We start from the raw sequence: 70,509 nt of genomic DNA, 5'->3' as shown, positions 1-70,509 counted from the left end.
GATAAGAAGGATGGCAAAGTGAACAAAGGTATATTGGATATACATGTTATTGATGTGACTTACTAGTGTTTATAGCAACCCCTCAGTATTTGATACTGGTTCAGTTGCTAAAGAGTAGTAACTCGAAAACGGGAGTTGCAGAATAAACAGAGACTAGTAAAAGGCGAGGTGACGATGTGTGTTGGAAGTAGTTCCAAGATTGATATGATCATCATCGCACACTCCCTATACTTTCGGGATTAGTGTTGAAACTAAATAATTGTTATTTGGTGCCAGCGTTGAGCATGAACATTATATCTGGATCTTGTTTAATGCGAGACGGTTATTCATTTAAATCAGAGAATAATGGTTGTTCTATTTATATGAATAATATCTTTTATGGTCATGCACCCTTGAAGAGTGGTCTATTTTTAATGAATCTCGATAGTAGTGATACACATATTCATAATGTTGAAGCCAAAAGATGCAGAGTTAATAATGACAGTGCAACTTATTTGTGGCACTGCCGTTTGGGTCATATCGGTGTAAAGCGCATGAAGAAACTCCATACTGATGGAATTTTGGAATCACTTGATTTTGAATCACTTGGTACTTGCGAACCGTGCCTTATGGGCAAGATGACCAAAACACCGTTCTCCGGAACTATGGAGAGAGCAACAGATTTGTTGGAAATCATACATACAGATGTATGTGGTCCGATGAATATTGAGGCTCGTGGCGGATATCGTTATTTTCTCACCTTCACAGATGATTTGAGCAGATATGGGTATATCTACTTAATGAAACATAAGTCTGAAACATTTGAAAAGTTCAAAGAATTTCAGAGTGAAGTTGAATATCATCGTAACAAGAAAATAAAATTCCTACGATCTGATCGTGGAGGAGAATATTTGAGTTACGAGTTTGGTCTACATTTGAAACAATGCGGAATAGTTTCGCAACTCACGCCACTCGGAACACCACAGCGTAATGGTGTGTCCGAACGTCGTAATCGTACTTTATTAGATATGGTGCGAACTATGATGTCTCTTACCGATTTACCGCTACCGTTTTGGGGTTATGCTTTAGAGACGGCTGCATTCACTCTAAATAGGACACCATCGAAATCCGTTGAGACGACGCCTTTTGAACTATGTTTTGGCAAGAAACCAAAGTTGTCGTATCTTAAAGTTTGGGGTTGCGATGCTTATGTGAAGAAACTTCAACCTGATAAGCTCGAACCTAAATCGGAGAAATGTGTCTTCATAGGATACCCAAAGGAGACTGTTGGGTACACCTTCTATCACAGATCCGAAGGCAAGATATTCGTTGCTAAGAATGGATCCTTTCTAGAGAAGGAGTTTCTCTCGAAAGATGTGAGTGGGTGGAAAGTAGAACTTGATGAGGTAACTGTACCTGCTCCCTTATTGGAAAGTAGATCATCGCAGAAATCAGTTTCTGCGACACCTACACCAATTAGTGAGGAAGTTAATGATAATGAAACTTCAGATCAAGTCATTACTGAACTTCGTAGGTCAACTAGATCAAGATCCGCACCAGAGTGGTACGGTAATCCTGTTCTGGAGGTTATGTTACTAGACCATGACGAACCTACGAACTATGAAGAAGCGATGGTGAGCCCAGATTCCGCAAAATGGCTTGACGCCATGAAATCTGAGATGAGATCCATGTATGAGAACAAAGTGTGGACTTTGGTTGACTTGCCCGATGATCGGCAAGCAATTGAGAATAAATGGATCTTCAAGAGGAAGACGGACGCTGATAGTAGTGTTACTATCTACAAAGCTAGAATTGTCGCAAAAAGGTTTTCGACAAGTTCAAAGTGTTGACTACGATGAGAGTTTCTCACTCGTATCTATGCTTAAGTCTGTCCGAATCATGTTAGCAATTGCCGCATTTTATGAAATATGGCAAATGGATAAACAAAACTGCATTCCTTAATGGATTTATTAAAGAAGAGTTGTATATGATGCAACCAGAAGGTTTTGTCAATCCTAAAGGTGCTAACAAAATATGCAAGCTCCAGCGATCCATCTGTGGACTGGTGCAAGCATCTCGGAGTTGGAATATACGCTTTGATAAGTTGATCAAAGGATATAGTTTTATACAGACTTGCGATGAAGCCTGTATTTACAAGAAAGTGAGTGGGAGCACTACAGCATTTCTGATAAGTATATGTGAATGACATATTGTTTATCGGAAATAATGTAGAATTATTCTGCAAAGCATAAAGGAGTGTTTGAAAGGAGTTTTTCAAAGAAAGACCTCGGTGAAGCTGCTTACATATTGAACATCAAGATCTATAGAGATAGATGAAGACGCTTGATAAGTTTTTCAATGAGTACATACCTTAACAAGATTTTGAATTAGTTCAAAATAGAACAGTCAAAGAAAGAGTTCTTGCATGTGTTACAAGGTGTGAAATTGAGTAAAGACTCAAAGCCAGACCACGGCAAAAGATAGAAAGAGAATGAAAGTCATTCCCTATGCCTTGGCCATAGGTTCTATAAAGTATGCCATGCTGTATACCAGATCTATTGTATACCCTACACTAATTTTGGCAAGGGAGTACAATAGTGATCTAGGAGTAGATCACTGGACAGCGGTCAAAAATTATCCTTAGTGGAATGAGGATATGTTTCTCGATTATGGAAGTGAAAAAAGGTTCGTCGTAAAGGGTTACGTCGATTCAAGTTTTGACACTAAATCTAGATGACTCTAAGTCTCGGTCTAGATACATATTGAAAGTGGGAGCAATTAGCTAGAGTAGCTACGTGCAGAGCATTGTAGACATAGAAATTTGCAAAATACTTACGGATCTGAATGTGACAGACCCGTTGACTAAAATTATCTCACAAGCAAAACATAATCACACCTTAGTACTCTTTGGGTGTTAATCACATAGCGATGTGAACTAGATTATTGACTCTAGTAAACCCTTTGGGTGTTGGTCACATAGAGATGTGAACTATGGGTGTTAATCACATGGTGATGTGAATTATTGATGTTAAATCACATGGCGATGTGAACTAGATTATTGACTCTAGTGCAAGTGGGAGACTGAAGGAAATATGCCCTAGAGGCAATAATAAAGTATTATATATTTCCTTATATCATGATAAATGTTTATTATTCATGCTAGAATTGTATTAACCGGAAACATAATACATGTGTGAACACATAGACAAATAGAGTGTCACTAGTATGCCTCTACTTGACTAGCTCGTTAATCAAAGATGGTTATGTTTCCTAGCCATAGACACGAGTTGTCATTTGATTAACGGGATCACCTCATTAGGAGAATGACGTGATTGACTTGACCCATTCCGTTAGCTTAGCACCCGATCGTTTAGTATGTTGCTATTGCTTTCTTCATGACTTATACATGTTCCTATGACTATGAGATTATGCAACTCCCGTTTACCGGAGGAACACTTTGTGTGCTACCAAACGTCACAACGTAAATGGGTGATTATAAAGGTGCTCTACAGGTGTCTCCAAAGGTACTTGTTGGGTTGGCGTATTTCGAGATTAGGATTTGTCACTCCGATTGTCGGAGAGGTATCTCTGGGCCCACTCGGTAATGCACATCACTATAAGCCTTGCAAGCATTGTGACTAATGAGTTAGTTGCGGGATGATGTATTATGGAACGAGTAAAGAGACTTGCCGGTAACGAGATTGAACTAGGTATCGAGATACCGACGATCGAATCTCGGGCAAGTAACATACCGATGACAAAGGGAACAACGTATGTTGTTATGCGGTCTGACCGATAAAGATCTTCGTAGAATATGTGGGAGCCAATATGGGCATCCAGGTCCCGCTATTGGTTATTGACTGGAGAGGTGTCTCGGTCATGTCTACATAGTTCTCGAACCCAAAGGGTCCGCACGCTTAAAGTTACGATGACAGTTATATTATGAGTTTATGTGATTTGATGTACCGAAGGTTGTTCGGAGTCCCGGATGTGATCACGGACATGACGAGGAGTCTCGAAATGGTCGAGACGTAAAGATTGATATATTGGACGACTATATTCGGACACCGGAAGTGTTCCGGAGAAGTTTCGGATTAAACCGGAGTGCCGGAGGGTTACCGGAACCCCCCGGGGAAGTATTGGGCCTTGGTGGGCCTTGAGGGGAGAGAGAGGGCAGCAGCCAGGAGGTGGCGCACCCCCTCCCAAGGGGAGTCCTAGTTGGACTAGGAGAGGGGGGCGCAGCCCCCTTTCCCTCTCCCTCTCCCTCTCTTTCCTCCCCCCCCCCCCTTCTTTCCTAGTAGGACTAGGAAAGGGGAGTCCTACTCCTACTAGGAGGAGGACTCCCCCTCTCTCCTTGGAGCGCCTAGGGCAGCCGGCCTCCCCCTTGCTCCTTTATATACGGGGGCGGGGGGCACCTAAGAACACACTTTGATATACGATATTTTAGCCGTGTGCGGTGCCCCCCTCCACCAGATTACACCTCGATAATACCGTCGCGGAGCTTAGGCGAAGCCCTGCGTCGGTGGAACATCATCATCGTCACCACGCCGTCATGCTGACGAAACTCTCCCTCAACACTCGGCTGGATCGGAGTTCGAGGGACGTCATCGAGCTGAACGTGTGTAGAACTTGGAGGTGTCGTACGTTCGGTACTTGATCGGTCAGATCGTGAAGACGTGCGACTACATCAACCGCGTTGTGATAACGCTTCCGCTGTCGGTCTACGAGGGTACGTGGACAACACTTTCCCCTCTTGTTGCTATGCATCACCATGATCTTGCGTGTGCGTAGGAAAATTTCTGAAATTACTACGTTCCCCAACAGTGCCTACATCAGACCAACCAGTAGATCATAAAAAGATTCTATGTTTAAATATAATGGCCGCCAAAATATCCAATCAAACATGGCATAAATAAGAGACAGTCGTTACCAACAACGCAACTTGACATTTACAAGAAGCAATTGGGGAAAACAACTCACTTTCAAGGACTAAACAAAGTAGGATGCATGCATCAGTCGTGTTAATAATATAACTATCAAGTTGGCGTGGCAACTAAAAAAAAGGTTGTGCAGAGTCGGAACAGAATTGTCACATGAACTGTAAATTGTGGCAAGTTAACACATTTTATGGTATTTTACATTTGAGATGTACACAATAACATCAGTTTCCACTTCTCATAGAAGTTAACCCTTGTTTTATTTCTTGTTGAGCAAGTTATATTTATGAACTAGTCCACTCCTAGTTGTAATTTTCAATGATACTCACTTTACATTTTAAAATTCAGTAAGGTGTCATTAGTTTCGTAATAATGCAAACATGCTAAGTACCATTTTTGAAGAAAGACCAAAACTACAATGAAATCATTTAGATTGTTAAATTTGTTGAGAGAGAGAGAGAGAGAGAGAGAGAGAACTGGTGAACGTAGTGAGTGGTAGTAACATAACCAGCCCCACTAGATATAAACAATATGCAGATGTTGAAAGCAACTCACTTTTAAGGACCAAACAAAAAACAAAAGAGGTTGTTGAATCAATCATGTTAATCACTATCAAGTTGGTGTGGGCCCACCCATAGCAAATTAGCACGTTTTATCGTATCCTAATCTATTATAAGACATACAAGCAGACGCCAATGACAGTTCCACTTCTCATCAAGGTCAGCCAAAGCCTGGCATGTCATGGGCGATTGCAGGTGTCCCTTTCCTTTACTATTAGTTCAATGCAATTATTATTATCTCCGACAAGCCACATACAATCGGACAAACAAAAAGCCTAGTATGATTCTCAATGTAATTTAACTTTTTATCTTGTCGTTCTGCGTTGAGTTGTCTTCCCATTGCACTGACTTTTATTTCCCTTGATAATACTCAAATCTAACATGTCCTTTGGATGTCTTTATTCCAGAAAAGAAGGGCAGCCTGTTTTTTTTTTCTGGCTGGGCAAGTCGAATTTTGAAATAGTCCACTTCCTTGTGTAAATTTCCATGACACCTCACTTTATTATACTTGCAATTTTTTGATAAGATGTCACTAGTTACGTAATAATGCGAAAAGCTACCTTTTTCCAAAAGGGGTGACATTAGTGTTAGTCAAAGAGAGAATTTCATGCATAGCCAATATTCAGGTATCACAATCTGCAAGTCTAATTTTCTTAAATAAATAAGAGTGCCAAGCTGACGAATTAGTTAGTAAGAAGATGTACATTTAGATTCATAAAAGAAATGCCCACTAAACAAACATTTGGTTGACTGGAAAATCATCATAATATATATGCCTTTTAATTAACCTTCCCTTTGGCTTGTTTAGCACGGTATGCTTGCTTTATATAGCGTCTGGAGACCAAGCATGGAAGACCAGCAAGCAACCAAGTATGAGAACGCCTCATGGAGCGCTCCTCTTGCTCTTCATCCTGGCGTGCCTCCGCGGTGCGTACTCCGGTGGCGGCCGGAGCCGCTTCACCTCCATAATCAGCTTCGGGGACTCGTACGCCGACACGGGTAACTTGGTCATGTGGGCTGATCCCGTCCTTCCGGGTCTACCACTCAAGAACCTCCCCTACGGCGAGACCTTCTTCGGCCACCCCACCGGACGAGCCACCGATGGCCGACTGGTCCTGGACTTCATCGGTAACCACAAATGCACTGCCAAATTTAGTCAACTACTGTCTACAACTACACGTCAATCTTTGCTGATTCTGACCAAAAGAAACTTCATTCTTTAGCCGAGGCTTTGGGTCTGCCTTCCGTGCCGCCGTACCTCGCAAAGGGGAGCAACTTCTCCGCCGGAGTAAACTTCGCCGTGGTAGGAGCGCCGGCTCTGAACCTGACATACCTGCAAGGACTGAACTTGACCGTGAACCCTCCGATCAACAGCTCCCTCCACGATCAGCTCGCGTGGTTCCAGAAACTCAAGCCTTCCCTCTGCAAGGGTAGGTATCTTCAAAAAGGAAAGTGATTATGTCCAGTCCAAGTAATTTACCTCCTCATGCTTACGTCGATGTCGTGTGCTGCAGGGCAAGGTACTGACTGCTTTGAGAGCTCCCTGTTTGTCATGGGAGAGTTTGGAGGAAATGACTACATAAGCTTCCTTCTGTCCAACAGAACTGTTGAACAAGCCAGACCTTATGTTCCTCAAATTGTCGACAGCATTTCCAGAGGCGTAGAGGTACTATGCTGTGCAAAGAATGGATCAAAACTCCATTCTTCCTTTAATTCCCACAATTTACTACTCCATCGACCTGTGTTTTGTTTTGAGTTTTCGTATTCCGCAACGCAAGACTTCTTTACCTTATCCATACACTGGTTGCGTCAAGCCGGCCGTTAACATATACAAATCATTTTGAAATTTTGTTCTTGATTATGTGGCTAAGATCGATGGACTATGGACTTCCGTCTTACAATATTAAAGTATATCTAGTGATGAATCGAATGAAACTAATATGACATTGTAGATATTGGTGTATTTTTGTATGGACTTGGTCCGATTTAAAGGTGTTTGACTTAGCACAAATATAGAACTTCAGGTATTTTGAAACGAGGGTAATATTTTCTATGATGTGTATTCCAAAATCATTTGGATCCAAACAATGCATTTTTCAGTATATATATATAAACCGAGACTTTGACAATCCTCTTCAGAGACTAGTCCAGCATGGCGCAAAGTACATCGTTGTGGCAGACATCTTCCCAATTGGCTGCCTACCGGGAGCGCTCACAAAGCTTGCTAACCCAAACAAGGTGGAGTATGATCGGCATGGATGCCTGAAGAGAGTGAATAGGTTGGCCCGCTACCACAACTCTCTCCTCCGTCAACAGATCATGATGCTCCGGTACAAGTACCCACATACTAAGATCATTGTCGTGGAGTACTACAAACCCTTCCTTGCATTTTTAGATATGCCAGAACATTTTGGTGAGCTGGTCCTTTTATGATAAATTTAGGTCTTCTACAATTCAAAATTAAAGTAGCACCACAAGAGCAAATATGTAACCTTTTAATCTCCTCATGGCATCTTGCAGGACTGAATAGCAGCACAACCCTCCTCACCTGTTGTGGTGCAGGAGGCCCTCCTTATAACTACGACTTCAACGCAGGGTGCGGCCTGCCGAGTGTGACAGCATGCGCAAATCCATACCAAGCGCTTCAGTGGGATGGTTTCCACCTTACGGAGTCCGCCTACAGGACCGTTGCCAATGGTTGGCTCCATGGCCCCTACGCCGATCCACCAATAATGCACGTTGCACGCTAGTACACCCGTAGTTTGTTTCTTACTGGCCTAAAACGCCATATGTACTAGAGTTGAAAATTCAGATCCACGGGCATGTGTAAATTTCTGTCTCTATATGTATTTGGCTTGGAACAGACATCTATTCAACTAAACTAGTGGGGCAACCCATACATTTGTGTGGTTAAATTTAATACATGTTGTTTTCTATTTTTGCCGCACTCTCTCATACAAAACTATGAATATGCTCATATAAAATTATAGAATATAATAATGTTGAAAATAAGCAGTCGCAAATATAAGTATATTATTTTCACTTAAAAATAGCATAAACTTTATATATTAATCGCTGGCTTTTTTTACTACCTAGGTTTTTCCCAATCAAAATCGATGTGTTTATGATTTATGTTCGATACCAGATGACATAATTAATCTCTCTCTCTCTCTCCCTCTCTCTCTCTCTCTCTCTCTCTCTCTCTCTCTCTCTCTCTCTCATCATAGCTTCAATGGTTGGTTTACCTACTCCCTCCGTATCCTAAAAGAAAGCCTATAAATTTTGTCTAAAGTCAAATGGTGCAAACTTTCACCAAGTTTGTAGAAAAACTATCAAGAACTACAATACCAAATTAATATCATTATAAACATAATAAAATATATGTTTATATTGAATATATTCAGTACCGCCTCTGTCCCATAATATAGAGCGCATTGGTTTTCATGAAATCTAAACTTTGACCAATATGATAAAAGTTTACAAGGCTTTAGTTTTTAAAAATCTAATACGGACTACATTTTGGGATGAAGAGAGTATTGTAGTTTTTTGGAGGTTTATCCTATAAACATGGTCAAAGTAAGCACCACTTGAATTCAAAAAACAATTATAGGCCTTCTTTTCAGAGACAGAGAGAATATTCCATTTGCCCGTCTATCACAACGTAGTTATAATAATTAAGTGATACTATATCACATGATTGAGGAGTAGATGGTCAGTCATCATCTTGGTAGCCCATTTGAATTTAAACTAGTAGATCGTCATGGCATCTCTTTTGCATTGAATATAAAGAAAATGTGATTACCAATATATCATTCATATATTATTTGATTAATTAAAAATTTGTTATTCAATTGTCAGTTCCAACTACCATGCGTTTTTTCTGTTGGTATGTGTCCACTTCTTTCTCACAGTTTTCATCGCCTTTTCTTTTTATTTTCTTATTCTTTTTCCTCCTTTCCCAAAGTGGTCGGACCCTTCCCCGGACCCTGCGCAAGCAGGAGCTACATGCACCGGGCTGCCCTTTATTCCTTTTTCTCCTTTCTTTCTATTTTCGTGTTTTCTCGTCTTTTATTTGTGGTATTTTATTCTTGTTATATTATTTATTTGAATAATGTATGAAGTTTTTTTAGAATGTCAAACAATTTCTTGAAACACACGTGCATTTATAATATATAAAAATGTGCGCAAACATTTCAAAATTTAGATTAACATTGCGTGAATATTTTTTTAAATGTATGAACATTTTTCTAATTACACAAACATTTTTGAAATACTTCATGAATATTGTTTTAATATACGATAAACATATTTTGAGTTAATCTATGAGCATCTTTTAAATAGATGGTGAATATTTTCTAAAACAAATGATGAACCAATTGAAATATACCATCATTTGTTTAATGATATTACTATCAAATTGGTGCGGGACGGTATATAACTGCTGCAGGAATGGCAAATTAACACATTTTATCATATTCTACATTCGAGATGTACACAATAACGAAATTTTTGCCTTTTCACAAAACACAACCCTGCTTCTATTTCTTGCTGAGCAAGTCAGGCTTATGAACTAGCCCACCCCATAGTTTGTAATTTCAATGATATTCCACTTTCTGGGTTTTAATTTTAATCAAGGTGTCATTAATTAGCTAGGTTATAAAGCAAAAAACGCTACCCTGTTTCAACAAAGACCAAAACTACAGTGGAATTATTTAAATTGTTGTCTGAGAGAGAGAGAGAGAGAGAGAGAGCGAGAGAGAGAGAGAGAGAGAGAGAGAGAGAGAGAGAGAGAGATGGCCTGCATATATAGTTTTAGTGCGGGCCGGAATATAAGTTGTTCCACACATAGCAAATTATTCCAAAGAAAAGTATAGCAAAGGCCAAATAATCACGTTTTATCGTACAAGTGCACGCCACACAATTCCTCTTTGCATCAAAGTCAGCCTGCTTTTTTTTCTTGCTGAGAAAATCAACCCCCGAAATAGTCCACTTCCTAGTTGTAAATTTCCATGATACTTCACTTTGTAGTTCTAATTGTTGATAAGATGTCATTGGTTACGTAGTAATGCGGAAAGGCTACTCGAAAAGGGGCCAAAACTACATTTGTTCTAGTCGAATAGAGAATTTGCCTGCATGGTCACTACTCAAATCTCACAATCTACAACTCATATTTTCTTAAATAAATAAGTGCCAACTTGATGAGTCAGTTAGCTAGTAAGAAGATATACCTACCCCGCAAAAAAAAGTAAGAAGATATACCTGTACATTTGTAGAAAATGCCCACCAAACACACATTTGGTTGACTGGAAAATCACCATATTATATGTGCATTATAATTAACCTTATCTTTGCCTTGTTAAGCACGGTAGGCTTTGCTTATATATAACATTTGGAGACCAAGCATGGAAGCCCCAACTGACAAGCAGGAAGCAGCTAGCAAGTGTTGCTACAGCAGCGCAAGCAACCAAGTATGAGGCCACCTCACGCAGCGCTCCTCTTGCTCTTCATCCTAGCGTACTTCCGCGGTGCCTACTCCAGTGGCAGCCAGAGCCGTTTCACATCCATAATCAGCTTCGGCGACTCCTTCGCCGACACCGGTAATTTGGTCATGTGGGCTGATCCCGTCCTTCCAGGTCTACTACTCAAGAACCTCCCCTACGGCGAGACCTTCTTCGGCCACCCCACCGGACGTGCCACCAACGGCCGCCTTGTGCTGGACTTCGTCGGTAACCAGAAATGCACTACCAAACTTGTTCAACTACTATTAATCTTTCTGCCTAAAAGGAGAAAGAGAGGGAGATAGATTACACATAATTAATCGTTGCTTCATTTTCCAGCCGAAGCTCTGGGTCTGCCTTCCGTGCCGCCGTACCTCGCCAAGGAGAGTAACTTCTCCACCGGAGTAAACTTCGCCGTGGTAGGAGCTCCGGCTCTGACCCTGACATACCTGCAGGGACAGAATTTGACTGTGAACCCTCCTATCAATAGTTCCCTCTATGATCAGCTCCTGTGGTTCCAGAAACTGAAGCCTTCGCTCTGCAAGGGTACGTAGGTGGATGGCTAAATAAACATCGTCAGTCCTTAATCACATGATGTGTGTGTGTGTGTGTGTGTGTGTGTGTGTGTGTGTGTGTGTGTGTGTGTGTGTGTGACCTTTGTCCTTGTCCAAGTGCTTTACCTAATCGTCGGTCCATGGCGTGTGCAGGACAAGGTGCTGATTGCTTCAGGAGCTCTCTGTTTGTCATGGGAGAGTTTGGAGCAAATGACTACAGGAGCTTCCTTCTGTCCAACAGGACTGTGGAACAAGCCACAACTTATGTTCCCCAAATCGTTGACAGCATCTCCCAAGGCCTAGAGGTACTATGCTGTGCACAGAATAGATGAAAAGTCATTCTTCCTTTAATTCCCACAATTTACTTCTCCCTCAACATGTTTTTCTTTTGACTTTATATTCCTAAACACAATACTTGTCTATCTTATCGCCTTATTTTATACTATATATATGCTGGATGCGTCGCCATGACCATATCCAAATCAGTTGGAAATTTAATCTTCTTGATTATGTGCCTAGGATCAATGGGGTTCTGTCCTGCAAAAATTAGAAATTTTTTCAGCATTCTAGATGTCAATGTTTTTCTCCATAAACTTGGTCAAAGTTTGTGAGGTTTGACTATCTATGTGCACTACATTATGGAATGGAAAGAGTACAAAGAATGGATGATAGGTCTATTCTGTTTGCTAACACTTGTGTATGACTCTAGATAAACTGATGAGTTTGTAATCCTCTGCAGATACTGATCCAGTACGGCGCCAAGTACATCATTGTGCCAGACATCTTCCCACTTGGCTGCGTACCCACAGTGCTCACAAAGCTTGCTAGCCCAAACAAAGCGGATTACTATCGGAACGGATGCCTGAAGAGTGCGAACAGGCTGGGGCGCTACCACAACTCTCTCCTCCGCCAGCGGATCAAATTGCTCCGGCACAAGTACCCCCATGCGAAGATCATTGCCGCTGAATACTACCGACCCGTCCTTGCCTTTCTAGATATGCCAGGGCATTTTAGTGAGTTAGTCCTTTCTGATTAATTTAGGTCTTCTGCAGTTCAAAATTAAAGTAGCACCACAAGAGCACAGATGTGACCTTTTAATCTCCCCATGGCATCTCGCAGGACTGAATAGCAGCACAACCCTCCTCACCTGTTGTGGTGCTGGAGGACCTCCTTATAACTATGACTTCGACTCAGAGTGCGGGCGGCCGGGTGTGATGACGTGTGCAGATCCATCTCAGGCCCTTCAATTGGATGGTTTCCACCTCACGGAGTCCGCCTACAAGGCCGTTGCCGATGGGTGGCTCCATGGCCTCTTGATATGCCTAGTCTTCCTGTGAAATCTGGGCTCCTTCGCAAGGGCAATAGCTCCAGTGTTGTCACAGAAGAGAGTCATCGGGCCCGACGCATTGGGAATCACCCCTAGGTCGGTAATGAACTCCTTCATCCAGACTGCTTCCTGTGCTGCCTCCGAGGCCGCCATGTACTCCGCTTCACATGTAGATCCCGCCACGACGCTTTGCTTGCAACTGCACCAGCTTACTGCTCCTCCATTCAAAATATACACGTATCCGGTTTGTGACTTCGAGTCATCCAGATCTGTGTCGAAGCTAGCGTCGACGTAACCGTTTACGACGAGCTCTTCGTCACCTCCATAAACGAGAAACATATCCTTAGTCCTCTTCAGGTACTTCAGGATATTCTTGACCGCTGTCCAGTGTTCCATGCCGGGATTACTTTGGTACCTTCCTATCAAACTTACGGCAAGGTTTACATCAGGTCTGGTACACAGCATGGCATACATAATAGACCCTATGGCCGAGGCATAGGGGATGACACTCATCTTTTCTCTATCTTCTGCCGTGGTCGGGCATTGAGCCGTGCTCAATTGCACACCTTGCAATACAGGCAAGAACCCCTTCTTTGACTGATCCATATTAAACTTCTTCAATATCTTGTCAAGGTATGTACTCTGTGAAAGACCAATGAGGCGTCTCGATCTATCTCTATAGATCTTGATGCCCAATATATAAGCAGCTTCTCCAAGGTCCTTCATTGAAAAACACTTATTCAAATAGGCCTTTATACTTTCCAAGAATTCTATATCATTTCCCATCAATAGTATGCCATCCATATATAATATGAGAAATGCTACAGAGCTCCCACTCACTTTCTTGTAAACACAGGCTTCTCCATAAGTCTGTGTAAACCCAAACGCTTTGATCATCTCATCAAAGCGAATGTTCCAACTCCGAGATGCTTGCACCAGCCCATAGATTGAGCGCTGGAGCTTGCATACTTTGTTAGCATTCTTAGGATCGACAAAACCTTCCGGCTGCATCATATACAACTCTTCCTTAAGGAAGCCGTTAAGGAATGCCGTTTTGACGTCCATCTGCCATATCTCATAATCATAGTATGCGGCAATTGCTAACATGATTCGGACGGACTTCAGCTTCGCTACGGGTGAGAAAGTCTCATCGTAGTCAACCCCTTGAACTTGTCGATAACCCTTAGCGACAAGTCGAGCTTTGTAGATGGTCACATTACCATCCGCGTCCGTCTTCTTCTTAAAGATCCATTTGTTTTCTATGGCTCGCCGATCATCGGGCAAGTCAGTCAAAGTCCATACTTCGTTTTCATACATGGATCCTATCTCGGATTTCATGGCTTCTAGCCATTTGTCGGAATCCGGGCCCGCCATCGCTTCTTCATAGTTCGAAGGTTCACCGTTGTCTAACAACATGATTTCCAGGACAGGGTTGCCGTACCACTCTGGTGCGGAACGTGTCCTTGTGGACCTACGAAGTTCAGTAGTAACTTGATCCGAAGCTTCATGATCATCATCATTAACTTCCTCCCCAGTCGGTGTAGGCACCACAGGAACATCTTCCCGCGCTGCGCTACTTTCCGATTCGGAAGGGGTGACTATCACCTCATCAAGTTCCACTTTCCTCCCACTCAATTCTTTCGAGAGAAACTCCTTCTCTAGAAAGGACCCGTTCTTGGCAACGAAGATCCTGCCTTCGGATCTGAGGTAGAAGGTATACCCAATAGTTTCCTTAGGGTATCCTATGAAGACGCATTTCTCCGACTTGGGTTCGAGCTTTTCAGGTTGAAGTTTCTTGACATAAGCATCGCATCCCCAAACTTTTAGAAACGACAGCTTAGGTTTCTTCCCAAACCATAATTCATACGGTGTCGTCTCAACGGATTTCGACGGAGCCCTATTTAAAGTGAATGCGGCAGTCTCTAAAGCATAGCCCCAAAATGAGAGCGGTAAATCGGTAAGAGACATCATAGATCGCACCATATCCAATAGAGTGCGATTACGACGTTCGGACACACCATTTCTCTGAGGTGTTCCAGGCGGCGTGAGTTGTGAAACTATTCCACATTTCCTTAAGTGTGTACCAAATTCGTGACTTAAATATTCTCCACCACGATCTGATCGTAAGAATTTTATTCTCCTGTCACGTTGATTCTCAACTTCACTCTGAAATTCCTTGAACTTTTCAAAGGTTTCAGACTTGTGTTTCATTAGGTAGACATACCCATATCTACTTAAATCATCAGTGAGAGTGAGAACATAACGATATCCTCCGCGAGCCTCAACACTCATTGGACCGCACACATCAGTATGTATTATTTCCAATGAGTTGGTTGCTCGCTCCATTGTTCCGGAGAACGGAGTCTTGGTCATCTTACCCATGAGGCATGGTTCGCACGTGTCAAATGATTCGTAATCAAGAGACTCCAAAAGTCCATCTGCATGGAGCTTCTTCATGCGCTTGACACCAATGTGACCAAGGCGGCAGTGCCACAGATATGTGGGACTATCGTTATCAACTTTACATCTTTTGGTATTCACACTATGAACATGTGTAACATCATGTTAGAGATTCATCAAGAATAAACCATTTACCAGCAGGGCATAACCATAAAACATATCTCTCAAATAAATAGAACAACCATTATTCTCGGATTTAAATGAGTAGCCATCTCGAATTAAACGAGATCCAGATACAATGTTCATGCTCAAAGCTGGCACTAAATAACAATTATTGAGGTTTAAAACTAATCCCGTGGGTAGATGCAGAGGTAGCGTGCCGACGGCGATCACATCGACCTTGGAACCATTCCCGACTCGCATTGTCACCTCGTCCTTCGCCAGTCTCCGCTTATTCCGTAGTTCCTGTTTTGAGTTACAAATATGAGCAACCGCACTGGTATCAAATACCCAGGAGCTACTACGAGTACTGGTAAGGTACACATCAATTACATGTATATCACATATACCTTTGGTGTTGCCGGCCTTCTTTTTCGCTAAGTATTTGGGGCAGTTCCGCTTCCAGTGACCACTTCCCTTGCAATAAAAGCACTCCGTTTCAGGCTTGGGTCCATTCTTTGACTTCTTCCCAGTAACTGGTTTACCGGGCGCGGCAACTCCCTTGCCGTCCTTCTTGAAGTTCTTCTTACCCTTGCCCTTCTTGAACTTAGTGGTTTTATTCACCATCAACACTTGATGTTCTTTTCTGATCTCCACCTTCGCTGATTTCAGCATTGAATATATCTCACGAATGGTCTTTTCCATCCCCTGCATATTGAAGTTCATCACAAAGCTCTTGTAGCTTGGTGGAAGCGACTGAAGGATTCTGTCAATGATCGCATCATCCGGGAGATTAACCTCCAGCTGAGTCAAGCGGTTGTGCAACCCAGACATTCTGAGTATGTGCTCACTTACAGAACTATTTTCCTCCATTTTATAGCTGAAGAACTTGTCGGAGACTTCATATCTCTCGACCCGGGCATGAGCTTGGAAAACCAATTTCAGCTCCTCGAACATCTCATATGCTCCATGTTTCTCAAAATGCTTTTGGAGACCCGGTTCTAAGCTGGAAAGCATGCCGCACTGAATGAGGGAGTAATCATCAGCACGCTGCTGCCAAGCGTTCATAACGTCTTGGTTTTCTGGGATTGGTGCTTCACCTAGCGGTGCTTCTAGGACATAATCTTTCTTGGCTACTATGAGGATGATCCTCAGGTTCCGGACCCAGTCCGTATAGTTGCTGCCATCATCTTTCAGCTTGGTTTTCTCTAGGAACGCGTTGAAATTGAGGACAACGTTGGCCATTTGATCTACAAGACATAGTGTAAAAGATTTTAGACTAAGTTCATGATAATTAAGTTCATCTAATCAAATTACTCAATGAACTCCCACTCAGATAGACATCCCCTTAGTCATCTAAGTGAAAACATGATCCGAGTTAACTAGGCCGTGTCCGATCAACACGTGAGACGGACTAGTCAAGATCGGTGAACATCTCCATGTTGATCGTATCTTCTATACGACTCATGCTCGACCTTTCGGTCCTCCGTGTTCCGAGGCCATGTCTGTACATGCTAGGCTCGTCAAGTCAACCTAAGTGTATTGCGTGTGTTCCGAGGCCATGTCTGTACATGCTAGGCTCGTCAACACCCGTTGTATTCGAACATTAGAATCTATCACACCCGATCATCACGTGGTGCTTCGAAACAACGAACCTTCGCAACGGTGCACAGTTAGGGGGAACACTTTTCTTGAAATTATCATAAGGGATCATCTTACTTACTACCGTCGTTTTAAGCAAATAAGATGCAAAAACATGATAAACATCACATGCAATCAAATAGTGACATGATATGGCCAATATCATTATGCTCCTTTGATCTCCATCTTCGGGGCACCATGATCATCTTCGTCACCGGCATGACACCATGATCTCCATCATCATGATCCCCATCATTGTGTCTTCATGAAGTCGTCACGCCAATGATTACTTCTACTTCTATGGCTAACGCGTTTAGCAACAAAGTAAAGTAATTTACATGACGTTATTCAATGACACGCAGGTCATACAAAATAATAAAGACAACTCCTATGGCTCCTGCCGGTTGTCATACTCATCGACATGCAAGTCGTGATTCCTATTACAAGAATATGATCAATCTCATACATCACATATATCATTCATCACATCTTCTGGCCATATCACATCACATAGCACTTGCTGCAAAAACAAGTTAGACGTCCTCTAATTGTTGTTGCAAGTTTTTACGTGGTTTGAAGGTTTCTAGCAAGAACGTTTCTTACCTACGTATGACCACAACGTGATTTGCCAATTTCTATTTACCCTTCATAAGGACCCTTTTCATCGAATCCGTTCCGACTAAAGTAGGAGAGACAGACACCCGCTAGCCACCTTATGCAACTAGTGCATGTCAATTGGTGGAACCTGTCTCACGTAAGCGTACGTGTAAGGTCGGTCCGGGCCGCTTCATCCTACAATACCGCCGAAATAAGAAAAGACTAGTACCGGCAAGAAGAATTGGCAACATCAACGCCCACAACTGCTTTGTGTTCTACTCGTGCATAGTAACTACGCATAGGCCTGGCTCATGATGCCACTGTTGGGAATCGTAGCATAATTTAAAATTTTCCTACGCTCATCAAGATGCATCTATGGAGTATACTAGCAACGAGGGGAAAGGAGTGCATCTACATACCCTTGTAGATCGCGAGCGGAAGCGTTCCAATGAACGTGGATGACGGAGTCGTACTCGTCGTGATTCAAATCACCGATGACCGAGTGCCGAACGGACGGCACCTCCGCGTTCAACACACGTACGGTGCAGCGACGTCTCCTCCTTCTTGATCCAGCAAGGGGGAAGGAGAGGTTGATGGAGATCCAGCAGCACGACGGCGTGGTGGTGGATGTAGCGGGTCTCGGCAGGGCTTCGCCGAGCTTCTGCGAGAGGGAGAGGTGTAGCAGGGGAGGAGGGAGGCGCCCAAGGCTGTCATGCTATTGCCCTCCCTCCCCCCCCCCCTTTATATAGGCCCCCTGGGAGGGGGGGCGCCGGCCAAACCCATCTAGAGAGGGGGGCGGCGGCCAAGGGGGTGCCTTGCCCCCCAAGGCAAGTGGGGCGCCCCCCCCCCCCACCCTAGGGTTTCTAACCCTAGGCGCGGGGGGAGGCCCATGGGGGGCGCCCCAGCCCACTAAGGGCTGGTTGCCCCCCCCCCACTTCAGCCCATGGGGCCCTCCGGGATAGGTGGCCCCACCCGGTGGACCCCCGGGACCCTTCCGGTGGTCCCTGTACAATACCGGTAACCCCCGAAACTTTCTCGGTGGCCGAAACTTGACTTCCTATATATAATTCTTTACCTCCAGACCATTCCAGAACTCCTCGTGACGTCCGGGATCTCATCCGGGACTCCGAACAACTTTCGGGTTTCCGCATACACATATCTCTACAACCCTAGCGTCACCAACCTTAAGTGTGTAGACCCTACGGGTTCGGGAGACATGCAGACATGACCGAGACGCCTCTCCGGTCAATAACCAACAGCGGGATCTGGATACCCATGTTGGCTCCCACATGTTCCACGATGATCTCATCGGATGAACCACGATGTCGAGGATTCAATCAATCCCGTATACAATTCCCTTTGTTAATCGGTATGTTACTTGCCCGAGATTCGATCGTCGGTATCCCAATACCTTGTTCAATCTCGTTACCGGCAAGTCTCTTTACTCGTACCGCAATGCATGATCCCGTGACTAACGCCTTAGTCACATTGAGCTCATTATGATGATGCATTACCGAGTGGGCCCAGAGATACCTCTCCGTCACACGGAGTGACAAATCCCAGTCTTGATCCGTGCCAACCCAACAGACACTTTCGGAGATACCCGTAGTGCACCTTTATAGTCACCCAGTTACGTTGTGACGTTTTGGCACACCCAAAGCACTCCTACGGTATCCGGGAGTTGCACGATCTCATGGTCTAAGGAAAAGATACTTGACATTGGAAAAGCTCTAGCAAACGAAACTACACGATCTTTTATGCTATGCTTAGGATTGGGTCTTGTCCATCACATCATTCTCCTAATGATGTGATCCCGTTATCAATGACATCCAATGTCCATAGTCAGGAAACCATGACTATCTGTTGATCAACGAGCTAGTCAACTAGAGGCTTACTAGGGACACGTTGTGGTCTATGTTTTCACACATGTATTGCGATTTCCGGATAATACAATTATAGCATGAACAATAGACGATTATCATGAACAAAGAAATATAATAATAACTATTTATTATTGCCTCTAGGGCATATTTCCAACACCAACGGCCTCCCTCCATCACTCTTCTCCAATCACGCGCACAATGTCACTGGAAAAGAAATAAGTTCGCCCCCTTGACGATGAACGTCACACCGGATGGATACCATGCATTGTGCATGGAGTTTAACAGAGCCGCATCGTATGCACTCGGACGAGTGCTACCTATGAGTTGTGTTGAAATTTCCTCGAAGAGAAGAGGATGACGCTTACAGTAGAGATAAGTATTTCCCTCGGCTAAGAACCAAGGTTATCAATCCAGTAGGAGAACCACGCAACACCTTGTTAGCAGTACGTGCATACAAAATAACAAATACTTGCACCCAACGCGAACAATGGGTTGTCAATCCCTCGGCGGTTATTTGCAAAGATTAAATTTTGTGGTGATAGATAGATAGATAAAACACAAAATAAAAAAGTAAAGAAAAATTGCAGTAAGGTATTTTCAGATTTTATATATGATAAAAGTAGACCCGAAGGCTATAGTTTTCACTAGAGACTTCTCTCTTAAAAATAGCATACGGTGGGTAAACAAATTAATGTTGGGCAATTGATAGAAAAGCGAATAATCATGGCGATATCCAAGGCAATGATCATGTATATAGACATCACGTCAAGACAAGTAGACCGACTCCTACCTGCATCTAGTACTGTTACTCCACACATCGACCGCTATCCAGTATACATGTAGAGTATTAAGTTCATAAAGAACGAAATAACACCTTAAGCATGATGACATGATGTAGACAAAGTAAACTCGCACATGACTAAATAAACCTCATCTTTTTATTCTTAATGACAATGATCCAATGCAGGCATCCACCATCCATGAGCATCGGCATGCCCGAAACGCAAGGAAAGAGTGAGGCCTCAATCTCGTTAGTTGTCCATGCAATCTGCAAAACATGGGCTTGAACCAAATCACGAGTCACAACCACTGGGCCGTTGCATACATCTCAACTTTGCTCCAAAACAATCACGTCTCAACTAGGGCGATACCAAAATTTCCGTGATTTTCATGACGATATGTCTGCTCAAAATATTCCAGTTATATAAGTAGTAGACAAAACCCTCAAAAGAAATTACAAGCCATAGACAAAAAGTTAAAAAAAGCTCAGATCTATTAACTAAACCAATATTACAAACAACCCTAAAAATAGTTTTAAAAACCTGGAAAATACATCGAAGTTCCTGAGGTTTTACCATATTCTTCAACGCATCTAGTTTTACAACAAGTCATGGACACAACACATCTAAGAATTTTTATTTAGGTACACTAACCGAACATAAACTAGGATTAATACTTCTTACGCCCACATAATGTCCGTATTGGATGCGTCGCACGGAGTTTGTAGGGCTGCAGTGTCTCCGATCCGCCTAGCCCTGCAAGAAACTAGCGCCCCGCGGTTGCCTTTGTGGGTCGGTGGCATTGTAAGCATGACGTCGAATGACCCAACCCCATGCCTCATGTCCTCCGCGAGTCTGTCAAGCACAAACCCTGGGACACGCACCCCGTGCCCCCGGGTGATGACCGCCTGCCCCCTTGGCACCTTCCGTGGCCCAGCACAAAGCCGATGCGCAGGCCCGCTCGCGAGTAGAACACCATGGTATGTCACCTCTACATCCGTGCCAGGTTCGATGCACTGCGTGAGCATGTGGCTCGGGGAGGCGACGCGGAGTGTGAGGTTGAAGAGGGGAACCAGCGAGGGCCGGGCGAGATCTGTGGCTGGGTCAAGGCCAGTGACGGAGTCGATGACAGCGGAGTACCACGGCTTGTTGATCGCGCAGTCGATCATGACGAACCCGACGACGCCGGCTAAGAGGCAGACTACGATTGTCGTCACGATGAACACGCAGCAATTTGCCTTGTTGGCCATCTTTGGCGATGCCCCTTCCTTCGATTGGCACGCTTGGCTGGAGGAAGAGGCCGGGCTGGGGGTTTATGACTTCATAAATGAGCTGCATCGACAAGCCCAGCTTCATATAATGGGGGTTTGTGGCTAAAATCCGTTTCAAGCAAGGTAAGTTGGTAACTTTTTTCCGAGGCGGTTTCCTTTAAACTGCAAGCGTCCCACACTCCACGTATGGCTCCAGGAAGTGTCGGATTTGGACCTCGATCCCGTAGTGTATCCTAATTCTGCGAACACCTGAGTACCAGTCCGACACCAATAACATTGGTTCTAGTAGAATCGTTGCCGATAGTTGAAGGCTGGACAAGGTCAAGGTGCATGAAAATCGCACACAATCAGCAAAACTTGTGCAATGTTTCTAGCTAGCTACAAACAGTTAGACATGCCCGATCGTGTGTGAGATGTCAACGTGGAATAAAATACTAGCACGCTGCCGGCTCGTCGTCGTTAGCAGGGGCCTCGCGCATCTCCACCACTGCCTCCTTGTGGGTTCGTCGTTGGAGGAGCCACGCTTCGCCGCCGCCACCAAAGCACACGGCCGTTGGAGCCGTGCTTGCCACACCACGGCCGCGGCCGTTGATGCCCGCCACGGTGCGCAAAGGCTGTAGCTTGCCTACTGTGAGCAGTAGGTGAGCGTCATCTTGCGGGGGACGTGCGTCGTGGGTCGTGGGGGTTCAGTTTCGCCTGATTTTCGATTTTTCTGCTTGGTTCTTTCGTTCGAAAAAGCAAATGAGCCGTGGTACTCCCAACGACAATTCCCCTTTGCTAAGAAAGTCAACCCCCAAAATAGTCCACTTCCTAGGTGTAATTTCCATGATACTTCATACTTCACTTTGTATTCTAATTCTCGACAAGATGTCATTGGTTACATAGTAATGCAAAAAAAAAAACGAGTACCTTTTTCCAAAAGGGTCAAACTACAATGGAATCATTTAAACTGTTACATTTGTTCTAGTCAAAGAGAGAATTTGCCTGCATAGTCAGCACTCAAGTCTCACAATCTACAACTCATATTTTCCTAAATAAATAGGTGCCAAGTTGAAGAGTCAGTTAGTAAGAAGATATACCTGTAAATTCATAGGAAATGCCCGTCAAACATACATTTGGTTGACTGGGAAATTATCATAACATATGTGCATTTTAATTAACCTTCGCTTTGCCTTGTTTATCAAGGTATGCTTGCTTATATATAGCATTTGGTGACCAAGCATGCGTGGAAGCCCCAACTTACAAGCATCAAGCAAGCTTTGGTACAGCAGCGCAAGCAACCAAGTATGAGAACAGCGTTCCTCTTGCTCTTCAACCTGGCGTGCCTCCGCGGTGCCTACTCCGGTGGCGGCCGGAGCCGCTTCACCTCCATAATCAGCTTCGGCGACTCCTACGCCGACACGGGTAACTTGGTCATGTGGCCTGAGCCCTTCTTTCCCGGTCCTCTACCATTCGAGAACCTCCCCTACGGCCAGACCTTCTTCGGCCACCCCACCGGACGTGTCACCGACGGCCGCCTTGTGCTGGACTTCATCGGTAACCATCTATATATGCACTGCCAAACTTAGGCAACTACTGTGTACAAGTCAACCTCTGCTGATCCTGACTAAACGTTGCTTCATTTTACAGCCGAGGCTTTGGGTCTGCCTTTCGTGCCGCCGTACCTCGCCAAGGGGAGCAACTTCTCCGCCGGAGTCAACTTCGCCGTGGCAGGAGCGCCGGCTCTAACCCTGACATACCTGCAGGGACAGAATTTGACCGTGAACCCTCCGATCAACAGCTCCCTCCACGATCAGCTCGAGTGGTTCCAGAAACTGAAGCCTTCGCTCTGCAAGGGTAGGTGGCTAAACATCAGTGATCAGTCCTCGGTCACATGATTTTTAGAAAGTACCGTAATTATGTCCAATTGATTTATCTCATCGTACGTCGAGGGCGTGTGCAGGACAAGGTGCTGATTGCTTCGGGAGCTCCCTGTTTATCATGGGAGAGTTTGGGTCAAATGACTACAGGAACATCCTTATGTCCAACAGGACGGTTGAACAAGCCTTAGTTTATGTTCCTCTAATTGTTGACAGCATCTCCAGAGGCGTAGAGGTACTATACTATACTGTGAACACACTGGATGAAAAGTCCTTTATTCCTCTAATTCTCACAATTTGCTACTCCGTCAACATGTATTCTTGTCACTTTAATTCTGCAACGAAAGACTTGTTTATCTTTTATATGCTAGTTGTGTCACGCCGTGATCATATCCATCATTAGGAAATTTTGTTCTTGATTATGTGGCTAGAATCAATGGAGTTCCGGCCTGTAGAAATTAGAGACAAATGTGTCCAGTATATTAGATAACGATTTTCCAATAAGTAATTTTAGAACTAATAAATGTTGAGAAATTTTCTCGCAAAAAAATGTTGAGAAATTATTAAAACAAGTCAAACGAGATTAGTGAAATGTGTATTTTTTACGCTATAATAATATAATTTGTTAAATTGTGATCCAAATTATGACCATGTTGGACAAGGTACCTTCTAGTGTTAACATAGTACGAGAGGTATAAGGATTCACGCATACGAATACAACTTGTTTTTTTGTCCCCAAGGACTCTTATTTATTGCCCTCTATATGTACCACATTTAGTCGCATGTGTCATGCCATCTTGTAGTTGCAATACTTCTATATCATAGTGAAATTCCACCTTCCCTTGTTCGTGGATTTTCCACGCAAAAATATGTCTCTCATCTCTAGTGTAATCTCGTTTTATCAAACATAAATCATCAGATCGAAAATATTGTTCTAAAAATATTTATTATCAAAACAATATTATATAATAACATTCTTTTCTAGATAAATTATAGTAATATTTCAACTGCATGTTAATTTTAAGATGCACTGCCCCAATGTGTCCAAATTGATACCCGGATAAATTTCCATTATCTGAATTGAATACATTTTTTTACTAATAACAGCCCATCAAGATTGTAAAATCAAATTGCAATGTGAAATTTTGAAACTAAAAATAATGTGAACTATTAATAAGAGGACTGCCAGCTTACAGTGCTTAAAAAAAGGACTCCCAGCTTACTAGTTACTACTCCCTCCGTTCCTAAATATAAGTCTTTTTAGAGATTGCACTACAAACTACATACGGATGTATATAGACATATTTTAGAGTGTAGATTCACTAATTTTGCTCCGTATGTAGTCCATAGTGGAATCTCTAAAAAGACTTATATTTAGAAACGGATGGAGTACAAGCTACTGTGGGTACTGTAATATACAAAGAATGGGTGATAGGCATATTTTGTTTGCTAACACTTCTATTCTTATATGTTAGTCATGGCTCAAGCTAAACCGAGGAAATGACAATCCCTTGCAGAGACTGATCCAGCAAGGTGCCAAATACATCGTTGTGGCAGACGTCTTCCCGACTGGCTGCATACCGCCAATTCTCACAATGCTCGCTAGCCCAAACAAGGTGAAGTACGATCGTCATGGATGCCTGAAGAGTGGGAACAGGCTCGGGCGCTACCAGAACTCTCTCCTCCGCCAATGGATCAAGTTGCTCCGGCACGAGTACCCACATACGAAGATCATCACCGCTGAGTACTACCGACCCGTCCTAGCTTTTCTAGATATGCCGGGGCATTTTGGTGAGCTGGTACTCCTTTCTAATTAATTTAGCTAGGTGTTCTGTAGTTCAAGATTAATGTAGTGCCACAAGAAAAGATATAAACTTGTAATCTCCCTGTGGCATCTCGCAGGACTGAACAGCAGCACAACCCTCCTCGCTTGTTGTGGTGCAGGAGGCCCTCCTTATAACTACGACTTCAACGCAGGGTGTGGCCTGCCGAGTGTGAAGGCATGCGCAGATCCATCTCGGGCGCTTCAGTGGGATGGTTTCCACCTGACGGAATCCGCCTACAGGGCCGTTGCTGATGGGTGGCTCCATGGCCCCTACGCAGATCCACCGATAATGCATGTTGCACGCCCATAATTTGTTTCCTACTGGCTTAAAACACGTATATTAGAGTTAAAAATTCAGATCCATGGGCATGCGTAAATTTATGTCTCTATATGTATTGGCTTGAAGCAATTATCCATTTAACTAAACTAGCGGGACAACCCGTGCATTTGTGTGGTTAAATTTAATACATATTGTTGTACAAATTATTTTCTATTTTTGCCGCACTCTCCGATACGAAACTTCAACAACATTATTTTCAATATGAATATGTCGTATTAAATTATAGGAGTTCTGAGCATGAAATCCAATGGCAACCAGTGTGTGTGGGGCTTGATAGATGAGACCTTATCGAACATTTAATTGCTCGCAACATCCCTGACGCTAGGCTATGGCTCATGGTGATGATGGACTCCTTGAAGGAAGATGATTTCGTTTTGCTGCTGGTGACTTTATTGTCAGTATGATGGGCTAGGAGGAAGGCCATACATGAGCAAGAATTTCATTCGCCGCTGTCGACTTTCAGTTTCATTCAGAAATACCCTGCAGACCTTGCCTTAATTCCTCGCGGGGCTTCCGGGACGGCGACCTCCACTGCAGTACAGCAACCTACAGGGGCCAGAAGGAAAACCTGGACACCGCCACTGGAGGGACACTTCAAGCTGATGGTTGATGCTGCCATCTCAAGAAATAATGACAGAAGATGCATTGCAGTCATCTGTCGCGATGAACTGGGTCACTACCAGGGCTCATCTGAGGTTGTGCTTCAGGACATGGTTAAGGCCGAGACGCTGGAGGCTATGGCGTTTAGGGAAGCTTTTGCGCTAGCATTGGATATTGTTGGGTAACGTGATTGTATTGGATACATAGGATAGACTAGGAGAAAGTATTCTGCCTTGTCTTTACTCCAAATAGATCATCTATATCTATACCTACTAATAAAAGAAATAGGTATTCTTTGTCCGTGATTGCTATTTTATAAAGAACCCCTGATTTTTCTGACATTAAACCCGCAATAGATATCAAATATTTTTTTAAATACTCATATCCTGTAAACCGTAACTCCTAATTTAACATGTTATATATGAATTTTGATTAAAAAAATATATAGAATCTGAATGTAATGTTATTTTACCTGATAACAATTTAAAAAATACTATCTAGAATGCAAACTTAATCAATAATGCATTTATCCATATGTTTTTGTTATTTTCCTTTACCGGCCCGTAACAATACCCCATTTCACACATGTCATGAATAAATGCATGATTACTTCCCGTTTCTTTGTACGGATTAAATCTATATGCAAGCCCTGTTGAAATAGAATACCTGTGAAATCTTGAAGTGCGCTTTTGTAGGCTAAGACCATCTTTGTTCGGACCGTAGCTACAAATTCTCATATTATAGACCATTTTTTGTAAATTAAGAGCATGTGGTATTTTTCCCTGTTACAACGCACGGGCCTTTTTGCTAGTGTACTCTTATATATATGCCCATGAGGCTCAAGCAATACAACGAACTATTCCACCAAATCCCTCTCCCTTCTAACAAGGTATCAGTTTCCGGGTTCTAAACCCTAGCCGCCGCCGCTTCCGCACCCGCGCGCAGCCCCTGGGGCGGTCGGCCTCCATGACCGCCGCCAGGGGCCGCGCCGCCCGTACCTAGGGTTCGTCCGCCGGTCGTGTTGACCGGCTGCCCTAGAGAGTCTTTTCCCGAGCCCTTGCTCCGGGGTTTTCTCTCTCCCGCCGGTCATCTTGATCGGCGGTTTCTGTTGATTTTCCAATCTAATCTTGATCGGTATGCGTCGCCCACCACCGCCGTCGACCCCGTGCGCCTCTACTCCAACACCGGCGTGATTGGTCGGCTTCTTCACCAACCCGGCGGCCTCGCGCGTCGTCCGCGCGTCTGCCCGCCGGTCGCCCCGACCGGTGGCCTCGCGCGTCGTTCGCGCGTCTGCCCGCCGGTCGCCCCGACCCGGCGGCCTCGCGCGTCGTCCGCGCGTCTGCCCGCCGGTCGCCCCGACCCGGCGGCCTCGCGCGTCGTCCGCGCGTCTGCCCGCCGGTCGCCCCGACCTGGCGGCCTCGCGTCATGCGGCGGCCCTTCACCCCCGCTGTTCGCGCGCCGGCCCACCCATCGATCTACGCCGGCCGTCACCGCCCTGCTCCGACCGGGACTCCTGCACCACCCCGACCCGGCGGCCTCGCGTCATGCGGCGGCCAATCATAGCCGCCTTGTTGCCCGCCGTCGCCGGCTTCCTCTCGGACTCCGCCGCCATCCCCCCTCCACCAAGCGGCGTCCCGACCTCGCGCGCAATCGGATCGATCACCTGCCCATCGTCGCGATCCGCATCATCTACACCGTGCGACCGACCTGGCCCGTCTGTTGCGCGCGCCTCCGCAGGCCCCGTGAAGACTGTCCCGAGTTCAGCGTGCTCCTCTATCCCTAGAGCAATGGGCTGCCGCTGCGTCGCCCCGTCGGGCCGCAGCGCCGCCGCCCCGTGGTTCTTCTCCCGGCTGCACCGATCCGCGTCACCGCTGCGTCGCCCCTTCGGGTCGTAGTGCCGCGGCCCGCGGTCCCCGCCCGCCCCGAGGGCGTCCGCTCTAGGTCGTCCCGTGGCTGCACCGACCCTCATGCTGCCGCTGCGTCGCCCCGTCGGGCCGTAGCGAGCGTGGCACGCGGTCCACGCCGCCGTCCCGAGACCGTTCCCGCGGTTGCACCGACCCGAGTTTCGCCGCTGCGCCGCCCCTTCGGGCCGTAGCGTCGCGGCCCGCGGTCCCTGCCGCCGCCCCGAGGTCTTCCCATCGTCGCCCCGACCTGCCCGCCGCCACTGCGTCGCCCCTTCGGGCCGTAGCGTCGCGGCCCCTGGTCCACTCTGCCGTCACCGCGCGTCAACCTCCCGTGGTATGCGCCGCGCTGCCTCCCTTGGCGCAGGAACGCCACCGTCCGCGCCGGTCTTCGTCACACTGTCAGGGTTCTTCGCCTACTTCGAGCACCGCCGCCGCGCTCCTAACCTAGCCGCCGCTACTGCCGTCAGGCCGCCGCCGCCGCTCTTCTTTGGTTGCCGCCGCCGCTACCCCAGTAGCCGCCGCCTCCCGTCCACCTCCTTCGTCTTCGTCCAGCACCAGCACATCATCAGCGTCGTCGTCATCTACCCCGACCACTTCGTCTACTCCGACAACCGCGGGCGACATCGGCCACGCGCCGATTTACGCCCCAACCGTCGTCGAGTCCTTCTCTGCTGGCTTCTCCGACTTCTTCGACATGGCATATAGCTCGTGCAGGTCCCAGTCTACGCATGCCTGGTGCTGGCAACACCGAAGCGTGCCTTCGTCCACGATGTATCCCCGGGCATGGCGAGCCTGGTGCGGCGCTTCGTCAACTTCGTCTTCGTCCGTCTACGCATGTCCGATGCTGGCAACACCGGTGCTTTCCTTCGTTTACGATATGTCCCCGGACTTGGCAACCCCGGCACGACGCGTCATCAACAACGTCTTCTCTCCGGTGCACCACTACTTCGACACTACTGCGCCTACGACTAACTCGGCGCCCCCTTGCGCCCGCGGCTCCACGGCGACTTCCTCGACACCGGCTACCCCGACTCGACATCGACCACGGCATTCTTCGCACGGCTACCTCGACCACGACTCCACCACCATACGCTCTTGGCTACCTCGACAAATGGCACAAAGGGCTACCGCCTTGCTTGAGCAACCTCGTCGGTTTCCACTCCAGCCACGACTCCGCGATGCGTCGACCGTTACGACTGTGGGGGGTGTCTGTCGGATTGCCTTCGGATTCTTCTCCAGTCTCACCGTCTGCATCGCTATCGTTGTGACTGCGGGGGGGATGTTGAGTAACGTGATTGTATTGGATACATAGGACAGACTAGGAAAGTATTCTGGCTTGTCTTGTACTCCAAGTAGATCATGTACTTCTATATATATGCCCACACGAGGCTCAAGCAATACAACGAACTATTCTACCAAATCCCTCTCCCTTCTAACATATATCAACAAGGTGCGGGTTGTCACTGATTTCTTAGATATTACTCCCTCTAAAGAAATATAAGAGCGTTTAGATCACTACTTTAGTAATCTAAACACTCTTATGTTTTTTTATGGAGGGAGTATTAACCATCTGAGGGGGGCTTTTACCTTGGACAAATTGCAGTGATTATATCAGATATAAAGAAGATGGAGGAGTAAAACAGTTGAACAAGCAAAGGAGAAGCGCAAGGAGGCGGAGAGTAGTTGCATTCCCCTCCGCTCTGGGGTTCCTCTCCCCCCCCCCCCCCCCCCCGCCGCCGGCCTTCCTAGGCCCCGCCGCCATCGCCGACCGCAGGCCGGCCCCGCCCCCTCCCCCCCTCTCCCTTCCCCCGGATCCGCTCCGTGCCGCCTCCCCGGGAGGTGGCCGGGGTGGCACGAGCCCCGCCCCCCTTCCATCGCCCTCGTTTCTCCTTCCCTCCCTGCCGCCGCCGACGGGCGCCCCCGGCGCTGGCTGGGTGGTGTTGGCGGCGGCGGCGCCTGCCTGTCCCCGCGCGCGCGGCTCCCTGCCTGGGGCATGGGGGCGGCGGCGGTGCTCCTCGGCTTGATGACGGCCCGGCCTCCCGGCAGCGGTGGTCGGCGGCACACGCGGTGGTGGTGCGGCCCCTTGGCAGCGAGACGACGCGATGGCGCAGGTTGGCCGGTGGCGCGCCCCCGGCCCAGATCGGGGCCCACGGGCCCCATCTGGGTCCTAGTAGGTCGGCCTCCAGCGTGGCTTCGTCGTCGTCGTCTGTGTGGTGAGGATGAGGAGCAGCGTGGACGGGGGGCCTGTGGGGCCATGGGCCCGGTAGGCTCCTGCTTTGGCGTCCGATCGGCTACCGTCATGGACGGTGGAGGTGGGGCCCTCCAGTATGCTGACGGTGCTGCTGCCCTAGTCCCGGCTCCCCTTCTTCGTTGTGCAGGCCATCTTCACGGTGCCGTGGTGAGGCAGCGTGGGAAGCTTCGTGTCCGTGTTGGCGCAGGGTGGTGGTCGGTTTGGTGGCGAGCTCCGAAGTGCCTGAGGTGGGGGATGGGATCGGGAGAAATCCCTGTTGGCGCCTGAGGGTACCACCGGACCTTCCTGGAGGGCATCGGGGCTATCCTTCCTCTCTCCTCACCGCGTACAGGGGGAAACCCTTGGCAGCAGCGTCGTCATCGTCGCGTCCCTTTTTGGAGGTGTTGATTGGTACTGGCGCTTCGGCATTTGTTTCTTTTCTTTTTTCTCTTTTTTTTTCTTTTGGGCGTGTTGTGCTGCTTTCGCCCCAGCACTTATCTTTTTTTAGGAAAGGCCATCATGGCTAGCTTTATTAATTCAAAGAACAATTACATCGTTCACAAGTTGGCCAACAATGAACACAGGAGGTTCATTTGTTGGAAATATGCCCTAGAGGCAATAATAAATGGTTATTATTATATTTCTTTGTTCATGGTAATTGTCTATTGTTCATGCTGTAATTGTATTGTCCGGAAATCGTAATACATGTGTGAATACATAGACCACAACGTGTCCCTAGTAAGCCTCTAGTTGACTAGCTCGTTGATCAACAGATAGTCATGGTTTCCTGACTATGGACATTGGATGTCATTGATAACGGGATCACATCATTAGGAGAATGATGTGATGGACAAGACCCAATCCTAAGCATAGCATAAAAGATCGTGTAGTTTCGTTTGCTAGAGCTTTTCCAATGTCAAGTATCTTTTCCTTAGACCATGAGATCGTGCAACTCCCGGATACCGTAGGAGTGCTTTGGGTGCACCAAATGTCACAACGTAACTGGGTGACTATAAAGGTACACTACGGGTATCTCTGAAAGTGTCTGTTGGGTTGGCACGGATCGAGACTGGGATTTGTCACTCCGTGTGACGGAGAGGTATCTCTGGGCCCACTCGGTAATGCATCATCATAATGAGCTCAATGTGACTAAGGCGTTAGTCACGGGATCATGCATTGCGGTATGAGTAAAGAGACTTGTCGGTAACGAGATTGAACAAGGTATTGGGATACCGACGATCGAATCTCGGGCAAGTAACATACCGATTGACAAAGGGAATTGCATACGGGATTGATTGAATCCTCGACATCGTGGTTCATCCGATGAGATCATCGTGGAACATGTGGGAGCCAACATGGGTATCCAGATCCCGCTGTTGGTTATTGACCGGAGAGGCGTCTCGGTCATGTCTGCATGTCTCCCGAACCCGTAGGGTCTACACACTTAAGGTTCGGTGACGCTAGGGTTGTAGAGATATGTGTATGCGGAAACCCGAAAGTTGTTCGGAGTCCCGGATGAGATCCCGGATGTTACGAGGAGTTCCGGAATGGTCCGGAGGTGAAGAATTATATATAGGAAGTCAAGTTTCGGCCACCGGGAAAGTTTCGGGGGTTACCGGTATTGTACCGGGACCACCGGAAGGGTCCCGGGGGTCCACCGGGTGGGGCCAGCTATCCCAGAGGGCCCCGTGGGCTGAAGTGGGAAGAGAACCAGCCCCTAGTGGGCTGGGCGCCGCCCCATGGGCCTCCCCCCTGCGCCTAGGGTTGGAAACCCTAGGGTGGGGGGCCCCACTTGCCTTGGGGGGCAAGCCACCCCCCTTGGCCGCCGCCCCCCCCCCCCCCCTCCAGATGGATCTTGGCCGGCGGCCCCCCCTCCCAGGGGGCCTATATAAAGGGGGGGAGGGAGGGCAGCAACATTACAGCCTTGGGCGCCTCCCTCCTCCCCTGCTACACCTCTCTCTCTCGTAGAAGCTCGGCGAAGCCCTGCCGACATCCCGCTGCATCCACCACCACGCCGTCGTGCTGCTGGATCTCCATCAACCTCTCCTTCCCCCTTGCTAGATCAAGAAGGAGGAGACGTCGCTGCACCGTACGTGTGTTGAACGCGGAGGTGCCGTCCGTTCGGCACTCGGTCATCGGTGATTTGAATCACGGCGAGTACGACTCCGTCAACAACGTTCATTGGAACGCTTCCGCTCGCGATCTACAAGGGTATGTAGATGCACTCCTTTCCCCTCGTTGCTAGTATACTCCATAGATGCATCTTGGTGAGCGTAGGAAAATTTTAAAATTATGCTACGATTCCCAACAGTGGCATCATGAGCCAGCCCTATGCGTAGTTACTATGCACGAGTAGAACACAAAGTAGTTGTGGGCGTTGATGTTGCCAATTCTTCTTGCCGCTACTAGTCGTATCTTGTTTCGGCGGTATTGTAGGATGAAGCGGCCCGGACCGACCTTACACGTACGCTTACGTGAGACAGGTTCCATCGACTGACATGCACTAGTTGCATAAGGTGGCTAGCGGGTGTCTGTCTCTCCTACTTTAGTCGGAACGGATTCGATGAAAAGGGTCCTTATGAAGGGTAAATAGAAATTGGCAAATCACGTTGTGGTCATACGTAGGTAAGAAACGTTCTTGCTAGAAACCTACAAACCACGTAAAAACTTGCAACAACAATTAGAGGACGTCTAACTTGTTTTTGCAGCAAGTGATATATGTGATATGATATGGCCAGAAGATGTGATGAATGATATATGTGATGTATGAGATTGATCATATTCTTGTAATAGGAATCACGACTTGCATGTCGATGAGTATGACAACCGGCAGGAGCCATAGGAGTTGTCTTTATTATTTTGCATGTCCTGCGTGTCATTGAATAACGCCATGTAAATTACTTTACTTTGTTGCTAAACGCGTTAGCCATAGAAGTAGAAGTAATCGTTGGCGTGACGACTTCATGAAGACACAATGATGGAGATCATGATGATGGAGATCATGATGATGGAGATCATGGTGTCATGCTGGTGACGAAGATGATCATGGTGCCCCGAAGATGGAGATCAAAGGAGCATAATGATATTGGCCATATCATGTCACTATTTGATTGCATGTGATGTTTATCATGTTTTTGTATCTTATTTGCTTAGAACGACGGTAGTAAGTAAGATGATCCCTTATAATAATTTTAAGAAAGTGTTCACCCTAACTGTGCACCGTTGCGAAGGTTCGTTGTTTCGAAGCACCACGTGATGATCGGGTGTGATAGATTCTAACGTTCGCATACAACAGGTGTTGACGAGCCTAGCATGTACAGACATGGCCTCGAAACACACGCAATACACTTAGGTTGACTTGACGAGCCTAGCATGTACAGACATGGCCTCGGAACACGGAGGACCGAAAGGTCGAGCATGAGTCGTATAGAAGATACGATCAACATGGAGATGTTCACCGATCTTGACTAGTCCATCTCACGTGATGATCGGACACGGCCTAGTTAACTCGGATCATGTTTCACTTAGATGACTAGAGGGATGTCTATCTGAGTGGGAGTTCATTGAATAATTTGATTATATGAACTTAATTATCATGAACTTAGTCTAAAATCTTTACACTATGTCTTGTAGATCAAATGGCCAATGTTGTCCTCAATTTCAACGCGTTCCTAGAGAAAACCAAGCTGAAAGATGATGGCAGCAACTATACGGACTGGGTCCGGAACCTGGGGATCATCCTCATAGTAGCCAAGAAAGATTATGTCTTAGAAGCACCGCTAGGTGAAGCACCAATCCCAGAGAACCAAGACGTTATGAACGCTTGGCAGCAGCGTGCTGATGATTACTCCCTCGTTCAGTGCGGCATGCTTTACAGCTTAGAACCGGGTCTCCAAAAGCGTTTTGAGAAACATGGAGCATATGAGATGTTCGAGGAGCTGAAAATGGTTTTCCAAGCTCATGCCCGGGTCGAGAGATATGATGTCTCCGACAAGTTCTTCAGCTGTAAAATGGAGGAGAATAGTTCTGTTAGTGAGCACATACTCAGAATGTCTGGGTTGCACAACCGCTTGACTCAGCTGGGAGTTAATCTCCCAGATGACGCGGTCATTGACAGAATCCTCCAGTCGCTTCCACCAAGCTACAAGAGCTTTGTGATGAATTTCAATATGCAGGGGATGGAAAAGACCATTCCTGAGGTATATTCAATGCTGAAATCAGCGGAGGTGGAGATCAGAAAAGAACATCAAGTGTTGATGGTGAATAAAACCACTAAGTTCAAGAAGGGCAAGGGTAAGAAGAACTTCAAGAAGGACGGCAAGGGAGTTGCCGCGCCTGGTAAGCCAGTTGCCGGGAAGAAGTCAAAGAATGGACCCAAGCCTGAAACTGAGTGCTTTTATTGCAAGGGAAGTGGTCACTGGAAGCGGAACTGCCCCAAATACTTAGCGGACAAGAAGGCCGGCAACACCAAAGGTATATGTGATATACATGTAATTGATGTGTACCTTACCAGTACTCGTAGTAGCTCCTGGGTATTTGATACCGGTGCGGTTGCTCATATTTGTAACTCAAAACAGGAACTACGGAATAAACGGAGACTGGCGAAGGACGAGGTGACGATGCGCGTCGGGAATGGTTCCAAGGTCGATGTGATCACCGTCGGCACGCTACCTCTGCATCTACCCACGGGATTAGTTTTAAACCTCAATAATTGTTATTTAGTGCCAGCTTTGAGCATGAACATTGTATCTGGATCTCGTTTAATTCGAGATGGCTACTCATTTAAATCCGAGAATAATGGTTGTTCTATTTATTTGAGAGATATGTTTTATGGTTATGCCCCGCTGGTAAATGGTTTATTCTTGATGAATCTCTAACATGATGTTACACATGTTCATAGTGTGAATACCAAAAGATGTAAAGTTGATAACGATAGTTCCACATATCTGTGGCACTGCCGCCTTGGTCACATTGGTGTCAAGCGCATGAAGAAGCTCCATGCAGATGGACTTTTGGAGTCTCTTGATTACGAATCATTTGACACGTGCGAACCATGCCTCATGGGTAAGATGACCAAGACTCCGTTCTCCGGAACAATGGAGCGAGCAACCAACTCATTGGAAATAATACATACTGATGTGTGCGGTCCAATGAGTGTTGAGGCTCGCGGAGGATATCGTTATGTTCTCACTCTCACTGATGATTTAAGTAGATATGGGTATGTCTACCTAATGAAACACAAGTCTGAAACCTTTGAAAAGTTCAAGGAATTTCAGAGTGAAGTTGAGAATCAACGTGACAGGAGAATAAAATTCTTACGATCAGATCGTGGTGGAGAATATTTAAGTCACGAATTTGGTACACACTTAAGGAAATGTGGAATAGTTTCACAACTCACGCCGCCTAGAACACCTCAGAGAAATGGTGTGTCCGAACGTCGTAATCGCACTCTATTGGATATGGTGCGATCTATGATGTCTCTTACCGATTTACCGCTCTCATTTTGGGGCTATGCTTTAGAGACTGCCGCATTCACTTTAAATAGGGCTCCATCGAAATCCGTTGAGACGACACCGTATGAATTATGGTTTGGGAAGAAACCTAAGCTGTCGTTTCTAAAAGTTTGGGGATGCGATGCTTATGTCAAGAAACTTCAACCTGAAAAGCTCGAACCCAAGTCGGAGAAATGCGTCTTCATAGGATACCCTAAGGAAACCATTGGGTATACCTTCTACCTCAGATCCGAAGGCAGGATCTTCGTTGCCAAGAACGGGTCCTTTCTGGAGAAGGAGTTTCTCTCGAAAGAATTGAGTGGGAGGAAAGTGGAACTTGATGAGGTGATATTCACCCCTTCCGTGCCGGAAAGTAGCGCAGCGCGGGAAGATGTTCCTGTGGTGCCTACACCGACTGGGGAGGAAGTTAATGATGATGATCATGAAGCTTCGGATCAAGTTACTACTGAACTTCGTAGGTCCACAAGGACACGTTCCGCACCAGAGTGGTACGGCAACCCTGTCCTGGAAATCATGTTGTTAGACAACGGTGAACCTTCGGACTATGAAGAAGCGATGGTGGGCCCGGATTCCGACAAATGGCTAGAAGCCATGAAATCCGAGATAGGATCCATGTATGAAAACGAAGTATGGACTTTGACTGACTTGCCCGATGATCGGCGAGCCATAGAAAACAAATGGATCTTTAAGAAGAAGACGGACGCGGATGGTAATGTGACCATCTACAAAGCTCGACTTGTCGCTAAGGGTTATCGACAAGTTCAAGGGGTTGACTACGATGAGACTTTCTCACCCGTAGCGAAGCTGAAGTCCGTCCGAATCATGTTAGCAATTGCCGCATACTATGATTATGAGATATGGCAGATGGACGTCAAAACGGCATTCCTTAACGGCTTCCTTAAGGAAGAGTTGTATATGATGCAGCCGGAAGGTTTTGTCGATCCTAAGAATGCTAACAAAGTATGCAAGCTCCAGCGCTCAATCTATGGGCTGGTGCAAGCATCTCGGAGTTGGAACATTCGCTTTGATGAGATGATCAAAGCGTTTGGGTTTACACAGACTTATGGAGAAGCCTGTGTTTACAAGAAAGTGAGTGGGAGCTCTGTAGCATTTCTCATATTATATATGGATGGCATACTATTGATGGGAAATGATATAGAATTCTTGGAAAGTATAAAGGCCTATTTGAATAAGTGTTTTTCAATGAAGGACCTTGGAGAAGCTGCTTATATATTGGGCATCAAGATCTATAGAGATAGATCGAGACGCCTCATTGGTCTTTCACAGAGTACATACCTTGACAAGATATTGAAGAAGTTTAATATGGATCAGTCAAAGAAGGGGTTCTTGCCTGTATTGCAAGGTGTGCAATTGAGCACGGCTCAATGCCCGACCACGGCAGAAGATAGAGAAAAGATGAGTGTCATCCCCTATGCCTCGGCCATAGGGTCTATTATGTATGCCATGCTGTGTACCAGACCTGATGTAAACCTTGCCGTAAGTTTGGTAGGAAGGTACCAAAGTAATCCCGGCATGGAACACTGGACAGCGGTCAAGAATATCCTGAAGTACCTGAAGAGGACTAAGGATATGTTTCTCGTTTATGGAGGTGACGAAGAGCTCGTCGTAAACGGTTACGTCGACGCTAGCTTCGACACAGATCTGGATGACTCGAAGTCACAAACCGGATACGTGTATATTTTGAATGGAGGAGCAGTAAGCTGGTGCAGTTGCAAGCAAAGCGTCGTGGCGGGATCTACATGTGAAGCGGAGTACATGGCGGCCTCGGAGGCAGCACAGGAAGCAGTCTGGATGAAGGAGTTCATTACCGACCTAGGGGTGATTCCAAATGCGTCGGGCCCGATGACTCTCTTCTGTGACAACACTGGAGCTATTGCCCTTGCGAAGGAGCCCAGGTTTCACAGGAAGACCAGGCATATCAAGCGTCGCTTCAACTCCATTCGTGAAAGTGTTCAAAATGGAGACATAGATATTTGTAAAGTACATACGGACCTGAATGTAGCAGATCCGTTGACTAAACCTCTCCCTAGAGCAAAACATGATCAACACCAGGACGCAATGGGTGTTCGATTCATCACAATGTAACTAGATTATTGACTCTAGTGCAAGTGGGAGACTGTTGGAAATATGCCCTAGAGGCAATAATAAATGGTTATTATTATATTTCTTTGTTCATGGTAATTGTCTATTGTTCATGCTGTAATTGTATTGTCCGGAAATCGTAATACATGTGTGAATACATAGACCACAACGTGTCCCTAGTAAGCCTCTAGTTGACTAGCTCGTTGATCAACAGATAGTCATGGTTTCCTGACTATGGACATTGGATGTCATTGATAACGGGATCACATCATTAGGAGAATGATGTGATGGACAAGACCCAATCCTAAGCATAGCATAAAAGATCGTGTAGTTTCGTTTGCTAGAGCTTTTCCAATGTCAAGTATCTTTTCCTTAGACCATGAGATCGTGCAACTCCCGGATACTGTAGTAGTGCTTTGGGTGCACCAAACGTCACAACGTAACTGGGTGACTATAAAGGTACACTACGGGTATCTCTGAAAGTGTCTGTTGGGTTGGCACGGATCGAGACTGGGATTTGTCACTCCGTGTGACGGAGATGTATCTCTGGGCCCACTCGGTAATGCATCATCATAATGAGCTCAATGTGACTAAGGCGTTAGTCACGGGATCATGCATTGCGGTACGAGTAAAGAGACTTGCCGGTAACGAGATTGAACAAGGTATTGGGATACCGACGATCGAATCTCGGGCAAGTAACATACCGATTGACAAAGGGAATTGCATACGGGATTGATTGAATCCTCGACATCATGGTTCATCCGATGAGATCATCGTGGAACATGTGGGAGCCAACATGGGTATCCAGATCCCGCTGTTGGTTATTGACCGGAGAGGCGTCTCGGTCATGTCTGCATGTCTCCCGAACCCGTAGGGTCTACACACTTAAGGTTCGGTGACGCTAGGGTTGTAGAGATATGTGTATGCGAAAACCCGAAAGTTGTCGGAGTCCCGGATGAGATCCCGGACGTCACGAGGAGTTCCGGAATGGTCCGGAGGTGAAGAATTATATATAGGAAGTCAAGTTTCGGCCACCGGGAAAGTTTCGGGGGTTACCGGTATTGTACCGGGACCACCGGAAGGGTCCCGGGGGTCCACCGGGTGGGGCCAGCTATCCCGGAGGGCCCCGTGGGCTGAAGTGGGAAGAGAACCAGCCCCTAGTGGGCTGGGCGCCCCCCCATGGGCCTTCCCCCTGCGCCTAGGGTTGGAAACCCTAGGGTGGGGGGCGCCCCACTTGCCTTGGGGGGCAAGCCACCCCCCTTGGCCGCCGCCCCCCCCCCTCCAGATGGATCTTGGCCGGCGGCCCCCCCTCCCAGGGGGCCTATATAAAGGGGGGAGGGCAGCAACATTACAGCCTTGGGCGCCTCCCTCCTCCCCTGCTACACCTCTCTCTCTCGTAGAAGCTCGGCGAAGCCCTGCCGACATCCCGCTGCATCCACCACCACGCCGTCGTGCTGCTGGATCTCCATCAACCTCTCCTTCCCCCTTGCTGGATCAAGAAGGAGGAGACGTCGCTGCACCGTACGTGTGTTGAACGCGGAGGTGCCGTCCGTTCGGCACTCGGTCATCGGTGATTTGAATCACGGCGAGTACGACTCCGTCAACAACGTTCATTGGAACGCTTCCGCTCGCGATCTACAAGGGCATGTAGATGCACTCCTTTCCCCTCGTTGCTAGTATACTCCATAGATGCATCTTGGTGAGCGTATGAAAATTTTAAAATTATGCTACGATTCCCAACATCATTTGTCCAACTATAATCACACTTATTACAATAACTAAACTTTGCTAGCTCATGAGCAATAGAATTTACTTCACGAAAACAGTGTGTGAAGATGACCTTTCCTATTGACGTAGCTACGTCTATACATTCTGCAAAAATTGCCGCTGCTGAGTCCCACCATTGATCTTGACCTTGGCAATAGTTTACCACATTTTGAGAGTCTGATTCAGCTTCAACTCTATTGAACCCCATAGAATTTGCCAGGATTAACCCATCCCTCATTGCCATAGCTTCCATAGTCATTGCATCTGCAGCATGGTGATAAAATCTGCATTTGGCTGCTATAAATACTCCTTTTTCATCGCGCAAGACAGCAGCCGTTGCCCCCATACCATCATCCGCGTGGTACGATGCATCTACATTTAACTTTACAAACTTCGGTTCTGGCCTTGTCCATTTATGTTCTCTCACTTCCCTCTTCTGGGTTGACTTGAGATGATTCCCAACTATGGCTAGGATCGAGTTTGGCCATCTAAACTGAGGTGGGCAACCATCATGATGAGTATGTTGCCTCCGCAGCCACCATAAATACCAGCATCCCGCCGCGACAACTTCCTTACAATTCATACTTGGCATAAGAGGCAGGGGTTCATCCAAGTCTAGTAGAAGTGATTCCAGTATTACCGAACCAGAGAGATCCATTCTAGCTGCAGTTCCTATTCGGTCCCACAGGCCAAGACCTTGCCACAAACACTTCGCCAAGTCACATTGGAAGAGAAGATGACGCATATCTTCTGGACCTTTTCTACATACTGGGCATTCTCCACTAACTGGTATATGTTTATTTGCCAGAATGGATTTTAAAGGAACTATACCTCGCAAAGCTCGCCAGCAGAAAATCTGTATCTTCCTAGGTACTTGTAATTTCCAAAGCTGATTCCAAATCGCCGTTTGCAAGGTACTACTGGACGTCATATTCTCTCCTAGTTGACCTCTGAACTTATGTGACCATTGTACTTGGTATGCTGTCCTCACTGAAAAAATTCCATTTCTTGTGTGATGCCAAGCAATGAAGTCATCGAAAGCCTGAAAATTTAGTGGAATTTGGAGGATCCTCATTGTGTCCACTGGATTAAAAATATCTCTGATCAACTCATCATCCCACTGACCTGTAACTGGATCAATTAAGTCTATTACCTTTGATATCACAGTGTGTCCTCGAGGGGTTATTACCTTCCTATCTGGGCTAGATGGAATCCATGGATCCTCCCAAATATTCACCTTTTCTCCTGAGCCAATTCTCCATATACCCCCGCTTGAAAGTACTCAGTCCAGCAACAATGCTTTGCCAAGTGAAGGAAGAGCCTCTCTTCGGCCCTGCTTGCAATAAATCTGTTGAGGGATAATATTTTGCCTTCAAAATTCTTGCACAAACTGACTCTGGATTTGTGATCAATCTCCAGCATTGTTTAGCAAGTAAAGCCAGGTTAAAGGAATATAAATCTCTGAAACCCATTCCTCCATCACATTTTGGGATACATAATTTCCACCATGCAAACCAATGTAACTTTTTATCATCTTCTTCATCTCCCCACCAAAACTGAGCAATAACATCTGTAATATCTTTACATACACCTTTTGGTAGGCAAAAGACAGACATAGCAAAAACTGGTATGGCTTGAGCAACAGCTTTTAATAGAATTTCCTTTCCTCCTATAGATAATTGTTTCTCCATCCAACCTTTTAAGAGTTTTTTTATTTTTTCACAGAAGTGTTTAAAACAATCACTCCTATCAGCCCCAACTAGTGCAGGAAGGCCCAAATATTTGTCAGACAAGGCTTCTGTAGCAATGTGAAGTTCCTGACTAATCTCATATCTAGTTTGAGCATTTGTATTTGGACTGAAGAAAATACTAGATTTACCCAGGCTTACCATTTGACCTGAATTTTCACAGTAGGTATCCAACACCTGCCGTAAGGAAGTTGCATTCAACATATCTGCTCTCATGAGAATAAGAGAATCGTCAGCAAATAAAAGGTGTGAAACTGACGGTGCATTTCTGCACACTCTCAACCCATCGATGCCACCAACTTCTTCTTCAAACTGCAGCATGCTGGATAAGCCCTCTGCACAAATCAAGAACAAATAAGGAGATAAAGGGTCCCCCTGCCATACCTCTGGTAGGAATAAACATGTTTGTCTCTTGGGAGTTGTACCGAACTTTATATCTGACTGAGCTCACACATAACATTATCAGATTAATCCACTGATCATCAAAACCCATCTTATGCATCATATTTCTCAGGAAAACCCATTCAACTCTATCATATGCTTTGTGCATGTCTAATTTGACAGCACATAATCCAGCCTGACTATTCTTGGTATTCTTGATCTTATGGATGCATTCATAAGCAACTAGAATGTTATCAGTGATCATTCTGCCCGGGACAAAAGCACTTTGGGTAGGTGAAATAATATCAGGTAAGATGCTCTTTAACCGAACTGAAAGCATCTTAGAGATTATTTTGTACAAGACATTACATAAGCTTATGGGGCGGTACTGTGTAATCAGCTCTGGGTTCTCAGATTTTGGGATCAGCACAATTGATGTATCATTCCACTCATCCGGAATCTGCTTTGAGTTTATAGCATGTAACACTGCAGCAGAAATTTCATCACCCAAGATGTGCCAATATCGTTGGGAAAATATTGCATGCAACCCATCAGGACCTAGGGCCTTAAGGTCTCCAATACTAAATACAGCCTTACGCACGTCCTCAACCGAGAAAGGAGCCAGGAGCATAGTATTCATCTGATTTGTCACTTTGGTTTGCACTTTCTGTAGCATCTCTGGATCGGTGTGCTGGACTTCAGACGTAAACAGGTTCGTGAAGTAACCTTGGATGTGAGGGTTTAGCTCTACAGTACCTTGCATAATATCACCATTATCATCCTTCAACTTTTTGATATAATTCTTTTTCCTTCGAGCCGAAGCAAAAGCCTAAAAAAAACCCGTATTAGATGGTTGCTTTGTAATACAAAGCGGGGGAAAACCCTTTTTCTTAAGAAGACAGAGGAGTTTGCTGCTGTTCAGTTCAGTCATGAAAGAAGAAAGAAAAACTGGGAGGCACATGAACTCGCGAAGGCCGCTGTTAATCTTGATTTGGGGCGCCATTTGTGGCTCTTAGATACCCCCGACGTCTTATGTATGCCAGTTCAGGTGCTGGTTGAATAATACTAGCGGTTGGGGCGCGCCCATGGCGCGCCGCCTCAAACGGCAGCTGTGCGGTGCCAGGTAAGCTCCCGCCCTTTCCAATGGTTTTAGTGCTGATTTATAGCACACATACATGTATAGCTGATGCATGGCTTATCCAAAAGTGAACCAAATTCATCAGTAAATAAACAACCAATGTCCGTCTTCACGTCCACTCCGGCATCCCCATCACTCTCCGCCAGCCCCACGAAGCCAACGCTCGCCGGCGTCTCGTCGGTTGAGAATCCCTGTCCGCCATAGTGCAGCCAATCGTTGCGCCTGCGGCCGCGGCCCACGGTTGTGCTGCAGTGTCTTGACCAGGAGTACCGCGCTACCCTTGCGCGCCCAGAGCACTGCCAGTCGCAGCAGCCGGCACATCTGCCTGCTGATTTGGGCCTTCCCCCTTGTCTTGTATCAACTTCGATGCTACACTTGAAGGTTGTCTGCGACGACTCCAAGGTTGCCTGAAGGTGGTGCCTCGACGGCCTTCTGGCTCTGTTCCCGCTTTGATCAGCCTGCGGCAATAGCAACTCTTTACACAGCCAGTACACAATTAAAAGACCACAATAGGTAGTTGCTTTGGCAAAACAGGAGGTGAAAGGAAATGTAGAGCATTTGCTTTTGCATCATAAGACATTCAGGTTGTCTTTTAAGTACAATAATTCAATTCTTATCTGATTTTTACTAATACAAGGAACAGTCTGAATCTTGTTTATAAAATCAACTATCCAGACTAATTAAGCTAGAAGAAAATATGCCCAAAGGAAATCCTTACAGCCACTAGAAACAACAATGCTTGCATCAGTATAATAGCACCAAAATATCAAAATTCATTATGCATAGCAGGCAGGTCCAATTATTAAGGAGAAGCAAAGAGAAGCTTAAAAGAAATCCTTACTGCTGGCGCCAGTAACACACAAGTTCCCCATAGCTTTTCCACTGCTCTTCCCAGAATTCCCATGCAATCGAAATCAATCACCATGCCGTAAATCAACAGTACATAGTTAAGACTTAAATCATACAGAGGTGTCCATATTAGAAATAAATAAAAATGATAATATTCATAGGCGGGCAGCTTGTGACCTTTTGGGGGGGGGGGGGGGGGGGCTTGGGGAGGATCTCGTGGAGCCCGGCCACTATAGACGGCATCATTACAATTGAGATTTAAAAAATGCCTTCCGTTCTATGGCTACATCTATTAATGAGAGTTGTTCAATCACTATAGACACATTTAACATGTAGATACTGATATAATAGTAATTAACTTTGATGATCTAATGCAAGCATTTCCCTAGTGCAGAAGCAAGCCAACTGCAAGGTTCATGGCAAACAAATGGAAATTATTTCTACCAATATTATGTTTTCAATCTTCGTAACAAAATATACTGCAAAAGATAGCAGAAAAAGTGCAGTTATGCTTTATCAGACATATTACCTTTAGTCCCTAAATAATTCCTCTGTCTGGAATATATTTAGATCCACCTGAACAGAAAAAGGAAAGGTACAATAATAAAATAATCAAACATACTGCATTTTTCTGTCTGTACTTGCAAAATCATGTCGCACCTCCCATACATCCGATCCTGTACAAAAGTATACTATGGTCATATAGATGATGATAAGCAGTAAGTACAGTATAATCCACATCTGTACACTGCCTGGAAAAATAATCTGAACTGTCTAATATAGAACAGTGCAAGATAAAGCCTAACAAAGCACAAAATCGTGGCGCAAGCAAAAACATTTAACCTGAGGGGTGCTATGCGCGGTGCCAGGTTGTGTGCGCCCCTTCTCTGCTCTTTTTTGCTAGCTTGTGTTTGGTCAGCTTGTGTGAACATATCACTACATGGTATCATTTATCAATGGCAGTAAGGCTCATGGGTCCAATGCCTTCTATGTATGAATGCATATCAAACATGAATAAATTGGCCTTCCTTTATGAAAGAGAAGTTGCCATAATGCAAAAACATATTAGCTTTTCTCAGAAGTTAGAATGTATGAACCATATCCAAGCAAGTGTTACATAAAACAATTATTCAGAACCAGTTGATGGCAGAAACAACCCAAACATAGGAAAGCTAGCAATGATGCAGCAGATGATATTCATAGCACTGGCAGCTGGCAAAGCCCCAAGATACCTCGTCAGAGAACACAACTTTGCGCCTATTTCTTCGATCCAAGTGAATACAGCCTTCACAAATTTTAAAACTCAAAGTTAACAAGACACCAAGCAAGTTATTGCCATAAACTGTAAAGAGGCACAATTGTGAGACCTGCTTAAGTTTCTCTTCAGGAACTATTTTACATAAGCAGTTACGATATCTTGATCGACGCTCCATGGTCAAAAATGTATATCTTGATGCTTGTCAGATGAAACAGAAGCTGGGAGGCATGGAAGGAACTCTGCCAGTATATTTACAGGAATGTTGCACAAGAACTGCCACACTAAATCTGACTACTCTTCGTACGATTTTTTTGGGTAAGCAACGAGAAGACTTAGAAAATCTGATGATCAGCCACCAATAGATACGAAATGCGACCAGTCACCAGCACCAAATATCTGAAGTAATCACATCATCTAAATATGATTTTAGAATGCAGACATCGCAACAGATAGATGACCATGCAAAGCGCATAATCTGAAGAAAAAATCTGCCACATTTTCTTAACTCCCAATGACCACATATTTAAAACTAACCTTTCTTATCAAGGAGTAACTTATATTTACTATCTGCATGGTTCTTTGCTACATCACGTTCATCAGAGCAGGATATATACGTCACTTCACTAAGTTTCCTTTTCAAAAATTAAAAACAGGATACTTCAGATGCAATAATGCACACTGTATTAAATTCGCGTGCAAAAACAAATATGGCAAATAGCTAGCAAAGAATAGAAAAAAAATCATTAACCCCAAAAAACTGACAAGTGGCGCTCCAGACATGACAATAGCGAAGTATCCACTTTCTTTAATAGAGATTTCTGAAACTTGTGAAATATACTCAGCCAGATCTGTTACTATCTCATCTGAACTCTCAAAAATCCTTATTTCAGTATTCAGTTTTGGTTCATAAGGCAGCTATTTCCCTGTCCATTTGTTTGCTCCGGCCTAGAACTCTATCATTCTTGCTACACCAAATAATCCTGCACAAAAAGCGCCAGTATATTACCAACAAGAAGGCCCGGCAGAAGTGACCCAGCTCATGGACAAAACATTAGAATTTAAGAAAACTTCAACATAGTGATAACATGTAGTAATACATCTGTAGTAGCTAGTTACATATGTCACACATCAAAAGGGAAAGATTTGATGAGAGAATCAGAATGTGAAGGTGAGAACCAAGAAATCAATTAAGTTATGAGACAGATAATAAAAACAATCAGGGCAAGCCAAAAATTGGAGCAGAGCTAAACCAGGCAGCTATGCATATATTTAACGATTGGTAGGCCTAACTTTTAGGTGCATCATTCGTTGATATAATCCCACTTCCTATCCATCCACCAGCCCAAGGAATAAATGCAACAGGCCAAACGCAATACCAGTTTTCTTGGCCTGAACTTGCTGCATGTTGTAATGCATTCCCTTAAAAATAGTTTAAAGCAGATTACATCCGAGCTTAATGTACCTGTGCCCCGCTCCTTCCAATGGCAATCGGTACAACTTCTCTTTCGTACGGACACAAGAAGAAGCCTCGATCCTATAAATTAAAACATCGGGTCATAATGCATTTGCTTTGTGCATTTCCATTCACAGTCAAGACATAAGTGTGCAACGTGCACACACAATCAAAAACAATTATCTAAAGAGCGAAATAAGACATATTTTGTGTCTATTAGAAACTAAAACGCATGTCACACGCCTCTTACTCCTAAGGCAGAGGTGTGCGCTCTTGTATGCGCTTAGCCTGATTGCCATGAAAGAATTAAAGATAGCGGTCCCATTACTTATCATGTAATATTTGCAAAGAGGAAGATGAACTTCTCAGGTAACCATTGTATAAACCAAACAATATTGTTTCTACTGATAGACTGAGCGGTGAAACCTCAGCCTAGCTCTTTAGTTAATCTCCCAATCTTGGACATGGTTTATCTACTACTGATCAAAAATCAATTTAAAAGGAAAAGAACATATCATGAGTCAAAGAGCAAACAAGCTAACTCTCAGATCATATTCATAGATGAAACTGCGTTCTGTCAAGCTGCAATCAGCCACGAGGCCATCAGCCAAAATTGCATATCCTTACAGAACTGGGGAACGGAGAGTGTATTCAGAAACATAACAACAAAGAAAATTGGAGGAACCCAACAATTTATTATATACTTGAGATAAATAGCAAAAACCAAAATGGAGATTCATTACCTTTAATGCCGGTGCCCTCCGAATCACTACCAGGACATAACTGAAACAAGACGGCCATGCAACATCTTTCCTTCAAACCCGATGATAATATCCTAAGTGAATTCTTTCTTGCAACAGTAATATGGTTCGCGTCTTGCAACAGTCAACTACATATATTTCAGAAAGATGGCAAACTTCAGTATAACCAAGACACTGATGAGTAACTTCAATTGCAACACTAAAGGAACCATCATGTGAGTGTAAACATCAGGACGAACTATCATATGATTGTATACATAGTTGCATTATGGCAAGACGTTCTGCATGATAATACATAACGAGCAACAGAGTTAAGTATATTTAGGACTCCTATTTCAACCACCAAACCAGTTTATATAATGGAACAGATCAGGGAGAGAATTCCCTCCATAACAAAGAGATGAAATGCGTACCAATGGCCATGTATAAAAGCTTACGAGGACGAACCATGACAAAGTGCCTAACATAATATTGGGTAACTTCCCTTCTTGACTCCTTCGATATGAGAAATTTAGTTCATTTAGCTGGATTTCGCATTTAGGATGATATGATATTAGTGCAACAACAGATTCATAGCACTTGTGTTTGCCACTTTCCCATATCCACTCTTCCGCTCCCATGGTTCTGTAAAAGCAAGTTGAGCCTCAAATTCTGTTAATAGATCTCGCAACAGTGGAAATAAGAGGTAGAGGAGAAATGGCTGAAAGAGATCAGCATACATATTTAAGAGATCAAGAAAAGGCACGCTTCCTTTTGCACCCTGCCCCTCTTCATTACGATGTAGGCCCCTTCATAGCTTCTCTTGATTTTTGCAATGACAAGGGTGCCTGCAAGAGTTCTGCACATCATTGGAGACCTGGACTTGAGTAAGCATCTTCAGAACATCAAACAAATGAAAATCATGGGCTAAAATCATGGCAATCAGGAGAGGACGGAGGTGCAGCGGATACTTTCTCGAGCCGGAGGCCGTCAGTACGAATACCCAGACAGAGGGAGGGGGAGTGGGGGAGCACCTTTACGATCTCCATGGAGTCCGGAGAAGAAGCCCCTCCTCAAGCACCTCCATCGCGGATCCGTCGAGTCGAGGGGATCCTCGACGAGCCCCTCTCCCAGCGGCATGATGAGAATTTCGACGGCGTCCTGGTCAACGGTGTTGCCTCGCCTCCAAATCGCCCAGATCGCGCACCACCGGCCAGCAGTTCTCCAGATGGCGCCGGCCGCCGCGTCGGGTTCGCTCTGCTCTGCCCGTGACGGCCATCGTGTCCTCTCCTGTGACTCGCCGATCTGGTCCGCCGCCGTCGTCCGATGCTGCTTCTCCACTGCCGACCACCGCAGCTTTCTGCGGGCCGCTGCTGCGACGAGCCGGCCGGGTAGGAGCCGAGGCGACCAGAGGGGGGGCGGAGATGAGGAGGCGGCGTGTGGGGGGAGAGGTGGAGACGAGGCGCGCTCCCTTTTTTTTTCTCTCTAGATCTTTTCTGGCCAATACGGGTGCGTCTGCGTAGCCCTAGCGATCTATTCCCTCTGTTCCGAATTACTTGTCATAGAAATAAATGTATCTAGACGTATTTTAGTTCTAAATACATTCATTAACGAGACAAGTAATTCCGAACGGAGGGAGTATTTTTTTTGTCGTACATGCGGACGAGCGAGAAGGCGCCCTTTGCGCGACTCTTAGGCCCAGTTCTTTTGAGCAGATTGCGGAGAATTTTGATCTGAAAAATCTGAAGCCAAAAGAACTCGTTTTGACTTTCAAAATCTGGAGAGGATTCTCTAGAATCCTAGTGCAATCCAAAAGCACCCAGAAAGCTTGATTTTCTCAAAATCCTGAGATTCTGGCAAGTCCCACCAGTGAAAACGTTTCAAAATAGAAGAGTACCCCTATCCCATCGCGAAATTACACCAGGAATGCCACTGTCCATCCACGTGCTGGACCAAGGAAACGAGCGAGCGGCCGCTCGACCCCTGTTCGCATCGGGGAAAAAGGAGTCCCCAGACGCAGCGACGGCTAGGGTTGTTGCGTCGCCGCCGGACCAACCTCGCCGGCCAGGCCCTTGCCGCCGCCGCCCGCCTTATCTCCCTTGTCGCCCCTCTTCCTTCGCTGCTCGTCCTCCCCTCCGCCGTGTCTCCGCCAACATCGACGGCCACCGGCGCTGCACCTCGACGTCCACAAGCAGCCCACGCGAGGTGCAGACCACACCCACGGTGAGGCATCCTCTTTCCCCATCTCTCTGTTCTTCTTTTTTTCTTATGCTATGGAGTGCTAGATTTATTTCTGTTGCATAGGTAGATGGATTGATGCTTGGATTTGTTAGATAGATGGATGGATTGATTGCTGATGCTGTTAGATGGATGGATGGTGCTAATTTTTTGCACCCAGATTGCTGATGTTGTTAGATGGATGGATGGATTTGTTAGATAGATGGATGGATGGATTGATTTTTGAATACAGCTTGTTTGCCTATTTACAAAAATGAAGAACTAGAAAGAGATATCCACAAGCATAATTTTCACTAATAATTCTAGTGTTGGGCAATTGGGTATACATTTCTTTATTTTGGTTTGGAGCCGTTCAACAATATGGCAGTATGAATATCATTGTTTTCTAATGTATTGGTATGTGAATTCCTAGTACATGACACTATTTTCTATGATGATGCTAATTTAAGATGGAGAAAGTCAAAGAACCCAAAGCAAATTGGGACAGTGCTGCTCATACAATTTTTATGAATGCATGCGCAGAGGAGGTTCGAGCAAATAACCGCAACGGTGGTTATTTGTCGGACATAGGACAAGCTAATTTGCATAAAAAGTTCAACGAACGCTCTGGAAGAAACTATTCGACCCGGCAAATCAAAAATAGGTGGGGTGTATGTAGAAGCGAGTACAACACATGGAAGACATTGATCCAGCAAGCATCTGGCTTAGGAAGAGATGAGCATACACACACTATTGCAGCTACAAATGAGTGGTGGGCATTGGAGATAAAGGTATTGTTGTTGTCATGTAATTTCTTAAATAATGACTCATGTTGCTTCGGTTTTGATATTAACCTGTGGTGCTATATGATTACAGGCACATCCAGAAGCTGCCAAGTTTCGCTATGCTCCACTAGCGGAGGAGGAAAAAATGCATATGTGCAACCTCCATTGCCGTTACGTGATGAGCATTTTGACAAGTTCGACAATGATGCATATGTGCAACCTCCATTGCCGTTTACAGGTGCCAATGCTCTACCACCAGAAGATGATGGTACCATGAACGCAGTACGCGAGGCGATTGCTGCTAGTCTCGTACCTTGAGATTATCCATTTTTTTAGTTCATCCACTTTTGTAATGAACAAATCTTTAAATCCATTCTAAATGTAATATTTAGCACTTTTTATGACATTCGTAAATCACTTTCGTACTCATATTCGACTAGATACTGTTAGAAACAACAAGGTGTTAATAAATTCATCAAACATTTTCTGTCTAAGGGTACTACAGACATTTTAACACACAACTCTTTCCAGAATCTCAACCTACAATCCCAGAAAAGAACTCGGCAACAGATTCTGGGAGAATTTTCCAAAATCTTGATTCTGCAGAATCCGGTGTGAAAAGAACTGGGCCTTATTGTGTTGTATGCGAACGAGCGAGAAGGCGCCCTTTGCGCGACTCTTATTGTGTTGTATTAGCGGTTGGGGCGCGCCCATGGCGCGCCGCTTGAGCGGAAACTGGGCGGGGCAAGGTAGGACGCGGCCCTTCCACTTTCCTGGCTGTACTTCATGGTGTTATTGAAGTAGCTAACTGTAAGTATGGAACACTAAGACAGAGCTGCGCCACAGCTACAAATTCAGAGAATGGATCCCTTTTTCTATCTGGATAGCACATGCCAATGGATAGCAATATAATAACACTCACAATATCATGTTGCCGCTTCTTGAAAAAGGACACATAACACAAAAGCAGCAGTTTTGCAGTCTAGAGGAGTGATTACAAACAATATCGGTGGTTCAAAAGTGACAGAATAAATGATACTTGTTAATATATACCACCAACTGATTCAAAAAATACAATAGAACAAAGGATGTGTCAAGAACAAATCAACAAGAGCAGCGCGTGGAACAACCCCGTCGACTGGTCCACCAGGTGTGCAACATCCTAATACATGAGAGCCGTCTCTCCTCCCATGCGTTCTGATGCTAGATCAGCCCATGAAGAGGCCCCCACTGGGAAATGGAGTTGAACGACATCTGGCGAGAACAGAAAATATGACTATAGAAAGAGGCAGAAGCGAGGAGAGGGACCAAATGATGACGTCGCATACCTTTTATCTGTTGGCCACCGTATCAGTCATCATCTTCGCCTCCTGCCGCCTTGCCGACCACCGACGATCAGCACCATCTTGCATTGCACTATCATATTTCATACCGGTACTCTAAGAAAAATGACTATGAGAGCAGAAGAAGTTATCCTTTAGAAGAACCCAATACTAAAAATAGAAGTATATTGGTGTCACACGCATGCAGAAAATCGCAGCGTGACTGATTATGCTAGAATAAGTGAATTATCACAATTCATTTTCGTATTCCCAGCGTGTAATGAAATCTTGTAGCTATTACTATGACGGATGGTTTCAGTTCAGCTGTCAAAAAGTCCAAAAGTTCTTCCAAAATAACTACTGATATAATACATGTCATCAACAAAGCAAAATACATGTATTGTTGCAGCTCCTAATAACTCCAACGTCATCTCAATCAGCCATGGAAAATCTTGGATATATTTACAGGTGAGCATACAAAAAATGTATTAATAGATTTGTGAGCTTGTATACCACAGATTGTAAACATTGAATCAATTGCATGTAACACAAACTAATTGTTAGAATATATAACCGTATTGCTCGGAGAGGCCGTTGAGGCAGTGGACCACCATCTCGGCATCATCAACGGGGGCACCAAGATCCGCTAGCCCATCGGAGAGGGACTTGACCTTCTGAAGATAGTCGGCCATACTCATCTCTCCCATCTTGACATCGCCGAGCTCGGCCGTGAGGTGGAGTTGACGATTGATCTTGTGGTCGTTGAAGAGACCGTTGATGCTGTTCCAGAGATCGACAGCGAGGGGATCGTCGCCGGGCATCATGATGGCGTCGAGGATACTGAGCGAGACAGACCCATAGAGCCAAGAGACGACGGTGGCATCGAGGAGAGACCACTCCGGGTTCGGCGCATCGGGAGCATCGAAGTCGAGGTGATCCAGGAGGGCGTATTTGCGACAGGCGGCGCGGAAGAAGGTGCGCCACTGCCGGTGAACGCCGGTGTCGAGCGCGAGCTCGACGGGAACGTGGCCTTTGATGGAGTGGAGGCCGACGGCCTGGGCGTGCAGCGAGGTCAAGGAGAAAGACCCCGCGCTCGTCCCGGATCCATCGACGGCAGTCGCGAGAGGCAGCTTGGCCTTGGCGGCCTCGGCGTCCTGGCGCTCCTTGGCGGCGGCCAGCGCCTGGTTCGTCGCGTCGGTGTCGGGCTGCAACATGGATGCGGCGGTGCGGGCGCGGCGGCGAGAGAGGAGGTGGTGGCTTCGGCGGCAGCGGAAGGAGGAGGAGGGCGGCACAGGCTAGGGTTAGGTTTTTAGGCTCTATACCATGTAAGATTAGGGAAAAACACACGTTGTGGTGCCTTGTATTGATCAATATATATAGGTTACAAGGCAGAGTTCGTATCGTACAATATACAGACACCTATACAAAGACTACACATATACAACCGTATAACTATACAAAAACAATACAGTTATATATTCTAACACTAATTAAATGATGAAGCGATGTGAATCAGGGAAGTATGTAGTGATCCCACTATGTAGATGGTTGGAGCCACAAGTTGAGGCGATCACACTTCACAACACGATTTGTGAAACAGAGAAAGTAAGAACATACAACGGTCAAACCATATAATTGTGCTCTGCGATCTCCCGCCAAAATTGAGAGCCAATTGAATTGGACAAACCATCAGTGCATTTGTGAAGAACGTGAAAACAATGTTGAAACTCAGCAGCCATTGATCAATAGCAGCACATGCGCAAACCCAAAGCAATCTAGGGAAGACACGCATCAATACATTTGTACACAAGCAGGCTTCAAATTTAAATTTAGAGTTCACCCTTCGAATCCCTCAATGAATTTATCTCACCACGAAGTTGTTGTATAAGCAGCTCGGAAGAGTGATTTTGTTCAGTGAGGCTCCCGATTTCCATCTTCAGCTCACGAATAGCGCTCTCTTGGTGCATCTTGCTCTGCATGAGCGCATCCCATTTTTCATTTGCCATGTTGATCTCTACAGTCAACCTTTGAACTTCTTGAGATTTGACGGCTCCTTTCCCACCGAAAGAAAAAATATTTTGGTACATCTCCGCTCTCCTTCCAAAAGAATCAACATCTTCATTGATAAGTTTGATTATGGCTTTAACCTTCATGTCCATATCTGTTGCACAAAATGAGATTATTTTACTTCATGAAGCATAGTGTATAAATAAAAACAGGGGCGCTGCAATAAAATGTTCTCATACAATTAACAATTATTCAAAGGGTATACAGATATAGAGCAACAATGACTTTGCTAAATGACTACCAAATATAACTTTAGGTATGAAACTATAAATTTCAGTTTTACTCACACCTAGAAACAGTAAAATGGGAGTTGGGATAGTTAAGAAGAACAATGACTATGAGAGCACAAATTTTGACCAAAACCATTCCAGATTACTTTGAAACATTTCAATTAGCTAAGATGAGAAGGAGCTTAAACTTCTCCGGAACATATTTCGCATAGATCACCCAGTAGTCTTTTAGAAGAAAAATTCATATTAAAGGAGCATAACTTATGGTGTATATGCAACAATAGTTCAAAACCTAGCACCAGTTTAGGAAAAATAAGGAGATGACAGTCACACAATCATAGAAGATCATGCTAGGTTCATGAATCAAAACTTACGAGAAAATTAGAATGCTGGAAGAGACATCATGTGCCTCATGGAAGCTAGAAATCTAGATTGTATATTTTACAAAATAACAAAATAACTACTTGATGATTTTATTTTAAATACTCAAATCGACTGAAGGACTAAGGTGCCTTGTATACACACTGCACACCATGAGTGTTGAAAATGTAACGTGTAACTGTAAGAACCTAGTAACATCATGTTGCTAATTTGATCAGCAAATATCCAAAGAATAACGATGATAGCTTCATTTGGTAGTTAAACAAATCAAAAAAGACTCGCCACTTAGATTTTCTAGAGCCATTTGGAGTTCTTGGGGCATATGGCTAACCCATAGCCATGAATACTGCCTTGAGTCATGACCAGACACGCGTCATTGATGCCGGGAAACAAGATGAACCACTCCAACCAATAAGTAATACCTCACTTTCTCAGTATAATGCAACCTATCACTTCAGAAACATGAAAATGCATCAGTTTCCCCACTATTCTGGATGGGACAACAAAGACATTATCTGATGCATATGGAAAGGATTCAGGAACTTCTGGTCGAATGTGTAGCCCTTTTTACATGGAAAATTGGAGAGGAATGACACATCTAAGATAAACTAAGCATGCTGCATACAGAAAAGAGAACGTTTGTATGCTTTATGCAAATTTTGTTATGTACTGAGTATATTCTCATTTCCATATTTTGACAATGACATTCCTCAAAAATAATTATAAAACAAAAATAAGTTGTGTTAGTTTACACATCCTCAATACAAACAAAGAGGGAGCAAATGAGAAGAAATAACATCTATCGCTTGGCTCAAGTCATCCTAGTAAATGAATGCAACATCATCACTGAGAAGAACAGGAGACGAAGTAGGCCGAAAGTGAGTTTCTGTCAAGGGGTGGAGATGGGGTGAGGCAGAGCTGCGGCGGCGACGGCAAAGAGCATAGGGAAGAGAGGAGAGGAGAGAAGGTTGTGTGGACTGGAGAAAGAGCAAAAAGGAATCTGTGAGTGCCTTTTTTCCTTTACACATGGCCCACTCAACACGAGCAGGAAGAGGCCCTCTTGCCCATCGTGTCGAACCCATGCGCTCGTCTCGATTCAACATGGGACCCCTGAGTGTTCTCCCTTTCTTGCGCTCTTATTGGGTTTTACAAAAGCATACTAAATGGGAGCATGGAGATGAATGGATACACATGGTGCTCACCAGAAGGAACAGAGCATCTAAGGCCTCACGTTGGTATGCAGTGTCGGTGGAGTGAAATGTGTCAATGCCATGATAAAGCATCCACATGTCCACCGGCATGCCTCACTGACTCCTCTTGCCAACCACGCGCCTCTGCCATGGCGTGTCCTCACCTTCCCAACTGCACCTTCTGAAGTACTCCCAAGAAAACAACGGCAATAATAGACTGCCAACATTATAAACTTAATATTAGTATTATTCGATAGACGTTTAACTTGCACATGAACTATGTAAAATGCAAAATTACTAATGTCAGCTTAATAAAATAAATGACTCGTACATGGCAAACCAGAGATCATGCTTGGTACTACCTCTTTGCAGGTTAGCAACTAATAAGCTAAAAGAAGAAGGGATAATTAATAAAGGTGATGAAACCCATATAATTCACTTTGGTACTATCTCTATGCAGGTAGACAATGTGTTATCTATGCTACCCCTGATAATGGATCAATCTACTCTTCCTAAATGAAACGATAGTGAAATTCTAGTGGCCTAAAGGCCTGATTTGCACGTATATGATATAGGGATAATTAATTTGGTGCCCTTAGTTGTGTCCCACTCGGCAGATTTACCCCTAGTTTCTGAAAACACTTGTTCCTGCCCAAACCACTTTGCTCCTCTTATGCTTTTGCCCTTTGACCGTTTGACCATCACTTTGAAAACTTTATAAAAATTTCATACTAACTCAGAAAAATTCAAATAAGATATCAAAATGTTTAGAAAAGCATCACCTATATGTGCATGTCATTTGCATTCATGAAAAAAGTGTTGGCCAGTCCCCATCTCAGTTTTAGCTCATATGATCTTAGCATGAATAGTAAAATCTAAAAAATTCTAAAAAAAATTGGTAGCAAACTTTGACCAATGTTTTCAGTGCTTGCCAAGTTTCATAAGGGAATGACATTTGTGGAAGTCGTGGCAACAAAATGAAATTTTGGAGCATTGATTTTTGTTTTTTTGCCACGACTTCCATGAATGTCATTCCCTTATGAAACTTGGCAAGCACTCAAAACATTGGTCAAAGTTTGCCACCAATTTTTTTTAGAATTTTTAGATTTTTTTTTAGATTTTACTGTTCATGCTAAGATCATATGAGCTAAAACAGAGATGGGGACTGGCCAACACTTTTTTCATGAATGCAAATGACATGCACATATATGTGATGCTTTTATGAACATTTTGATATCTTATTTGAATTCTTCTGAGTTAGTATGAAATTTTTATGAAGTTTTCAAAGTGATGGTCAAACGGTCAAAGGGCAAAAGCATAAGAGGAGCAAAGTGGTTTGGGCAAGAACAAGTGTTTTCGGAAACTAGGGGTAAACCTGCCGAGTGTGACCCAACTAGGGGCATAAAATCAATTATCCCTATGATATAAGATCATATGATCAAGAACAACAGCCATTTTCAGTATAACAAACCTAGAACCTGTACCATATAGCAAGTTAACCATTGTAGCTTCATCTAGTAATCATAGAACAGTATGAGATCATACATATGATCAAGAACAATAACCATTTTCAGTATAACAAACCTAGAACCTGCACTATATAGCAGGTTAACCATTGTAGCTTCATCTAGTAATCATAGAACAGTCAGATCTTATGATCAATAACAGTAGCCCTGTTTGATGGAGGCAATATATTCAGGTGAAGAAGATAGGGAGAAATAGCAATAGGGATGCTAACTGGTACAACACACTACTTTTTGATATAGCAACCTGTGTGCAATCTGATTGTAACGAACATGATTTATTCAACGAACAAACGAATTTTCCCCTAAAAATTGAAAAATTAGAACCATCCAAATTATTGATTTATAAACTGCCAGTTGCATCCACTCATGTATTTTTAAGAGAATAGGCAAATAGTAAGAAACCAAAGCAGACCCCCGCCTCCTAAAAATGAGCTTCAATAAACTTAAATTGCCATCCTATCAACTAATCTATACAGATGAGAACCTTCCGAAATGTCTCAGCACCTATGAGCACATATATATCTCAGAAACAAAAGGAAAAGGAAGTAACTTCATGACTTGTGACCTATGAGCAAGTATATATCTCAATAGCAGATGAAAAGAAGTCAATATCTGAAGATTCTTACCATATGTATCCCGGCTAGACGCCTTTGCTTTGAGCAAATCCTTCAGTCCTTTCATCGCCATCACAAATTGTCCAGCTTTTCACTGTAAAACTAAAACCTACGTGGAGCAGGCTAGACAAGAAAGGAAACAAATGAGAAAACTAACAATTTTCTATTCCTGATTCAATGACGGGAGTTTATGCATATCAAATTCTTCCATTTGCATCCCTTCTTCGGCTAGTTAATACATATGAACACCAAACTAAAATACTTTTGGGAAGGTCTAGAGAGATCTCACGAGAAATTCAATGACATTAGCAAAAAATTATACCTAGAGGAAGCACCTGTTTGTCTTCCTATCTAGTGGATAGCGGACGAGACCAAAATGGAGAGAGAGGAATGGTGGGGGTCGAGGGCGTTGAGAGTCGCAAGCCCGTCATCAATGTTGTATCTTCGCACATTTTACTTTCTATTTTTGGGCAAGAATAAATAAAACTAATAGAGCGTCAGCATGCTGCATCTTACTCATGCGCACAAAAGATGAGAATGCTTCCCGACAAAAAAGAGCAAGAGGATGGTAACCTGAAAACAGCGAGCAGAACTGGTCACTGACCAACTTGACAAACGCTTCCATGCAGCCACATCTAAAGCCTCCCATACTCCATCATATGGCTTGTCGGTGTGAATCACCAATGTCACTTTAATTTGTGGTATCCATATTTCAATATCCCTAATAAAGAATAGCATAATGAATAATTAGTAACAGTGCAGAAATGTTTCTTAACCAATGGTGAGGTGCCTAAACTTGTAAATAATCAAGGAGAATCCCATGGTAAATTTAGGTACCTTACCATTAGGCACGACACAAGAACAGTGATGGTAAAGCAACAACCTCTGCAGGCAGATCTCGTCCCCAGCTGCCTTCTTGCATTTCATCAAACACCTTATAGACTATATACAAAAGAATCTGCACAAACCAAGATAACAGAGATTAAATCAAAAGGGAAGGAGACACAGAGCACAGGCAGGGATTGGAGGAGGTGGAGCTCCCGACCGGAGATGGAGAGCGCACGAGGGCGGGAAGGGCGGCAGCAGCGGCGGCGGCACTAACCCTAGCTGTGGGAGGAGAAAACAAAAGAGGGCATTGGCGAGGGGAAGAGTCGCTCGATTTGTTTCTCCCTTCGTCGCTACAGTAAAACCCGGCACAGTAAAAAATGGAGAGGTGTTCAAAACGAGCGCTCGCCCTTGTAGCGACCCTTATTGTGTTTAATAGGCTAGTCAACTTAGCGATCCTGTCTTTAATTCCTGTGCCGGGTATGTTGCGTCAGGGGATGAACACAGAGTAAATAAAATTGGGTCAAGAATTCTCTTCAATTCCTTAGCTGGAGCCATTATCCAATGAACACTTGTTGCTGCAAGTATCACTCCACTATTTTGGAAAGCTGAATTTCTCATAGTCCCTATAGAAACATCCTGAATATTCTCCAATGTAATACGGGAACAACATAATGTTTGACCTAGTGCCACAACTTTCATTAACAATAGTTTCATGTCGGGTGCTGGATATATATTATTAACAGGAGCTGAATCCCTACCACCATGGATCTCCAGAGCAAATTTCAAGCAAACATTGCAGAATCCTTGACCAATCCATGTTTGCTATCACACACAACAAGAAAATCTCAATTAATCTTAGACCATTCTTCAACTTCAGGGAGTGTTTCACAGAGGCTCCGGAATACTTTGCTATCAACGATAAACAATCTGGACAAACCGACTTAAATGCCAACCATGGAAGCTCCTAGTACTCCAGAGGAATTTTCACTGAACAAAACACCTACAATCTGCAAACACATGGGCAGGTTCAGTCATACATAATGTCGAGCATCAGTGAAAATGAGAAGCGGGTTTGCACTAAGCAAACATCCTCCAAAGTCCTGTTTTCCTCTAGAAGCAAGTCGTAGAACTTACAAAGTACATATGCTGCACATCTCCTAACATAGGCGCTGGATCCCTGACATGTTTCTTGATAGCCACTTACACTATTGGAGCGACCAAATGTAATCTGATACCAGCAAATGAGTTTGTGTGAGAAAAATCCTTGTGGAATCTGTTAATAGGAATGAGAGCTTCATTGTATGGCCTAAATCAACAACAAGATTTCATTTACAATTACTTCCAACAGCAAATGCCAATCGATCGCCAAAAGAAATAACATTCATATTCAAAATCAAATAGTTAACCAAGATTCAACTTATGCAGTGGCATGATATTTGACAACCACATCTAAAGAAAATCTTCTTTGCATATCAAATATGCAATGACAGTAAATTATTGGACCAATTCAATCATGCACAAAATCGCAACTCCAGATCGTATTGATTCTGCTGTTGAACAACCTAACCTGAATTCACACCGTATTCTACTTAGGATCTGGCTCGAAGTAGTCACAAGCAGGGAGGAATGCAGATTAACTTACTTCTCGGCGTAGTGGAGGGATCGAGTTACGCGACTGCGCCACCACGTTCTTTGACCACCTGCCGCCCAACGCACGCACGCAAACCCACGCCGCGCCACTGTGGCGCATCTCCAGACCCACCTCGCGTAAAACGACCAAAGAATCTCCTCTGCAACTCGCCGCCCCGAGGCAGGGCCTCTGTCCGCACCTCGATGGCATCCCCTTTCTCCCCCTCCTCTGCAACCATGATGGATGGTTTGGGGAGAGGTGGATCTGAGGAGGGCGCTTTCTCTGGTGGCGGTCGACGAAGGAGTTTCTCTGGTGGCGGACGACGGAGGAGCTGCGATGCACTGATGGGGCGGGGGCGGGGACGGGGGCGGCGGCAACCTAGGGAAGGGAGGAAGAGAGGAAACGCGAGGTTGCTTCGTGAGGAAGGGAAGCTGGGAAGGCATCGACGCCCTGCGTTTTTTACCCCTCTGTTTTTTTCTCTCGCTAGCACAGTAAAAATGATGAGGTGGAACGCGCGAGGAGACGCAATTTGCGCGACCCTTATAGTGTTTAATTCTTTCCACTCCTAAAAAAAAAGCTAATATAAAAACATTAGAGACTGGCAGGGAATTGAATTCAGGACATCGTCTTCCATCTCTTGGCCTACCAATTGAGCTACCTGCTACTTGTGCTATAAAAGAGTTAGTTGTTATAAATAAAATAGTCCCACCTCTCTTTAATACATTAAACCTCACCAATTTATACTAGTAGAACCACCGCCTGTGCATTGCCAGGGCTCTTCAAAATTTATAATTGGTGTCTTTCATTTATCATCCCCTCATCTTGGGTGAATCTGGGGTGCTCTAATTAGAAACAAAACAATCAAGAGATGGTCTGCATAGTTTTATTGCGGGCCGGAATATAAGTTGTTCCACACAAAGCAAATTATTCTAAAGAAAAGTATAGCAAATGATCACGTTTTATCGTACAAGTGCACGCCACACAATTCCTCTTTGCGTCAAAGTCAGCCACTTCCTAGTTGCAAATTTCCATGATAGTTCACTTTGTAGTTCTAACTGTTGATAAGAAAAATATGAGTTGTAGATTGTGAGATTTGAGTAGTGACTATGCACGCAAATCCTCTCTTCGACTAGAACAAATGTAACAGTTTAAATGATTACATTGTAGTTTTGGCGACTCCTTCGCCGACACCGGTAATTTGGTCATGTGGGCTGATCCCGTCCTTCCGAGTCTACTACTCAAGAACCTTCCCTACGGCGAGACCTTCTTCGGCCACCCCACCGGACGTGCCACCGACGGCCGCCTTGTGCTGGACTTCATCGGTAACCACAAATGCACTACCAAACTTGTTCAACTACTGTTAATCTTGCTGACTAAAAGGAGAAAGAGAGGGAGATAGATTACATATAATTAATCGTAGCTTCATTTTCCAGCCGAAGCTCTGGGTCTGCCTTTCGTGCCGCTGGACCTTGACAAGGAAGGCAACTTCTCCGCTGGAGTAAACTTCGCCGTGGCAGGAGCGCCGGCTCTAACCCTGACATACCTGCAGGGACAGAATTTGATCATGAACCCTCCTATCAATAGTTCCCTCCATGATCAGCTCGTGTGGTTCCAGAAACTCAAGCCTTCGCTCTGCAAGGGTAGGCTGCTAATTAAACATCAGTCCTTAATTAATCACACCATTTTCAGAAAGGACTGTGATTATGTTCAAGTCATTTACCTGATCATTCATCGACGATGTGCAGGACAAGGTACTGATTGCTTCGGGAGCTCCCTGTTTGTCATGGGAGAGTTTGGAGCAAATGACTACAGGAGCTTCCTTCTGTCCAACAGGACTGTGGAACAAGCCACAACTTATGTTCCCCAAATCGTTGACAGCATCTCCCAAGGCATAGAGGTACTATGTTGTGCACAAAATAGATGAAAACCCCATTTTTATTCCTTTAATTCCCACAATTTACTTCTCTCTCAACATGTTTTTCTTTTGACCTTATATTCCTGGACACAATACTTGTCTATCTTATCGCCATATTTTATACTATATGCTGGTTGCGTCGCCATGACCATATCCAAATCAGTTGGAAATTTATGTTCTTGATTATGTGCCTATGATCAATGTGGTTATGGCCTGCAAAAAATAGCATTTTTTCAGCATTCTAGACGTCAATGTTTTTCTCCACAAACTTGGTCAAAGTTTATGAGGTTTGATTTTTTTTTAAATCGATATGCACTGCATATTTGAATGGAAGGAGTACAAAGAATGGATGACAGGTCTATTCTGTTTGTTAACACTTGTGTACGACTCAGGATAAACTAATGAGTTGGTAATCCTCTGCAGATACTGATCCGGCAGGGCGCCAAGTACATCGGTGTGCCAGACATCTTCCCACTTGGTTGCGTACCCACAGTGCTCACAAAGCTTGCTAGCCCAAACAAGGTGGATTACTATCGAAACGGATGCCTGAAGAGTGCGAACAGGCTGGGGCGCTACCACAACTCTCTCCTCCGCCAGCGGATCAAACTGCTCCGGCACAAGTACCCCCATGTGAAGATCATTGCCGCTGAATACTACCGACCCGTCCTTGCGTTTCTAGATATGTCGGGGCATTTTGATGAGTTGGTCTTTTCTGGTTAATTTAGGTTTTCTGCGGTTCAAAATTAAAGTAGGGCCACAAGAGCAAAGATGTGACCTTTCAATCTCCTCATGGCATCTCGCAGGACTGAACAACAGCACAACCCTCCTCGCCTGTTGTGGTGCCGGAGGACCTCCTTATAACTACGACTTCGACTCAGAGTGCGGGCGGCCGGGTGTGATGGCGCGTGCAGATCCATCTCAGGCCCTTCAATGGGATGGTTTCCACCTCACGGAGTCTGCCTACAGGGCCGTTGCCAATGGGTGGCTCCATGGCCCCTATGCAAATCCACCGATAATGCAAGTCGCACGCCCATAATTATTTGTTTCCTACTGGCCTAAAACACATGTGTACTAGAGTTGAAAATTCAGATCCACGGACATGGGTAAATTTATGTCTCTATATATGTATTAGCTTGAAGCAATTACCCATTAAATATCTAGATGTGAGTAGTGAGACCCAATATTAAATATCTAGCATGTATAGTACTATAAGATAAATCTACCATATGATTGATCTCCTTTAAAAAAAAATCCGCAATACATTATTCATGAGAAAAAACCTATACTTGAACCGGATGACTCTATCGGTAACAGCAAGTTGCCATCGTCGTCTCTGCACGGCCGGCGAACAGCTAGTTGCATCTGCATGCCACCGCTGCCATGACATTCGCACAAGTTAACTCAGGCGCCGCTGTGCAGATCCTTTGGCGATGGCATCCAATAATGGCCTATGTTGGACGAGTCGCACGAACCTCGCAAGGCGGCGGCGTTCCCTACCCGCCTAGCTTTGCACGTCACAATCTTCCCCACATGGTCGTGGGTCGGTGGCATTTGGAGCGTGACCACGAACGCCTCGATGCCGAGCCGTGTCGGCCGCGAGGGTATCCAGCCTGAAGCCCGGGACACGCACGCCACGGCCCCAAGCACGAGGGACTGCTCCCTCGCCGCCTTCCGTGGTCTGATGCATAGCTGCACGGCGGTCCCGCCGGTGAGCGGGGCGCCGCGGTACAAGACCTCCACTTACGTGCCGGGCGGGATGCACTCGCAGTGCCGAAAGACCCGCGAGGCGACGCTGGGGGTGATGTTGAACAGCGGGTCCAACGAGGGCCTGGCAAGATCCATCGTCGGGTCGAGGCCGGAGAGGGAGTCGATCGCCGCGTAGTACCGCGGCTTTCCGTACTCGTCGAGCGCCAAGAAGACGGACCCGCAAGCTAAAACGCCGAGCATGAAAATAATGAGGCAGAAAAGGAAGCAATTTTCCTTCAGCGTTGCTGGTCGACTTGATCGGCTTTGATGGTTTGGCTTGGCTTAATCGGAAGTGTGGCGGCCGGGAGGAGAGTTTGTTTATATAGACACCAGTGCAGAATCGGGCTTTATCACCGGTTTGTAAGGCTCTTTAATGCCGGTTCTATAACCGGCACTAAAGGGTCACCACGTGGCACGAGCCAGCGCCGGTACTAAAAGGTTTGAGGGTTTTTGTTTTATTTTTTATTTTTTCTTTAGTTTTGTGTTTTCCTTTTAATTTTTTCATTTGCTGGTATTTTACACGTTATGCATATATAAATAGAATTTTCGTAGAACCGATCATATATATACATACAAATATATCATCGAATGTCTCGCACCACCATTCTCCTACAATTTGCAGATCATTACATGGAGTCATCACCTCGGTACCCGGTAATGGAATTCTCCTTTGGGATCTATGACCTGGTCAAGCAGAAATCCCGCTATTTCCTCTTGAAGTGCTCGTACGCGAGCCTCCGGTAGTAGCTGATCCCGCATCTCTTTCATCTTTAAAGAAGAGATTATTACATGTATTATTAGTTGTGTGCATATATATGAGATAATAATGTAAAAAATATGAATAGTGTTCTGGCAAACGTACCTAGAGATCTCTAACCGTTCTGGTGCTTTTGGTAGTCGTCATGCGAATGTTCTCCCAAACGTAGAACACACATAAATCAGTCCCGACGCCTGCTTCAGAGCCTTTACGAGAATTGAATAGAATTCAATCAGATAATAATTAGTTAAGCATGATAATTAATGGCATTGAAACTGGAATTAAAAAGATGTGGTAGCTAGCTGGTACTAGCTACTTAATTAATTATTTTGGGTCGGATCCATTTCAGCTCTTTTCTCCATTGGCCATCAACCTGTTTGATAGACTTTTGCCAAGCCCTGCCCGCCGGCAAAGAAAATGAATAAAGGAGTTATTAATTAATTAGTTGATATCCGAAAATGACGAACTATAAAGAGGCCGACATATAGTTCGATAATGATTGAAATTACCTATTAACCATCCCCTTCAAGATTTCGTAGTCAGTAACTTTTGTAAGTAGTGAGTCCAATACTTGAACTTTTCCCTCGTCAACTTCAATGATTAACAAGATCCAGTGGTATCTGCATGCGCACACGTTTGCATGTATAATTAAGCGGGCATGCATGTGCATAACTCATCAACTATACTAAACCCTATACACTTATTATCATCTAGGTAGTAAGCAAAAACGGAATTTGTAATACAACACAGTGTAACTCACTTGAAGTTGTAAGGAACTAGTATTTCTGGACAGGCATTTAGGCGCTTCAAGAACTCTAGCAAGATTTTCTCTACGTGTGGTCGATCATATTCTTGTGACCGTGTCCTTTCATTAATGCTATTTGGGTCAATGAACCCAGACGTCCAACTTTTTTCATTTCCGTCACCTTCATGAATATGTTCTTCATTTTGAAGTGTAGCTCACAATTAGTGTTCTCCATGATGTCATCCACAGGGTATCTATCCAGCAGTGCCTCGCCCGGGGCGGAACCCACGCTGCTTCTCGGCATGGATGGGACGGTGCTATCCAATGCTGGATCCGCTAGCTGCTGCTGCTGCTGCTGCTGCTGCTGAGACCCCCTTTCTTGGCTAAGTGAGTCGATCTGCTGCTGCTGCCGCTAGAATTGGAGTGCCAACTCCGCGTGCGCTGATTCTAGGACTTTGAGGCGTTCTACTTCCTGCTTCCTCTTCTCCTCCTCCAGCTTCCTCTTCTTCTTCTCCTCCATCTTCTTTCTCGCACGGCTTCAGTAGTCGGCGTTCCAGTCCGCAAACCCCTCATACCACGGAACAACGCCTTTGCCTCATGTTCTTCCCGGGTGTTCAGGATTTCCCAGGGCGCGAGTAAGCTCGTCGTTCTCTCTGTTGGGCGTGAACACCCCCGTTCGAGCCTCTTCTATTGCAACAAGTAAAGCGAGGTCTGCTCCTTTAAAAGTTGCCTTCTCCAGAACCAGCCCTGTCTTCGGGTCCAACTCCCCCCATGCGCATAAAACCAAGTCCTGCACTTGTCGGGCCAGCTCAATCTAACTGGAGTGATCCCTGCATCCAGCATTTGTTGCTCAGACTTATCCCACTTAGGCCGGGCCACCGCGTAGCCACCTGGCCCCAGCGTATGAAAATGCTCCTTTTTGCGGCATTGAGCTTGTTTACTCTCGACCGTTCCTTAGCTAATTCCGATTCCTTGAGTTTCACGAAAGCGGGCCAGTGATCTCTTTGCTTCTCCAGTGTTCCCGTGAATTCTGGAGTCTTCTTTCCTCCTTCGACGTACTTGGCCCATATAGTTTTCTTGTGGTTGTTGAATGCAATTGCCATCTTCCTAAGAGCAGCGTCCTTGACTTTCTGCACTGGTAGGGTGAAATGTGACATGAGGGATTCCCAAAGTAGATTTTTTGCTCTTTGGTCGACAAAAGCAAGATCTGGACGTTCCTTTGCTGGCTTTTTCCATTCTTGCATGGAGATCGGGATTTGGTCCTTCACAAGAACTCCGCACTGACGAATGAACTTGCCTGCATTCTTCTTAGGCGCGCTTGGTTCGCCATTAGGTTTGATGGCATCGATGTTGTACTTTACGCCATCCTTCAACTTTTTGGCCGGGCCTCACACTGTCCTGCTGCCCGTAGAAGATTTGCTCGATCCGGAGGGCTGAAAGAGGAAAGATCGATTCGTTAATATATATACAAATCATTTAAAACATGTGATGATCACCAGATGCCTGCTTATATAAATATACTTCGCCGGTCTTTGTTATTTCAAGATCAACATTTTCTTTGTCATCATAATCATAGTTCTGGACTTCATCTATTCGTTCGTCTTCATCAAATATCATACCCTCACAGGTAGGGTTCAGATATTGCGAGCCGTCATCTTCTTCAAACTCATCTGGGCGAGGGGATGAGCGTATGATGTTGAACAGGGCCTCCTCTCCTTCTGTGCCGGTATTGTCCATAGCTTTTATTTAACTAATTCAGAAGAAATATAAAATAATTTAGTATTCAAATTACAATGCATGCATGCAATCAATAAGGAAAAACTGAATCATAGTACATAATATGCATCATCGAATATAATCTCGAATACATCGTCTCAAATATTATCGAATAATTTATATAATCTCGAATACATTGTCTCGAATATTATCGAATAATATATATAATCTCGAATACAACGTCTCGAATATTATCGAATACATCACTAGCTAGCTAATATAGATCGAATACTATCGAATAATATAGTTCACTCGCGGTTCCTGAGGCGCGGGCGGTGGACACCCAAAGAGAAGGAACCATCACATGATCATAGCTCGGGTGAGATCCCCGAAGAACCTGCCAGGTATTGGAGAACTTGACGTCCATAGCAGCCATGTAGCGACGGACGTGCTCGTCCTCCTCCCTGACACGTCGACGTACCAGTTCCGGCGGGGCCGGCTCTCTCAGCACCGAAAGTGGCCCACGCGAACGCCACCAAAGGAGCTCCGGGTCGACGACGGGACCCGGGGCCGGGTTCCTCACCAAGCGGCGCGCCCCTGAAGGTAGCACCTCCCAGTGCCAGCCCGGCGGAGCCCAGTCCCGGACATGACTCCTCTAAAGCAGGACGTCGTTGTGAACGGGTCGACGGCGAGGATGCGGGCCGGGCATCGTTGACGTCGAGAACAAATACTATATGCAAATGTAATATTTTTTAAATGATTGGATTGTGATTTCTTATATACAAATTTACAAAATGATATCGTTGCATATGTCAAAATTGTATATGCAAACTTTGACATATGTCGACGATCAAATATCATTGCATATGTCAAAATTCAAACTTTGACATATGATATCTAGCTAGCTAATTCATCTAATATTAATATATATATCTAGCTAATTCATCTAACGTTTTGACAAAAGTATAAAAAACTAATTCATCTAACATTAATTAATATATCTAATTCATCTAACTAAAAGTATAAAAAAATAATTCATCTAAAATTAATATATCTATAGCTAATTCATCTAACATTTCACATTAATCTAATTAATTAATTCATCTAAAACCTTTGACATTTGAAATTAATCTAATTAATTAATTCATCTAGAACTGTTGATCGAAGAAGTAGAGATGAGATGAACAGAGAAGAAGAAACTGAAATTTTCGTAAGTGTTGTATATATAGGACGGACCTTTAGTACCGGTTGGAGCCACCAACCGGTACTAAAGGTCAAATTTGGCCAGGCCAAGCGGCGGGAAGCGACCCCCTTTAGTACCGGGTCGTCGCTGCAACAGGTACTAAAGACCCCCCCTTTAGTACCGGTTGGAACCATGACCCAGTACTAAAGGTGTGCGCTGGCGCAGGTGCAGTGCGGCAAGTTTAGTCCCACCTCGCCAGCCAAGGGGCGTCCGCATTGGTTTATAAGCCCCAGTGCGGTAGCTCTCTCGAGCTCCTCTCTAAGCAGGCCCTTGTGGCCTAATGATTTGTGCTGCCCTGTTGGGCCTACTGGGCTAGCGGGCCTGCATCCTGGCCCAACCACAGGTTGGGTTTCTAGTTGTATGCAGGCCGCTGTGGCCCAGTAGGCGGGCTTTTTTTATTTAGTTTTTTTGTGCTTTATTTATTTTCTTCTATTTATTTTTGAGTTGTTTTTTTGCTGTATTTAGAATTTCTTTGTAAATATTTTTGCTTTAGACAAAAAATTACAAACTTTCTGTTAGTGCCAGTAGTTTTCAAATTTGAATAGTTTAAATTTAAATTATTTGAAATTTGTGTGAATCACTAGTTTGTGAATAACTTTACTTTAAAAATAGATTTTTAGTGATTTTTTCTTATGTTTAATATTAGTGTGTTTTATAATTATATTCAATTTGGTAATACTTAGGTTATTTAAAAAAATGAAATGCCTTTGTAACAGATGAGTTTTTGTCCGAAACCTTGATACTTCGAAAGAGATTGTCCATTCTGTACACGAAGTGCATCCAGTTTTTGCCGTAACCCTCTCAAATTTTTTGCACATGCTATGTGGGTGAAATGATGATACCATGCCAACTTTCAACCTTTTCAGAGTTCATTTGTAGTGCTTTTCAATTTCAGGGTCATTTAGCTAAAAAAAATCAGTAAATGCATGAAAAATAGCAAATGAAGTCAGAAAGGGTTGAAAGTTGATAGCGTGGCTTTGAATGGTGCATACTGAACACACAAAAAGTCTGGAGTTGTAATAAGTTCAAAAAAGGAAATGCCTTTGTAAGAGATGAGTTTTCGTCCAAAACCCTGATACTTCGAAAGAGATTGCCCATTTTGTACACGAAGTGCATCAAGTTTTTGCCGTAAACCCTCTCAATTTTTTTGCACATGCTATGTGGGTAAAATGATGAGACCATGCCAACTTTCAACATTTTCAGAGTTCATTTGTAGTGCTTTTCAATTTCAGGGTCATTTAGCTTAAAAAAATCAGTAAATGCATGAAAAATAGCAAATGATGCCAGAAAGGGCTGAAAGTTGATGACGTGGCTTTAAATGGTGCATACTGAACGCATAAAAAGTCTAGAGTTGTTATAAGGTCAAAAAAATGATTTGCCTTTGTAACAGATGAGTTTTCGTCCGAAATGCTGATACTTCGAAAGAGATTGTCCATTTTGTACACGAAGTGCATCAAGTTTTTGCCGTAACCCTCTCAACTTTTTTGCACATGCTATGTGGGTGAAATTATGATAACATGCCAACTTTCAACCTTTTCAGAGTTCATTTGTAGTGCTTTTCAATTTCAGGGTCATTTAGCTCACAAAAATCAGTAAATGCATGAAAAATAGCAAATGATGTCAGAAAGGTTTGAAAGTTGATAACGTGGCCTTGAATGGTTCATACTAAGCACACAAAAAGTCTGGAGTTGTAATAAGTTTAATTAAATGAATTGCCTTTGTAACAGATGAGTTTTCGTCCAAAACCCTGATACTTCGAAAGGGATTGCCCATTTTTTACACGAAGTGCATCAAGTTTTTTTGTAACCCTCTCATCTTTTTTGCACATGCTATGTGGGTGAAATGATGATACCATGGCAACTTTCAACCTTTTCAGAGTTTATTTGTAGTGCTTTTCAATTTCAGGATCATTTAGCTCAAACAAATCAGTAAATGCATGAACAATAGCAAATGAAGTCAGAAAGGGTTGAAAGTTGATGACGTGGCTTTGAATGGTGCATACTAAACACACAAAAAGTCTGGAGTTGTAATAAGTAAAAAAAAGGAAATGCTTTGTAATAGATGAGTTTTCGTCCGCAACCCTGGTACTTCGAAAGAGATTGTCCATTTTGTACACGAAGTGCATCAAGTTTTTGCCGTAACCCTCTCAACTTTTTTGCACATGTTATGTGGGTGAAATGATGATACCATGCCAACTTTCAATCTTTTCAGAGTTCATTTGTAGTGCTTTTCAATTTCTGGGTCATTTAGCTAAAAAAATCAGTTAATGCATGAAAAATAGCAAATGATGTCAGAAAGGGTTGA

General features: G+C 44.7%; 4 protein-coding genes and 3 long non-coding RNA genes across 13 annotated transcripts; 4 read left to right on the top strand and 3 right to left on the bottom strand.

The window, feature by feature from the left end:
• Positions 1-5,878: 5,878 nt before the first annotated feature.
• On the top strand, positions 5,879-8,380 carry LOC109733109 (GDSL esterase/lipase At1g28600). The gene is made up of 5 exons (XM_020292306.4): positions 5,879-6,604; positions 6,700-6,906; positions 6,991-7,142; positions 7,616-7,889; positions 7,997-8,380. The coding sequence occupies exons 1-5, from the start codon at positions 6,349-6,351 to the stop codon at positions 8,224-8,226; spliced, it is 1,119 nt and encodes a 372-aa protein (XP_020147895.1). The 5' UTR covers positions 5,879-6,348; the 3' UTR covers positions 8,227-8,380.
• Positions 8,381-10,430: 2,050 nt separating this feature from the next.
• Positions 10,431-13,391, top strand: LOC109785760 (GDSL esterase/lipase At1g28600-like). The gene is made up of 5 exons (XM_020292305.4): positions 10,431-11,202; positions 11,314-11,520; positions 11,682-11,833; positions 12,268-12,541; positions 12,648-13,391. The coding sequence occupies exons 1-5, from the start codon at positions 10,947-10,949 to the stop codon at positions 12,863-12,865; spliced, it is 1,107 nt and encodes a 368-aa protein (XP_020147894.3). The 5' UTR covers positions 10,431-10,946; the 3' UTR covers positions 12,866-13,391.
• A 9,420-nt stretch (positions 13,392-22,811) lies between these two features.
• LOC109733106 (GDSL esterase/lipase At1g28600-like) lies at positions 22,812-25,780 on the top strand. The gene is made up of 5 exons (XM_020292303.4): positions 22,812-23,121; positions 23,215-23,421; positions 23,528-23,679; positions 24,962-25,235; positions 25,347-25,780. Exons 1-5 carry the CDS (start codon positions 22,872-22,874, stop codon positions 25,577-25,579), a joined length of 1,116 nt encoding a protein of 371 aa, XP_020147892.1. The 5' UTR covers positions 22,812-22,871; the 3' UTR covers positions 25,580-25,780.
• Positions 25,781-42,809: 17,029 nt separating this feature from the next.
• LOC109733110 (uncharacterized) lies at positions 42,810-45,566 on the bottom strand. 2 transcript variants are annotated; one of them, XR_012201887.1, is made up of 7 exons: positions 45,210-45,566; positions 45,075-45,127; positions 44,686-44,778; positions 44,503-44,519; positions 44,372-44,418; positions 43,835-43,875; positions 42,810-43,451 (listed from the first exon to the last, which is right to left on the bottom strand). It is a non-coding gene; the product is annotated as an uncharacterized lncRNA (long non-coding RNA). The 2 variants fall into 2 exon arrangements; XR_005770641.3 differs by lacking the exons at positions 42,810-43,451; positions 43,835-43,875 and adding an exon at positions 44,020-44,131.
• Positions 45,567-45,622: 56 nt separating this feature from the next.
• Positions 45,623-48,797, bottom strand: LOC141041547 (uncharacterized). 4 transcript variants are annotated; one of them, XR_012201890.1, is made up of 6 exons: positions 48,328-48,797; positions 48,034-48,141; positions 47,728-47,938; positions 47,297-47,442; positions 46,563-46,634; positions 45,623-46,080 (listed from the first exon to the last, which is right to left on the bottom strand). It is a non-coding gene; the product is annotated as an uncharacterized lncRNA (long non-coding RNA). The 4 variants fall into 4 exon arrangements; XR_012201889.1 differs by having other exon boundaries at positions 47,762-47,938; positions 48,034-48,152; positions 48,328-48,769; XR_012201888.1 differs by having other exon boundaries at positions 48,034-48,152; positions 48,328-48,765.
• Positions 48,798-52,948: 4,151 nt separating this feature from the next.
• On the bottom strand, positions 52,949-60,669 carry LOC120974436 (uncharacterized). Of its 3 annotated transcripts, XR_012201885.1 has the most exons (8): positions 60,096-60,662; positions 59,588-59,681; positions 59,212-59,460; positions 58,468-58,583; positions 58,199-58,346; positions 57,638-57,748; positions 55,498-55,702; positions 52,949-53,778 (listed from the first exon to the last, which is right to left on the bottom strand). It is a non-coding gene; the product is annotated as an uncharacterized lncRNA (long non-coding RNA). The 3 variants fall into 3 exon arrangements; XR_012201886.1 differs by having other exon boundaries at positions 57,638-58,346; positions 58,463-58,583; positions 60,096-60,669; XR_006669469.2 differs by having other exon boundaries at positions 57,638-58,346; positions 60,096-60,667.
• Positions 60,670-61,113: 444 nt separating this feature from the next.
• LOC109733111 (GDSL esterase/lipase At1g28600-like) lies at positions 61,114-63,181 on the top strand. Its single transcript, XM_040399343.1, has 6 exons — positions 61,114-61,169; positions 61,251-61,405; positions 61,517-61,723; positions 61,829-61,980; positions 62,422-62,713; positions 62,802-63,181. The coding sequence occupies exons 1-6, from the start codon at positions 61,114-61,116 to the stop codon at positions 63,032-63,034; spliced, it is 1,095 nt and encodes a 364-aa protein (XP_040255277.1). The 3' UTR covers positions 63,035-63,181.
• Positions 63,182-70,509: the final 7,328 nt, after the last annotated feature.

This window comes from Aegilops tauschii, chromosome 2 (assembly GCF_002575655.3).
Source record: "Aegilops tauschii subsp. strangulata cultivar AL8/78 chromosome 2, Aet v6.0, whole genome shotgun sequence".
Lineage (NCBI taxonomy): Eukaryota > Viridiplantae > Streptophyta > Magnoliopsida > Poales > Poaceae > Aegilops > Aegilops tauschii.
The sequence above is the reverse complement of the archived record's forward strand: the minus strand, read 5'-3'. Positions and strand labels throughout refer to the sequence as shown.

What these genes read in the sequence shown, in the direction of transcription:
- LOC109733109 (XM_020292306.4), top strand. Translation starts at nt 6,349, where the DNA reads ATGAGAACGCCTCATGGAGCGCTCCTCTTGCTCTTCATCCTGGCGTGC. An exon ending in CAAGCCTTCCCTCTGCAAGG is followed by an intron (nt 6,907 to 6,990) that starts GTAGGTATCTTC and finishes CGTGTGCTGCAG; the next exon opens with GGCAAGGTACTGACTGCTTT. An exon ending in GCATTTCCAGAGGCGTAGAG is followed by an intron (nt 7,143 to 7,615) that starts GTACTATGCTGT and finishes AATCCTCTTCAG; the next exon opens with AGACTAGTCCAGCATGGCGC.
- LOC109785760 (XM_020292305.4), top strand. Translation starts at nt 10,947, where the DNA reads ATGAGGCCACCTCACGCAGCGCTCCTCTTGCTCTTCATCCTAGCGTAC. An exon ending in CCTTGTGCTGGACTTCGTCG is followed by an intron (nt 11,203 to 11,313) that starts GTAACCAGAAAT and finishes TTCATTTTCCAG; the next exon opens with CCGAAGCTCTGGGTCTGCCT. An exon ending in GCATCTCCCAAGGCCTAGAG is followed by an intron (nt 11,834 to 12,267) that starts GTACTATGCTGT and finishes AATCCTCTGCAG; the next exon opens with ATACTGATCCAGTACGGCGC.
- LOC109733106 (XM_020292303.4), top strand. Translation starts at nt 22,872, where the DNA reads ATGAGAACAGCGTTCCTCTTGCTCTTCAACCTGGCGTGCCTCCGCGGT. An exon ending in GCATCTCCAGAGGCGTAGAG is followed by an intron (nt 23,680 to 24,961) that starts GTACTATACTAT and finishes AATCCCTTGCAG; the next exon opens with AGACTGATCCAGCAAGGTGC. An exon ending in AGATATGCCGGGGCATTTTG is followed by an intron (nt 25,236 to 25,346) that starts GTGAGCTGGTAC and finishes GGCATCTCGCAG; the next exon opens with GACTGAACAGCAGCACAACC.
- LOC109733111 (XM_040399343.1), top strand. Translation starts at nt 61,114, where the DNA reads ATGATAGTTCACTTTGTAGTTCTAACTGTTGATAAGAAAAATATGAGT. An exon ending in AAAAATATGAGTTGTAGATT is followed by an intron (nt 61,170 to 61,250) that starts GTGAGATTTGAG and finishes ATTACATTGTAG; the next exon opens with TTTTGGCGACTCCTTCGCCG. An exon ending in CAAGCCTTCGCTCTGCAAGG is followed by an intron (nt 61,724 to 61,828) that starts GTAGGCTGCTAA and finishes GACGATGTGCAG; the next exon opens with GACAAGGTACTGATTGCTTC.